The sequence below is a fragment of the Panthera uncia genome, chromosome D2 (genome assembly GCF_023721935.1).
Source record: "Panthera uncia isolate 11264 chromosome D2, Puncia_PCG_1.0, whole genome shotgun sequence".
Taxonomy (NCBI): domain Eukaryota; kingdom Metazoa; phylum Chordata; class Mammalia; order Carnivora; family Felidae; genus Panthera; species Panthera uncia.
The window spans coordinates 80,519,775-80,591,145 of record NC_064818.1 but is presented as its reverse complement, the minus strand read 5'-3'; the positions used below and the strand labels follow the sequence as shown (position 1 = coordinate 80,591,145).

The window sequence follows — 71,371 nt, the reverse complement described above, 5'->3', positions numbered from 1 at the left end:
CTGATTGGCCACAGGGCAGGACAAGCAAGGAACACTGACTTTAGGACCAATGCCCACAAGGAGGAAAACACAGGATGGCTATTCTGATCTCTAGAACGTGCCAGAACGAATAACTCCAAGGGGTACAGAACTTTCTATGTTTACATTACCCAATTATCCTTCCCGCTCTTTCTCCAAGTTATGCCCAAGTATTAACAGTTATTAACCAGTGAAATTGAGAGAATGGGATTTTTGCAAGATTTCTCCAGTCTCCCAGGAAAACAAGTAGTTGTCTCCTCCTTCAGGGGGGTCTCGGAGCATTTTAACTCTTTTTTTTTTTCTTGCATTACTTTTCGTTGATGAATAATATAGGTGAATTATACAAATCTTAAGTGTACAGTTTTATGAATAAAGACAAATACGTAAAAAAGTGTCCCAATCGTATTTCCATCACCCTGGAAAGTCCCCACATGTCCCTTCCCAGAAAATTCCCGAATCCCACCAAAGCAGCCCCTGCTCTGGTACTTTTAACCATGGTTGTTTTTTGTGTTTTCTTTTTTTTAATTTTAGAAAGAGTTAGAGAAAGCGAGCACCCAAGAGTGGGAAGAGGGCATAGGGAGAGAGAGAAAGAGAGAGAGAATCTCTCTGGTGGTAGGCTTGATCCTACCACCCTTGGATCATGACCTGAGCCAAAATCAAGAGTCAGACACTCAACGGACTGAGTCCCCCCAGGAGCCCCACTGCCCAGGGGCCCCACCATAGGTCGTTTTAACTGATCTCGATCTTCACATAAATGGAATCATACAATGAACTTTTTCACTTATGGTTTCTTTCACAGAGCGACATTTGGGGGGGGGGGCATTCATGCTTTACTACCTATATCAGTACATTAGGAAATGTATCTTCTTCCTCCAGCTGCTTCTAAGATCATCTCATTGTTTTTTGAGAAATGTGATTAAAATCCTATCCCCCCTCCTTCCACAAACTCAGAAGTGTATCATCAGTCACTCCCCACAATCCCAGGGCAGCTCTTTCTGCCCATGGGTCCTGTCCCCGTGCTGTAACAGAATCACCTTTTTGCACACACACACACAAAAAAAATAAATAAATAAATAAAATAAAATAAAACGACATGTCTTAGTGTAGTTTTCTTTGTGTCTATCATACTTAGGATGAGCTGGGCTTCTTGGTTTATAGGTTTATAGTTTGCATGAAATTTGGACATTTTCAGCCATTTTTAAAAAATATTTTCTACTTTCTCCCATTTCTGGGACTCCAACTATATGTACGTGATATCTCCCAATACTATCCCATGGGTCACCGAAGGTTTCCAAATCTTTAAGTCCTTCTTTGTCTCTGTGATTCAGTCTGAGTAGGTTCCTATAGCCGAATATTTAAGTTTGCCAATCTTTCCTTCTGCAGTGCTTAATCCTCTGTTCAGTCCCTTCAGTGTTTCCTTTCAGATATTGTATTTTTAGGTCACAGAATTTTTATTTGGTTCGTTTTATTTGGTTCGTTTTTATTTGGTTCGTTTTTATTTCTCTGCCAGGGTTCCCCGCGTTTTCTCATCTTTTCCTTTAAGTTCTCGGATGTACGTCTAATGGCACCTCTGAGCTCTTTGCTAATTTTAACACCCGTGCCATCTTTGCATCTATTGATGCTTTTTGTCCTGATTATTTTCCTGTTCCTTTGCACGTCTAATTTTTTACATATTTATTTAGTTTTGAGAGGGGGGAAGGGGCGGAGAGAGAGGGAGAGAGAGGATTCGAAGTGGGCTCTGCGCTGACCGCAGAGAGCCTGATGTGGGGCTCAAATTCACGAACCAGGACATCATGACCTGAGCCGAAGTCGGACGCTTAGCTGACGGGGCCGCCCAGGCGCCCTTGCACGTCTAATTTTTTAACTGTCTGTATTCTTGGGAGTCTAGATTCGTTTCCACGTTATCAGCTTAAGCTGATAGAAGCCCTTTCTCCAGAGCTCTGGTAGCCCCAGTCATAAGCATGGTTTTTCTGAGCCCAGAACTGGACGCCTAACGCATCTGACGAGGTCTTTCCACCCTAGCTGGTCGGAGCTCCTGGGATCCCCTCCACTCTCACAGCCCCCCGTAGAGGCTTTAGGAAGCAAGGTTTTCATCCTGATGATGCACAGCTCACACGAGAGGGAAGAGTTCAGGGCTCTCGTGCAGAAAGCCGTCGCTTCTTTTCTGCACAACTTTTCTGCTTCGGTACCCTCCTCACATGCTCCAGCCCTCCTGGCCACAGACTGGGAGCTGTGTCCTCTGCTCAGAAAGAACGCTGCTCTCTGAGTGACTTTGCTTCTCCAGGCTGCCGTTCAGAGGTCGTCCCTGCCAGCACGCAGGGTTAATGGGACCGTCTCCCACGCCCCGTCCTCGCCAGGTTCATGGTCGTCCATTGACCCAAAAACACCCTTTACCACACACTTTTTTTTTCCTGTTTCATGCCTGTGGATGGCAGGAGGCTAAATTTGGTGTCTATTACTCTGTCATGGTTGTAACTGGATTTGCCACCTTTATTTTAACTGCTTACTGCGTTGGTCTCGAGCTGTCTCCATGGATCCCTTCCCCAGAGGCCGAGTCCCCATGAGTGTTGCATCGTCAGCACTCAGCGAGCACCTTAAATGGCACCGAGTGAAAGATTTTTGAAGGAAACGTTAAATGCACGACGCACACATAGGTAGCAATTCGAGTTCTATGCTGTATGCTGTTCAGAATCGCGGTTAGAATGTGGAGTCAAGTTATGTGGTTCTGTTACTTAAATGGCAGCTGACATCATACCTAAAAAAATAAGGAATGCGCACACACAGCTCAAAATACAAAACGTTTTTAAAACTGAAACTGAAAAACCTAAGTCTCGCTGACTTCCTTATTCCCCTGACAGCCGGTTGGTCTCTCCTGAGACAAAGTCAGTAGCCAGTTTCTTCCCTATCCTTCCAGAGGAACCTTGGACATTTACAAAAAGATACACATAGGGATTTTCTGCCGCCTGAATTGTTGTGCTCTGTGGATACGCTTCATACAAATATTCATTGTAGCCACTTGAAGCCTGTGGGTAGATACACCCACATTTATTCAACTGCGCTTCTGTCCTAAGCCACTTAGGTTGTTCCCAACTCTTTTCTTTTCTTTTCTTTTCTTTTCTTTTCTTTTCTTTTCTTTTTTTTATGGTTTATTTTTTTATTTGTTTGGAGAAGAGGGAGAGGGGCAGAGAGAAGGGGAGAGAGAAAATCTCAAGCAGGCTCTGCACTGTTAGCCCAGAGCCGGACGCGGGGCTGGAACCTATGAACTATGACATCATGTCCTGATCCAAACCAGTCACGAGTCGGACGCTTAACCAGCTGAGCCCCCAGGTGCCCCCCACCTGTTTTCTAAGACAAATATGCCGCGAGGAGCATCCCTGTCCATATGTCATTTCACACAGAGGAGAGCACATGTAAATAGGGAATGCAGGTGGTTTCTTTTACAATACATTGTGTATGCGGGGTTCTTTTGGAAACAAGTTCACGTATGTACGTACCAGGACAGGTTTTTGTTCCATTCATAGTAACAAATCCATTAATTACTTTCCTTCTTTTTTTTCTTAATGTCTATTTATTTTGAGAGAGAGAGAGAGAGAGAGAGAGAGCATGAGAAGGGGAGGACAGGGAGAGAGGACCGAGAGAGTCCCAAGCAAACTCCACACTCAGTACAGAGCCCAACGCGGGGCTCAATCTCATGGGCCAGGAGATCCTGACCTGAGCTGAACTCAAGAGTCAGACCAGACACTCCAATCACTTTACTTCTTGTGTGATTAAGAAAAGTTGATTTAAGCCCTTGATAAACTGATGTCCAAAAATTATGGTTGGTACCACTTGGGAAGCCAAATAATAAAACGATCCGGCACAGAACTTCTGTGATCTGCTTCAAGTGATCTCGTAATGCATGGAATATCTTTTTACACCTCACTTAAAAATCAAGTGTCTCAGAAATGTTTACACTTTAGCAAAAGTGTGTTTTTCCTTCAACTTCTTTTAGCAGAAGGGACTGATTTAATTTCCTTGTTTGTCAGCATGAAATGTGTGCGTGTAATCCACAGAACATTATCACGTATGGAATAGTTTCTTATCTACCCGGCTTTTGCCTCGTATGTATTTTCACTTGGCTCTAGGGATGGAGGGAAAAGTTGGTGATAGGACATAACGCAGCACTGAGATACTCGGGAAACACTCTTGGCACATAGGATTTAGGTAGCTATTTCTGATAGTTATTAAAGCAGGATAAAAAATATCAAGTGTTTGACTCCTTGAGGCATTGTAATGTCAAGAAAGGCTTTTATGTATTAAAAACTCGCCTCTTTCGTGGAAAATTAGGATCACATCAAGGCAGTCTTTCTCCTGAAATGTCCCGAAGTACATATAAACTACACGCATTTCATAAGAAAAGCATGGATGTACATGAATTAATTCAAAGAGTAAAATGAACGCTATTATACACTGTAGAGGTCTGTGTGACATAAGGTGCCTTTGTGATTTTTTTTTCAAAAAACCACACACATAGTGACCTGCATGATAAATGGAAAAAGGAGTCAGCAACTTCAAATTGTAGTGAAAAAGAAAAACAAGTTAAGAGCTTGTCCCGCTGCATTATGGCAACACAGGGAGCACGGTCTTCTTCACATCGTTCAGACCGGCATTTCCCAGAGTAAGATCCCATTAGCAGCGATATATGTTGAGGAGGTGAGAGACGACTGTGGATGGCAGATAGTGCAAGAATGGCCATTTTAAACATTTCATATGCAAATTGCATGTTTATTTTCACATACTAGGAAAATATTATTGGTACATCATTTGACATTTTGTTACAACTAAGCTAAAGTAAATGGTGTCATAGCCCATTAATTTAGACACAATTACTTTAGACCAAAAATACTCAGGGATTCGAGATGGTTGTGTTAAGAGTCATAACAGTGCAGCCGAAATGACCCACTCAAAGCCACCTGCTGGCTGCTCTTGTGACCCTCGCCCCGGAGTTTGCTCTCGCCCTGGCTCCCACCTGTACGGGACTCATGCCCCAGACCGTGTTCTGTGTGCAGTGGCCTCTGTGCCCTGGGCCCTGACATCTCCCTCCCCCGGCCCCTCGCCCAGTGTTGGTCTGCCCTAGCCCGTCCTAGATATAGCCCCTTTCCTGGAGGGGTTCCGGGCTTCTTTGTTCCCCGGACAGGAACAGGACAGGTGACACTGTGTCCCTCTCACACCCTGGGAGACTCCCAGACATCATTGTGGAAGGTTCTGGACTTGCAGCAAGGTCGCAACTTCCGCCTCCCCAAACTCAAAATGAGTCCAAAGCAATTCCAGTACCTCCTCCCCCAAACACTAGGCCTGTGGGTCACAGCCTGACCACATTCGAGCTACTAAAAAATGCCAACAAATTTGTCGGCAGAGGCACGAGGGGGGTGTCGTCGCTGTGTTTTCAGGTTTGTTTGTTTTTTATTGTTCTCTTTTGTTTTGTTCTGCTTTGCTTTGTTTCGTCTTGCAGTAACTTGAAGCTGACATGATGAACGTTCTGGAAAAGGAGGAGAGTCTCTGGACTCAGGAGCAGAGCCTCAAGAAACACAACCGGCAGATGGAAACAGAGCAAGATGAGGAGACCGCGTTTGAGGCCCTGGGTCAGGTGATGCGTGAGGCTGCCATTGGTCCAGATTCACACGAGCTTAAGCTGGTCAGAGCTCTCCCTGTCCATTCTTTCCCTCCTGGGTGCATTTGGAGCAAAAAAAGATCGAAAGTCGTCCCAGACAAACACCGAAGCTTGGAGAAGATACAACCAAGTAGCCCAGAGGAGGTGAGCACGGTGTCAGGGAGAAACACTCGAAATCCGTTAGAACAAACCAACGGTTGGACAGGACGCCCACTTTCAGCATAAGCAGCGGGGGGAAAATGCCAAGGGAACTTTGCAAACATTCAGCAAAAGGAAAGAAAAACAGCGAACCCTCTTCAGGCTGGGAGAACACTCGGTCTCATGAACAGAAACAGTCTCCCCTACAAGAACTTATGGTAAGAAGAATTTGATAAAACAAAGGAGTAATAGAGAAATAGTAAAACACCAGAGACGAGATGAAAAGGAAATTTCAGAGCAAAGAAAACAAATTAGAACTCCAAACCACACAATTTCAGATTTACATATTTCCTATTTTTATACAAATTAGAAAAAGGCTTGGCTGAAAGACAAGTTCTCATTATGGAGGGAAGTAACAGTGTATTCAGAGAAAAAAGATCAGAGGCGAAAGCAATCAGAGAGAAATGGTGGGTCAGAGATAACCCAACTCAAGAATGACTGGTGTGCCTGAGGAAAGATTTCAGCAAAGGGAGCTCACAATTCACAGATATGATACAGAAAAACTTCCCTGCGATGAACTGAATGGGAAGACTGGAAAGACAATCCATGAAGAAAAAGAAAGAGAAAAAGAATTATACAGAACAATCTATGCAAAAATGTATCCAGGTTACCAGGTGACTAGATTTCACCAATGAAGACTTTTGTTGCTATGCTGTTGGGACAAGTAAGTCCCAAAAAACAAACCTCGGACTTTTCCACAATAGCCTTCAGGGTCAAAAGACGACAGACCCGTATGTACAAAAGTCTGAAAGGAAGACCATGTGGCCTCCATGTTGCCATTCAAGAACAAAGCCTCCTTGGACCATGATGGAGAGTAAGAGCGACCAGATTGGCCCTCCAGGCTTAAAGAATCAATAGAACAGAAAATGGTATACGAAGAAATGGTCTCTGCACACCAGACATCTGGCAGTATAGGACTGTGATTCCGGAGAGAAAAACAAATGAAGGGAGACTGACCACAGCCCCAGGTAAATTCCAAGGAAGAAGAGGAAGCCATAAAGAGCCCAAAGAGAGGGAGATCAGAAACTGGGAAGCCAAAAGCAACTGGAATTTGTGGTATACTCCTGGTGGACAGAGGAAACTGCAGACGGATCCCTCGAATCTGTGGTTAAGTACTGATCCACACTTGTGAAAGGAAGCTGCCTGGGGCCAGCAAGAGACCCGCAGAAAAGCAGTGTGACCAACAGTTCCCAGAGCTTATACAGGGCTGGGAAGAAAGACCTTGTAACAGAGAATCCAGAAAGAAACCCACACAAATGTGGTCATCTGATTTTCAACAGGAATGGCAAGGCAATTCGTCAGGAAATAGGCTTTTCATGAAATCGGTTGAACAGTTGCATATCCACATGAGTAAGGATGAGCTGCAGACCTTACCTCATACTCTATACGGAAAGTAATGCAAGATATGCGATAACCATAAACGTAAAAACTAAAATTATAAAACTTCTAGAAGGAAACATAGGAGAAAAAGAATCTTTACAATCTCAGGTTAGACGAAGATTTCTTACATATCTCACTTGAATCACAATTCATAAAATAAAAAGATTGGTACATATGACTTCACCAAAATTTAAAAAAAAAATTCTCTTTGAAAAATACTGTTAAGAAATTGAAAAGACAAGCCAGAGACTGGAAGAAAATAGTAGCAAAGCATGTATCTCATGAAGGATTTACATGCAGGAAACACAATAGAAAGAACTCACAGAATTCAACAGGAAGAAGACAAACCATGGTAAGAAAATGCGCAAAAGATTGAAATAGATATTTCACCAGAGAAGGTATACAGAAGGTGAGTGAGCACATAAAAAGATACTCCATAATAGTGATGTTAGCAAAATGCAACTCGAAACCATCGTGAGACACCACTAAGCACTCATTATAATGCCAGATTTTAAGGGACTGATAATAGCAAGTGTTGGAGAGGATATGGAGCCACTGGAACCCCACACTCAGAGCTCGTGGGAATGCACGTTAGCACAGCCCCTCCGGAAAACATCCCGTCAGCTCTTCTAAAGTTAAATATATTTACCATATGTCCCAGCAGTTTCTCTCCTATGAATCTATGCAAGAGAAAGGAAAGAAAATATCTGCACAAAGACTTGTACTCAAATGCTCCTAGTAGCTTTGTTCATAGTAGTCAATAACTTGAATCTACCCAAGAGTCCAATGGCTGAATGGATTAACAAATTTGGGGTCATTCAGGTGAATCTCAAAGCAAACCATATACAAAAGATTACATACTATATATATCATTTCTATGAAATTCTAGGAAAGGTAAAACTATAGTGATCACAGAGAGGTAGATCACAGAATTGTTATGTAACAATTACCTGTATTACCGATAACAACGTCCAGAATTTAAAAACGTAATAGCCAGCCTTTCCCAGCACTATAGGAAAGAGAGCTTTCCCATATGTTGTTGTCCAAATGTCCAAAACAGAACATTGTTAAATGAATGATGGTAGGGGCGTCTGACTCTTGATATCGGTTTACGTCATGGTCTCACGGTCGTGAGATCGAGTCCTGTGTCGGGGTCCGTGCTGAGTGTGGAGTCTGCTTGGGATTCTGTCTCCTTCTCTCTCTTCACCTCCCCTGCTTTCATGCCCTCTCTCTCTCTCTCTTTCAAAACAGATAAATAAACTTAAAAAATAAATGATGGTAAATCCATAAAATGGAATAGCGTCAAGTGACATGAAATACTACAAAGGTTTATATAAATGGCTTATAAATTGACACAGAAAATATCAATAAAATGCAAAGAGTAAACATCGCAAGACTACATTCTTTTATCAAAATTATAGAAAAGCAAAAGTAAATAACAAAAAATAGAAACTACACTATCATATCACTATTTTACAAACTTATTCCTCTTTAAGGAAGAAACAAAAATTGCAATTTCAAAATGTTACATGTCAGTTTGCAAAAGACTCTACCTAAAACCTATGGGACTTGGCCAAAGTCCTACATTGAAAGGAAAATTCAGTATTAAATACTTTCATTATTAATCCCGTAACAAAATAATTAAGGAAATGAAACATTTATTTTTAAAAAAAAATTAGGAAGAGGAAAGCAAAACAAGTGTAAGGACAGAAATCTGATAATGCAAAAAATGACACTTAATATAGAAAAAATAAACCCAGAAGAGTGGAATATATGTAGAAAGGAGCAGAGAAAATGGAAATTGCAAGTTTGGGGTGACATCCTGAGTTCTCATTGTCCCCCTCCCCTGGGAACTGTGATATAACCATACAAAGTGCATCCCTTTTCCATTTTTAAGAAAACTTGAACTGGTTTGAATATGCAGAAAGCCTCATAACTTGGGAGTTGAGATACCAAATCCAGGACAAATAAGACAAATATTTGGCTGACTAAATAGACATTTTTAACTTCAGGCAGCAAAATATTTACAAAGATGTTAAAAAAACAAAAATCCTACAAATATGTGAAATGCAAACACTGAAATGAATGTACGTATGTATTCGTGTACATCTGTGTGCCGTGTGGAGTTGACACGGGTTAATACCCTTACTGGACAATCAATCACATACAAAATAGCATCTCTACATACAATAAATGAACCAACACTGCCAATGGAAAATGTGTGAAAACGAAAACACCAATGAACGATTAACATACTAACATAAGTTAATCATCACTGCTTCTTCTTGTAAAATAACACCGATAACCTCTTTCTCCTCTCCCAGCTTGTAAAAGGTTAAAAGGATCAGTACTAGTGTGTGGTGATGAGGTTGGGGTAAAATGAAGTCCCCGCACAAAGTGCACAATGTTTAAACTGGCCCAAACTTTCTGCTGATCTGCACCTATTTGTTGCCTCAACAGCTCTGTGTGTCAGAATTCATCAGGAAGAAACACCTGGAAAGGCTAACAAAATTCAACACGTAAGGGATCTCATCACATCGTGGGTACAGCAGTGAAAATGCAACACAAGTGTCCCCCCAAAAAGACACGTGTAAGTAAATTATGGTTACCTGGTACAAGGATAAACCTGATTGACGAGGAGTCCCATGAAAAATTGCTGAGATTTGTACTAGCACATTTTATTTTTTTTTTTAATTTTTTTTCAACGTTTATTTATTTTTGGGACAGAGAGAGACAGAGCATGAACAGGGGAGGGACAGAGAGAGAGGGAGACACAGAATCGGAAACAGGCTCCAGGCTCTGAGCCATCAGCCCAGAGCCTGACCGGGGGCTCGAACTCACGGACCGTGAGATCGTGACCTGGCTGAAGTCGGACGCTTAACCGACTGCGCCACCCAGGCGCCCCTGTACTAGCACATTTTAGAGTTCAACAGAGAGTAGAACTTGGTTTTAATATGAATGCATGTATAGACATGAAGGTGTGAGGTAAAAGTCTCTGCCCAAGGCTGACCAGAATTACTTCTCCTAGGGTGAATTTTTAATCGTAATTGCTTTTGTCTTTATTTCCATTACTCCTATTCGATATAGTTTTTGTAATGAGCATATCTCATGTGCATATCCCGATACAAAATTATGTTCAGAAAACGGGCTAAAAGGAAATTCTGTCCCACCCCTTAACATTCTGAAGTTGTAATTTTAAAATTCTGAAATTCTGTCCCATCCCTTAAAAGTGTAGTCAAAATAAATAGACTTAATTGGGGGGAAAAAAAAAACAGTTTTCCCGATACTGTGCAATGCTGTGAAGCTCAAGTAAAGCGTGCCATTCGCTGTGTGAAGAGGGGGTGGTCAGATCACTGCAAATTTTTCTAATGAGCAGCTGGGCAGCAAAAAGCAACAGCTTCGGTAAAAGTTCACGTGCTCTGATTCACTTCCAGAAATCTAAGCCAGGAGATACCCAGAGATATAGACAAGATTTATGTAGAAGGATGTTCATGCACGGTATAAATATATATATATATATATATATATATATATATATATATATATATTGGCCATCGTGAATTAAAAACTGAAACAGCATACGTGTCCACGATAGTGGAGTATTTGTTTTTGTGTCTCCAATAATTCACTTAACCAATATGGGCTGAGTCTGCTCTTTGACAGACCCTGGGGTCTAGTGTTGAGCAAAACAAATACGTCCCGAGTCCTGAAGCCCCCACAGCCCAGTTCCTCTCAGGAGAAAGACAGACAACTGACTCGTTCCACCACAAACAAGTTTGGTGCTATTCAGAATAGCACTGGGCACGAATGTGCCTACACAATATTACTTTGTAATAAGAGAGCACAATAAAAAAGAGGAAGACAGACACGTTGTGGACATCTTTTTATTATCTCGAGAAGTGATCTGCTTGCAGCGTGGGGGAGTTTCTCTGAGAGACAGAAAGGAGCATTGGTAAACCATTAGTTGCTTAACAGGGAGGATGGATAGGTGGCAGAAAGCCCTAATGCCAGAATGTTCAGAACCATTTCCATCAGAGCACACAAGACAAATAAAGATGTACCTTCTCAAGTTATAATTTAATTAACGTGCAAATATAGTCTAGTTTGGAAGAGGAAATTTCAAACGTGCACCTCTCTAGCAAAGTCAAAAACTAAGGAGCTTGTAAACTTTTCTCTTTTCGTTCCATAGAGCCTTTAGCAAAGACTTAATCTTCTTAGGGTTCTTTTTGAACTGTTGTTAGGGTCAAGTCCTTAACCAGTAAAGCAAGTCTATGTTGTTGGCTGCTAGAATCAGCAACATTTTTGAAGGACAGATCCACATTTTTTTAGGGATTCTAGTCCTGTCCTGACATGGTAGGCTGAACTTGCTTCGAGGGCACATGGCAAAGAGTTATAAATTAATTGTGTGATCCAGGAAGTCCTTAGGAAGACCATGCCTAGCCCTTGTTTCCACTGGTTGGCTGTAACCATAGCAACCCCTTACTCCAGACCAAAGTTCAGGTGCTGTAAATCTTTATGGCCATGTTCATAGTCCAATGGTCCTTGGTATATTCCTTCCTATGAAGAGCAAGCTTTCATATTTTATAAGAAGCATTCGACTCCATTTCTAAATACTGGACTCCAAGTGGGTCCAAAATTATTATCAAAAGACCTTTGATATTTTTTTAACCTTAGGACCCCTACTTTCCGGAGAAGATGCCTACGAAGAAGAAAACACTGATGTTTTTATCCAGCTTCTTTACAAGCTTCGGGTCATTCATCGTAGTCTGCTCCATGCTTGGGACTCAAGAATGGGTCAGCAGTCAAATTGCCATCAGTGACTCGTCTTCAAACGGTAGTCTTGTTATCACCTATGGACTTTTTCAAGGCAAGAGTCACCAAGAATTCAGTCATGGACTTGAGGAATCACAAAAAGGCTTTGAAGGTAAACGATAAATTAATCTGAATGGGGTGCAGTGAGACTGTGTTAGCTGGGTAAGACCCAAGTCATCCTCCTTATGGGCCAAAGAACTGTTCAAAAATGATCTCCTTGTAAGCGTTGAGATGGCTTGCAGGTATGAAAATATATCTTTAATTTTGAAACTTCACCACACTATTGTTTTAGCTTCCTCGGTTCTGGTTGTGTCTATGAGCACCGTGGTCCACACAATTCTGGCAGAGGCGAGGTGTAAGTGATATTACCAAGTCTACTGACAAGTAACTAATTAATTAAATATATGTAGCAGGAATATGGTATCCAACATAGGAGGGTAGTAGGAAAAGTGTGTGTATGGATGGTGGATTTTTAGATGGGGTGACAGTCCCTGTCCAGAACTTCGTTGGTGGCAAGGAAAAACTAAAGTGGAAAATATGATCAGGTTCTCCTTCTTAGATCTCCAGTTCATTTCTTTAATCTACTCGAATTTGAATTTTTACCTCCAAAACATCTCATTTTTGTCGGACCTGGTACTAAATTTCTGTTAATTCTATTAATTGCATATTTTGTAGGAATGCCCCTTTTTTTTTTCTGATTTCTTATATAGTAATACTCTCCTCTCTTGATGGGTGGAACACAAAAATTCACTGAGAATGCTAAGTTGAATTCAGCTACCTATTGGACTTTTGAAGATTGAACATATACCACCACGTTTTCAAAAATTAAGAGCGGTCTTTGTAACTTATTCAGCACCTTGACCTTGCATTAAACAGTGTGGCATACAGGTAGACAGGCATTATCAGCCCGATACAGTCATTACCTCTTGACTTGTAAATGTGCACGGTTTTCTATCTCGTACAAATGTAATATTTAGTTTGAGTTGGAGCCTTAGACTCAAGCCTTTAGTCTGAGTTTGAGCAACGTGGTTGTATTTCCAAGTTATAGAATTTGTCTTTTAAGACATTAGCAAAAGCAACGTCTCCTCCAGCCTGGCAGTAATGCCACCTCCCTCCCCATCCCCCCCTCCAGCCCTGACCTCAGCTTCTCAGGGAAAGGAGGAATATTCCCTTTGCGGCACCCAGAAGCTAAGACTTTCCAAGATTCAGTCACACATTCAGGATGTGCATAGCATTTTCAAAACCAGAATGTGTCATAGTTCCTGAATCTCCAGACACATTTAAAATTTTTTAAAATATGTGATAGCAGCCTGCGAATTTTTTGATTTTCATGCTGTGTCTGTTTGGAATCAGCCGGCTCCAATTTGAGAGACGTGGCTTCAGGGAGAGCCCTGCTTCCCTGTGTCAGGGAACCTCAGAGGCCGCAAGGGTAGGTCCCGGCCTGGCTCTGTAGCCCCGTGTGAGGGAAGTGGGCACCATGGAGTGGAGAGGGCAGGGGTGGGCGTAGGCTGGGACAATCCTGAAGGCTCAGGGCCCACATTTGCCTTTGCTTTTCCTGGCTCTCTGCTTTTACTCTGTTACTGCAGAGCCGGGTTCCAATGTTGTGAAGTCACTGCCAGCCTCTAGGTGCCGTAGAAGATAAACCACGTCCTGATCAGTGAAGGTACACAGTTCAGCTGCTCCAGCTCAGGTCTGCTAAGGGCTCCCCAGAGCCTATGGGGGCTTCCTTGTTGATGGTTTTTACAACCCTTGAACTTGGAGTACTCAACATTTCTCCAAGATAGGGAAACGTCATGTAACTAGGACATATATCGTGGTGTTCAGCCGCTGCAGACCCAGGGATGTTTTCCCTGGAGAGCAGAATTGGAGACTGAGGAAGGGGTGCTTCTCTGCTGGTTTCTCATGACCACCTGGGGCTCATCTCAAATCAGCAACCAATCATCGGTGGTATAATAGTATCTGTATAGATGCCACTTCCTTCTCCGTCAGCGAAGGGCTAACCTCTCCATTTAATAAGATGTCAACCATGCCAGCTTCTTGGCCTGAAGATCTCCAAAGAATAGTTACTATTGCCAAGCTCTGCTATATTTCTGCATGGGATTGAACATATCGTGCCGACGGGGGCTGTAGATTTGGAAATGACAGCACAGCATAAAGGGACAATGGCTGATATCCACATGCCAGAAGAATCCAGCCACCAATATGTCAACTGGTGGGGGAAATATTCAGCCAAACCTGGAAAGCAAACTCTCCAATGTGTCGCTAGATTATTTGGGCAGCTCAGCCTGACCAGGACATCTCCTAGCTTCTTCTAGTGGTCTCCAGGTTTGTTCAATATCCAGATGAAGAGTTACAGGCCCTGTGTCTACCAGTAAGCACCTGGCTTTTGCTACTCCAAAAGTTCTGGATATTGAATGTCAGTCCAAAACACGTCCCTGAGCAGCTGCTTCATGAGGGAGGGGCGGGGATATGAGAGGCGTCGCACATGGCTGCTGGCCTTGGTCAACTCACCATAGCTTCTATCTAGAGAAAGGCCCCCATCAGTTAAATCAGGTGGTGCAGGTTGCTATGAGAGCAAGGGAGAATTTCACCCAGTCTGCAATCTTCCCCCCCCCACCCAAAACAACAACAACAACAAACAAACAAACAAACAAACAAACAACTGGCCCACCAGTCTCTTTTCTCCACCTACCCAGTTTGTTCTCAAGGGACCCAAAATTGCACTATTGGCCCAAGCTACCAATAAATAGAAAAAGTAAATCCGCTGCAAATATCAATGAATTGCAAGGAGATGAAAAAAAGAGGCTTATTTCTTCCTTAATACTCCTACTCACCTATATACACCTATGCTTTTCCAAGGACGAGCAACTTGTTACTTGTCCCCAGAGACATGACCACGCTGGGTGATGGAGCATAAGGGTGGAAAATGCCCTCCTTCTCTCCCCGAGAGAACCCAGATACATTTCCCAGAGGCTCGGCATGCCAATTGGGACTTTTTGGAAGATCTCAAAGGCCCAGCTTGTCAGGGGTATGCTGTGGTCCACGGGCTGAGGCGTCCACCAGGCCAGGCTCCCTGATGACCAGGTGTTTGAGGAGTGGGTGGTGGCAGTTCCCACCCACCCACAAAGCCACTGGCTCTCCCCTGAGTTCTGAGGACTTCTGGAAAACCAGAGCTAGAAAGACCAGATGGCTAGTGGGTCCCGAAGGGTTAAATCTCCATGCACAGAAAGCCCGGATGTCCAGATGACCCATTTCTGCACACTGCCCGCGGCCCCCAGCACATTTCTGCCTCCCAGCTGTGGGGGCCATGGCCTCTTTCCTGAGGTTGCCAGAATCTGGGCAATTAGTTCCAATTGTGAGGTGGTTTTCCTGATTCCAACGCTTGGCCCTGAAAAGGAAGAGAAAAGAACGGAATGTATTTGCTAATTTTGTAGGCAGGGAGCAGCTGTCAGATGCTATGGGGGTTTATTCTATTTCATTCTTGCTAACTTTCCCCAAATTTCCAGCTTCCATTGTCTGAGTTCTGAGCAAGGAGGGGGCTGGGAGATATAGCTGTCATACCTGTGTGGCAGGATATTCAGAGGCTGAACTAGAATTTTAAAATACGGCAGTTAAAATTAAGATAAATTGCTACATCAATACAAAGAAAAGTCTGAGTCAGTAGGCTCCAAATTGACTCCCTTTTGAAAAATCATGTCTGTTAGATCTTACCAAGAGTCTAAAACAAAGCCTAACCTGACTGTCACTTTGTAGTTTACTCTGAACAAGAGGAATGTTCACCATTTGCAAACGTACATCCATTTACGGCATTTACTAAGTGTATAAAGCAGAAATATTCTCCAGGGCACTTCAGAGATGGCATTTTCCCCACACTGAAATGTCTTATTTTCTAGTTAAGTATCCAAATTATTTCTTATTGGCTAAACACCGAGTTTGGTCCCCAGCACATTTCTGATTAGACCTTCGAGCTTCCTCCTTGGTGTCCAGGGAGGAGCAATGCTTCCTTGTGGTGACGGCTGGAAACTCTCCAGACCCCGCACCGCTGAAGACGTGTGTCCTTCTTCCCGTTTTTGTCCTACTCCTGCTCTGGTGTCGTCATCCACCAGTTCCAAAGCAGGTGTGTGCTACCCGAGAGCAATGAAAATCTCAGCCTGAGCTCAGAGCCCTCAGAACAGCCCGACCCCAGTGGCTGCCCTGGAGGGCGTGTGGTGCCCGGAGGGCAGGTGGCCATCGGACCCTGGCCGTCCCCACCCAGGCAATCGGCGGTGGCGGGAAGGACCACATTTTTAGTTTAACCTGTGTCATTAGATTTCTTACCTGGGATGCGTCACACAGAGAGCGGTGCTAAGGACTTGGCCCTGCCCGTGGGTCATTAGCAGAAGTCCAGGTACCGCTGGGCACAAGGGGACTGGCCGTGTGGGAGGTGAACTTTGCTCTCAGGCCCGCCTCTCACCGAGGAGCAAAATGTTCTCCAGCCAAGGGCGGTGACGTCATCGTGTCTATGTCCCTGGGCTGGGAACCCCCCTCTTCTGCCCTCTGTGCTCCCCCACAGGGCTCCCAGGGCTGCACGGGGCAGTATCCAAGTCTCTGCTCTTGTTTTCGCCAGTTTAGTTTCTGCAGCCTCTCTCTGTCCACTGTCCGGTGACAGGAAGTCGGTCTCCCTCCTAGAGGACGGCTGATTAACAGCCACAAATCTGAATTCACAATGTAGATGTTCGGACCCCGGGAGAGCTGTGCCTTCTGGCCAGCATGTTTTGAAGCTTGGAGTCAGAGTAAAGTGTGTACAGAGCTGGGGTCAGGCTGGCAGGAGCTTTGGAATCATGCCTGACAAAGAACATTCCGGAGACACGGGCTGTCAATCACACTGGGGTTTCGATCTCTCTTCAAATACCTGAAAGGCTGCCAGGCAGAGCTGAGCAAGGGGATTCTGTGTTGCTCCAGAGGAAGCATCAGGACTCTGGGCAGAGTCCTGGAGATACGCATCTGGGCACAGCACGATGAAGAGATTTCGAATAATGGAGGCGACACGGTGATGAGAAGGAGACACCTTGCAAAGAGAGGGCCCCTTGCTGCTAGGGCGCTCCTCCCTGGTGCACACAAGGCCCTGGGGCTCCTGTTCTTTGAAGCATTGGGACCAGAGACAGAGATAAGGGGCCCCCCCGAGCCCTGGGACAAGGGATCTTTCCTGACCCTTCTGGTTTCTGTTCTTTAAAGCTGCTCTGTGGTGAGGCTGTGAGTGGCTCTCTGCTCTATCCCAGGGGCCTGAGAAACAGGAAGGGAAAGAAGAAGGCTTTTACTTTCTCTTACCAGCCCCCTAGTCACGGTTCTTACATCTGGCAACTCCCAAGGATTTTGTTAGCGTGTTACTAGGAGCTCGGAAATCTTTTTCCCCGATTATTTTTTTTCTGTACGTCGCCGTGGCTTTCACAGAACATCTTGGTAAACCCTTTAGTCAATGTGGTGGCAGTCACCAGGGCCCCAAAACGCACCGGTAGCCTTTGGAGACGTTCTGTAAGTGCCTGGCTGGGGTTACAGGTAAGCGTGGGGACACACGCCTCCGGTCACCGGTCGTTTGGTGTCGTAAACAGAGGAGCGAGCAGAGGAAGCAGGGACACGGGGAGGGTGGCTGGTTGCGGTCAGAAACAGCAGGATGGCAAAAGCAGGAACTGATGGCTAGGGGCCCAGGGCATCTGTGTTTCGGACACGAGTGCGTATTTATGTCTGGAGCCCCTCTGCACGTAAGAGATACGCGCGTTTTATAAAATGCTGTCAGGACCCAGAGGAATTCAGCTCGGAGAGAATTCTGATGGTTCACCCGAGGTCCACCCTCCACATGCATTCGAGCCACGTGGGCCCTGGGTCCTCTCCGGCTCCGGGGAAGTGAAGTCGGGAAGTGTGGAGACACCTCACTTGTCCACACAGCAGTCATCTGCCGGTCTCCAGGGCCAGCTACCTGGTCACCATCAGCTCCTCTCCTCCTGGCCTTCTCTGTAACGGGCCGACCTCCGAAATCTCAGCCTCTACCAGATCCTCTCTGTCACAGGTTTTCAGAGTGGCCTCCTGTAAGTTCCCCCAAGTGGAAGCATCGTAGTGCTCCGAGCGGGGGGGAACACTGTCCGTGATGATGTGGAAATTTCCATGGCAGGTGTCTGAGGCCACAACGCACTGAGGAGGGCCGTCCAGCCCTGTAGCGGCTGTATCGAGGAGGGCACTCTCTTTCCTCTGGGAAATTGAAATCGGGACGGTCCTGTGGTTACACACATTCAAGGGGGGCCTGAGCATCGTGAGGCCCCGCCCCTTCCTGCTCCCGCACACCGAGATGCCCCCTGCAACTCCTAACCCCGGTGCCCAAGCGGATGGAGTCCAAGAGCCCCCGGGTGGCGGGGAGCGGCCCTCCCGTCCGCGAGGCTGGGGTTTGCATTTTGCGCTCCGTGCTGACCCAACGCTGCTTTAGTTCTAGAGAAGTTGAACAATTCTTCCCGAAGAACGCTGCACCTGGTGGCCGTCCTGCTGCTGGTGCTCAGCCTGTGCACGTCGCTGCTGAGTTCCGGGTTCACCTTGTACAACAGCATCAGCAACCCCTACCAGACGTTCCTGGGGCCCGTGGGCGTGTACACCTGGAGCGGCCTTGCTGGTGAGTGTCCCCGGGAGCACCCGGCGCTCAGCTGGGAAGCACGTCCTCGGCGTCTCTGCGTCTCTGGCTTTGACACACACAGGAGCCCACGTGGCCACCGCCGGGCTGTAGAAACTGAGGAGACCCAGTAGGTGCCAAGCTGCGTGCTGCGGCCTGGGCTCTCCTTCTGCCCATCTGCAGCGTCGTTAAGCATCCTGGGAAATAAAATGGTTTTGAATGCACCGGTGAGAGGCAAGGGGCCAGAGGAGGGCAGGGTGTGACGTGTTAAAATGCGTAACAGATGCCAGTCTCTGCTCTCGAGTGTAGAACGTAAGGAGTTAAACATGATGCTTCGAAGTCCACAAAACGTTCATCTGTGACAACAAAACTCCTGTAGCGTGTTTAACTCCAAGTGGGGTTCCGTGTAAGGTATAGAGGTGTACACACACACACACACACACGTTCATACACACACAAGTGACAAACACACATACATACACACGCATGCACATACCTACATGGATATGCACACACATGCATACATACATAGCTGTGTGCACACACACATACGCAGGTGCGCACACACACACATACATACATCGGTGAGCACACACGCACTATAGGTGTGCACACACACAAATGTATACACATATATGCACACAAGCACATACTTCTACATGCATACATGTGCACGTATGATCACACACATACACCCATGTGCATGCATACACACCCACACATATGCACACATCTAAACGCATACACACAGATGTGCACACACACAGAAGTGCATGCATGCATACACAGATGCACATACACAAACATGTACACACACACACACGTACACACAGTCACACACACACGCACACACTTATTTACTCTCCTTCTCACCTCCAAGTAACAACAGTCAATGTGGGCTAGAACCCAAACATGACACCTCTGTATGGCTGTGCCACAGAGAACCGCAAAGAAGGTCGTTTAGAGGATCTGGGGCCAACACCCTTCTTGCAGGTGATGAGTGAGCCCCGGTTGATTCTGTGCAGTGTGACTGGCTTATTTTACTTGTTTATTGGTCCAGGCTGGGGTGGGGGGGGTGCAGCGCAGATGGGAAGTGCATCCCAGCTTGAGTCACAGCGTGTGTGGCTCTTGCTGGGTTTTCGCCAGGCTCTGCAGCTGCCGTAAATGCCCAAAGGCCTGCTCAGTGGGGGGCCTCGTTGCCCTCTCCAGGTGGCCAGGCTTCTGCTTTCTCTCTCTCTCCACCATGAAAACCTGATCTCGAGAAAGGATCTGAAGAAGTCTGTCTTCCCCTTGGGAGGACTCTGGACGTGGTTTCATCTAAGTTCTAGGTAGTGCATTTTAACCCCGGGCCCGGAACTTTCCAGCACAGGAAAGGTGGTCTGGTATCAGGAAGCCCCAAGGAGGACTCGGGGCTGCTTCCTTCTGTCCTTCTGTGAGAGGCCATCCTTGCACAGGCCGGATTCAGGTGGCGGGAAGAGGTCCCCGGGTCTCTGAGCTGTGGCTCTCAGCAGTGGTGTGCTGGAGAAGAACAGGGCTCTTGGGGGGCGGGGGGGGGGGGGGGGGGAAGGACGCCCTGGCTGGAGCCCAGGCAGCTCCAAGTGGTAAGGACACTTCCGCCTTCTTCACACTAATAGTTGAGGAGCCAGCCCCAGACGGCATGAAACAGGGGAAATCCATGCAGCTCGACGCTCACAAATGGGATGCTCTTAAGAGTGCCATTCATAATCGGCAAGCCAGGCCAGAGGCGGGAACCAGGAACGCCTGTACGGCCACACTGCATACCCACCCCTCGGCTCTGAGGATTGGGGTTGGGCTGCTTTAGCCACATTCATGCATGACTTGCCCTTTCCTTTCTCCCTGTGGTTGTATTACCTGGTGGTAAAAACAAGCCAACCCCCCGAGTTAAAGGGCATCCGCCGTGGGCCAGGCCCCACAGCGCTGTGGAATGAGTGTTCCTGCATCAGCTTTCCCCAAGAGTCATGCTAAGGGACTCACTTACAAACTCAGATATCCTCACCCAAAGGCCAGGCTTCCTTTCCCCAAGCTCTTTCTACCACTATAACTCACCTCAGTCAAACCAAGGGCAGGGCTCATTGGCACTCTTTGCCAGGGTAAAAAAAAAAAAAAAAAAAGGATTCTTTTGATTTTTGCTCAGGTAATTAAGAAACTAAAAAAGGTGGTGTCTTCAGGTGCAGCTGGATTCTGGGTCTCGACCCACGCCCTCAGAACAGATGCCTTGCAGGTTGCTTCTCTCTTGATTTTCCCAGTGTTCTCTCTGATGTTAAGCAGCAGACAGGTCCCCTTAAAGTCAAGATGTTGGCCAACAACCCCTTTCTTCTGAAAGGACTTCTTTTCCCCCAAATCTGACTCTCCCTGGAATTGTCCTTCCCCGGCCCTGGAACAGCCTCCATGGAGTTGAACTCACTGGCTGACTCAGCCAACGGCTGGGGCGCCTGACCCCTTGGAGCAGGGGCTGGGGACGTCTTCAAGAGGGAAATAAGGAGCTAGTGTCAGAAGAAGATTGGATACGGGGTTGTAGGGACAAGACGGGACGATGTCGCCACTCTACAGCCTGCAGGCCTCAAAGCCCATTGCCTCGTAGACCCTGTTTCTGCAAAGCTGGAGCTTTAGGCTCTGTCTCCACAGTTGAGTATGCACTGGCTCTTTACATGGAGGAGGCCGATGCATGTTTGTGGAAGAAAACAAGAAAAACACCAGGCCGGCGGCCTTCCCCTCAACCCCTCCATCCCCACCTACTTGTAACAACAAAGCTTTGTCTGACGGGGAGAGAGTCGCGTGGCGTTCCTTTCCCGGCTTGGGGCAAGTTCGAACACACAGAAGAGTCTGCGGGGGAGGCAGGAAAACAGTCTGAGATGATATCCGTGTGTCAGGAGAAGGTCTGCATTCTGGCAGAGGTCACAGGGAGAGCTTTGTGGCGTTGGGCTTTGTGTCTGGCCTCCTCTGAACGCCTCCCGTGACTTCTTGATCCCAGAGCTCTGAGAAGCCAGGCTTTTGCCCCGGGTTTGCCTCTGGGGACTCCCGATCGTCTTCACATAGGCTTGGGCTGTGCGAAGGTAGTGAAAACTCCTTTTCCGTGAGTCTCCACCTGCAGTCACCTCCCAGGCTCCTATGTCCCCTGACCCCAGCCTGCCCTTAGCACCACGCCGGCGCAGCATGGCCCAGCCCTGACCATAGCGGGTATAACCATAGGAGAATGTTGGAGCCTGAGAGAACTCTCCAGATTGTCTTCCCCCACACACTTGATCCTCAGCCAAGGAACCCAGAGAGCAGAAAGTGATGTGACAGGTCCCACGGCCTGAGGGTGACGGGCCAGGACTGGCGACAGTGTCCTGAGCCTTTGGGAGATCCCCCTTCTACCTCGGGGCTCCCTTTATTCCTCTGTGAATCCCCTGTCCCCGAAGGCTGGAGAGGAGACAAGGAGAGGCATCTCCTTCATACAGGGGCTCACGTCAGCACCTGTCTGCAACAGCCCCTCCCAGTTCAAACCAAAGCCAGCATGTTCCATCGAATGAAAAAATGTGTTAACCCTGTGTTCACCCCACCCCTTTGTGACTAAGCTTTCATAAGAACTTTCACAAGAGCGCAACGAAGGCTAATTGGAGTGTGAGACGCACAGAGCATCAGAGGAGAGGGCTCTCAGATGTACAAATTATTGAGCAGTAAAACCGTCACACTGAGGATGAAGGTCTGCCATCGGGGAGAGTCAGAGCACTCTTCTCACACAAAAGCCCGCAAGCTAGAGCCTTTGGAGGCTTGGGGAAAGTCCCCGGGTGTGGGCTGCAGCCAGGACACGTTGACCGCTCCCCCCAAGTCTGTCGAGTGTTGGGTACATGTTCCCAGAGATGTGCAAACGCCACCTCCGTCGGCCTTGGAACATTGCATCAGTTCAGAGAGAACCCCGTGCCCTTTGGCCGTCACCCCGTCCCCACTCCCAGCCCAGCCCTAGTTCAACCAACCATGAATCTGAATCTTCTCTTTGCCTCTAGCTGACCCCCTCTGGAAGGCTAGGAAAGAGGTCCAGGGAAGTGCACAAATCACCCGGGGCCAGGAGGCCAGAGCCCGGGAATCCACTTCTCTCTGACCCCAGGACTCTGTTCTCCATGGGGGCCAAGGTGGCTGTCCAGAGTCAATACCAAGGCACATTCTCCAGGGGAGGATGTTATGAAGAATAAAAAAGGGACGATAAGACAACCAAAACATTCTAAAATGAGTTTATGGGGTGCCTGGGTGGCTCAGATCGGCTAAGCGCCTGACTCTTGCTTTCGGCTCAGGTCATTATCTCACGGTTTTGTGAATTCGAGCCCCACGTCGGGCTCCAAGCTGACAGAGCAGAACCCGCTTTGGATTCTCTGTCTCCTCCCCTCTCTGCCCTTCCCCGACTTGCACTCCTCTGTCTCTTTCAAAATAAATAAATAAACTTTAAACAGAATAAAAATAAAATAAAATGAGTTTAGTGAGAAGACCCTTCCCAGTGAATCGCCACACTCCATTGTGTGCAGAATGAAAGTCTAGCCTCCGAGCCAGTGTCGGGGGCTCCCTGCGGTGATCTCCTCCTCTGATATTCAGTGCTCAGGACCCTCGGAGCGGCTCCCCATCAGTGGGGTCCTCTCTCACAGTCCCAGCTGCTCTGAGCTCACTGTCCCCCGGGTGGGTTTGTGTAGGCCATGTCTTCTGCTTGCAATGCTGTGTCCTCCCAGCCTCTTTGTATCCTTGTCATCTATCCAGACCTCTCTAGAAAGCTTCCTGCTGACTCTCCTGTCTCCTCATTCCCCAGTTCATTCAGCACAGCTCTGTGTGCACTGGGAGGGGCCACGTGACGTGCCCTCAGCGGAGCAGACCCTTCGGGAAGGGCTTGAGCTGCGTGTTTGCCCTTGGCCGGACCCTGCCTGCACTGTCTTTAGCGTCCCGCGCCTAGGATCTAGCTCGTCTCTTACATTTCTTTTACACCCTAACACCTAGAAGACCGTCACCTAGCCATCCCATAAATGCCCACAGAGCACATGTTCCATTGAGAAAGAAAGTGACATGTTAGATCTAAGTGATGAATCACTCAATTCTGCTCCTGAAACCATTATTACGCTGTATGGTAACTAACATGGATTTAAATTTAAAAAAAAGAAAAGAAAGGAAGGAAGCGACATGAGAAAAATGCATCGCAACACTTCACGTTGTTCATGAACCTGAATCTTCTTTCCAGCGTTGTTCGTTTTCCTGACCATGATACTGTTCGTGGCCAACACACAATCCAATCATCTCTCGGAAGAGCTGGCCCAGATGCTGTACCCGCTGTATCCAACAACCACCTACAGAGGAACGACCCACAGCTACGGTTACTCGTTTTGGCTCACGCTCCTCGTCATTCTTCTAAGTGTTGTCACCGTGGTCATCATCGTTTTCTACCAGAAGGCCAGGCACCAGCGGAAACAGGAGCAGAGAAAGCCAATGGAATACGCTCCCAGAGATGGAATTTTATTCTGAACTCTATGTTACGTTGTCTCGTCATTATGTCTAGTCTGTTGTACGTCAGCCCCCGAGAGGTTACTGGCTAGCTTGTCTGGACAATCCGCATGGTTAAGGGCAGCCCTGGTTGGCTGTCACTTTGTGATAGTTTTGTATCTCGTGACGCTCCTTAAATGATGTACCCTTGACCAGGTTTCTTCCCTCTAGGGTGGGGAAGAGGAAAGGGAAATGTCTGCAGGCCATGCAGCGTTCAAAGCAGTAGAATGATTCCAAGACCATGGATCCTTCCAGCCCGGTCTCACTCCCTAAGATAATAAAGGTTTGTGGTACACACCTTTACTTTAAGTAGTTCAAAGCACTTTAGCACCTAGGATCTCCTCCTCAGGAGGGACCAGGTATTTTTTATTCCACTGTCTGAACAAAGACTTTCAGGTACAGAGGGATTCAGAACTCATCTTTCCAGGACCAGGTGTTGGAGGCAAAAGGTGGGTGAGACTTTGGGGTAAATTCCCTGGTCCCCGGGACCCCTAGTTGCTGACATAATTCAAAACCAGTGGCGGGTAGGAGTATTGATATATGACCTGCAAACCCATTTTTGAGGCGGCAGGGTGCAGTTTTTATATGGAAAAGACTAGGAAGTGAGAAGATTAAGAAAGACAAAAATTATAGCCCTGCAGCCTTCACACTAGGGAAGCTAAATGTATTTTTGGTTTAGAAGGATTGTGGTGAATTAGTCAAAACGAAAATGTCACATTGCAACAAGTTCTGGTAACCGACCCTTTGCCGTTGACACAGTCTGGTTGCCTGGATGGGAGTGTGTCAGCCCCAGCAGAATCCGGCCCAGCCAGAGGCCAATAAATGGCTTAGAGCGCCGTGGCCTGCCGGCATTCCCCGAGTCGAGGCCAGGGCAGACGCGGAACACAGATGCTGGTTTGCCCTCTAGAACAGGTGGATAGAATCGATTCACAGTCTCATGAGAACACAACAGGCAACTAGGAAATTTTTGGAGAGCTCCCAAATGGATTAGACCTACTTTGCCAGTACGATATTCTTCCAGAACATCCCTTTGAGGATCTTTTGAGCTTGAATATCCCACTAGTCAGTCAGAGTGAACACGGACAGGATTCTGAAATAATAACTCTGTCATGTCTTGACGTAACCAAAGCCAAACAGAGCAGAAGTCTCTCGGTGTAGTTTACAAAATGTCGTGTCTTTGGACGGAAAGATATATCCTTTATGAAGCTATTAGGGATTCTTGACCTTCTTGTCTACTATTTTTTCACAATCTGTCTTAGAAATAATATTTTTTCATTCAAGAAACATGAATTGAATACCTGTGATGTGATCAGTCCTGTGCCAACCGGGATACCTGCCCCCCACGGAGCTTACTGTTGAGAAGTCAAGACAGACATTGCAAAAGCAGGTGTTACATTCCACTTAAAACAAGTACTTAGTCACAAAACTGTGCTCATTCTCTGAAAAGTCAGTTCTCTATAACCACCCACCCCAAAGTCAAGGTTACTCCAATAAATTAACTTGTGCAACTTTGAGCGCATTAAAAATATGATTCTCAACAGTGAAAATGTTCTAAATTCTTTGAAGCTAAAAACATTTATGCTCTTTGAAGGTTTAATTTTATACCAGAGTGTGATAATGCAGTCAAGTCATGGAAGAGAAAACAGATAAGGGTAACAAATCCATGCAAATGGATTGCTAACTAGGCAGGCACCCCCACCATGTCTTGGTGCAAAGGACATTATAGGATATAAAGACTGCATTTGTTCATCTCAATGTTTGAGCAGAGCCTGGTTTCGTTAGGGGACAAAGTATCTCAATCCCTAAATCACAGATGACCTATGAGGAACCATTCAAAACAGGAATCTAGTACAGGGAACTAGCTTGCACAATTCTGGAGATAAAGAGCATGGCTCTCCCACTATGTCTGAGGTAGAAGGTAATGAAACTGTGTGTGTGTTCTTTAGAAATCTTCTTAAGGAAGAACAGAGTTTGCAGACCACTCTTGGACATAGACGTAATTCGCTGTTCTAAAAATCACTTAACATTGGGGCGCCTGGGTGGCTCAGTCGGTTGAGCGTCCGACTTCGGCTCAGGTCATGATCTCACGGTCTGTGAGTTCGAGCCCCACGTCAGGCTCTGTGCTGACAGCTCAGAGCCTGGAGCCTGCTTTGGATTCTGTGTCTCCCTCTCTCTCTGACCCTCCCCCGTTCTGCTCTGTCTCTCTCTGTCTCAAAAATAAATAAACATTAAAAAAAATAAAATTAAATTTAAAAAAATACAATAAAATCGCTTAACAAATGTGCATCACGTCTGTTGTAATGGACCCACATGAAACACTATGGAGGGCTGAGCTATTCTACGGAATTGGAATGTTTCAGCGGTCATGATACGAGCCCCTAATTAACCCGTGTGGTCCAGTTAGGATGAGCTAGATGGCAAGGTTCGTCCACATTTGCAAAAATAAAAAAGTCACGCAGAATATTGTGCTCCTCCATTTTATAAGAACACAGGGTCCACGATGATAATTTTAGGGAAATTAATACTTTGCACTAATGTCAAAGTGATGAGGCTCCCCTCCCCCTCCCCAGTGAGTTGTTTGCAAAGCACTCCGGGAGGCAGGGATAACCTCCAGGTAGGCTCTGCTATCATTATTCTAATTTTATTTGATCATCTCAACAAACCCTGTGGATCAGGCAGGGCAGGAAAAATGGTCTCCCTGGACGTGACACTTTTCAGGGTCTACAGTGTTCTTACAGCCAGCCCCACATGGCCACGCAATACCGGTGCTCCCATAAGTGACACGCGGCCGTGCGGGCAGACAGATCGGCAGCCTTCTCGGCCTCTGGGAGAACCTGGGAGCCTGCAGATTCTGTGAAGGACAGGCAGGCACTGAGCGTACTTCCTGAGTAAGCTGGGCTGCCTGCATATCGCCCAACGTCTTTCGCTGACACCTGCCCCAGAATGTAGACGGGCGGCCAGTCTGAACGAGGCATCGCATGTGTGGGAGGGAGGGGTTCACAAGCAGGAACCTTCCTCATTCTGAAACTGCAGCACAGAGACTGGTCCTTGGTCCCTGAGCCACACTCAGGGTGCCCTCCTGACCCCAGAACCCAGAACCCCCAGGGGCCATGGGCAGGCGAGTCCTTCAGTCGGCGTGAAAGGCGGGTCCCTCCATGGCAGCCCTCTTCCCCGTCCTCACCCCCACACCCCCAGCACCCAGGGCGAGGAGACACAGTCAGAGGCCCCGTGTCTCAACTGCTCTGGCATCTTGTAGCTGACCCAGTGACACCCCCTCCTGATCTTCTGTTTCCTCGTGACTAAAAAATAAAATACAAATAGCAGAAATGACCATCAGTGTAGGATTGAGCAGGGAGGTTCTGGCATCAGGCTGCCTGGGGCTGGAGAAGTTACTTAATCTCAGGGAGCCTCATTCCAATCATCTGTGAAATGGGATAACGATCGATACCCAGGATCTGCTCTCAGGGTTGTGGGAGGAGCCCTGACAAGGTGTGCAAAGGGCTCCTGGCGGCCATCCTCCTCCTTCGCAGAAACCTGCCGTGTGTAAAAACTGTAATAAAGACTGAAGGTGAGATCATGAGCTACTGTGGGCCACATCAATCCTTTTGCTTTGTAAATGAGCAAGGAACAGACACCTGAGACCCAGGAGGTTAATGAACTTGACCAAGCATCCAAAGCCGGCAAGTGGCAAAGGAGAAGTCAAAGCAGCACTCAGACACTTACTTTTTTTTTTAACCTGTTTCTGACTCAGTTCCACAAACGCTGTTTGCATCAGGCGGCTGGCACAGGCCTGGGGCTTGGGGGCACAGAGACAAAAGTTCGAAAGGAGAGTGGTGTCCACAGAGAGTGTGGCCTTCTGGGTGTGCCTGTCACCTTTCACGGCACGTGTGAGGCTCACGGTGGGTCTCATTCACTCAGAACAAGCAGGAGCGGCTTGCTCAAGCAAAGGCACCCGGTTTGTTTCACAGAAAACCTTCAGCCTGGCTGGGTGCTGACCTAAGCTGGAGAGGGTGGGGTCTCGGCGACAGGACCCGCCCACACACGCCCAGAGAAGGTGGCACATCCTGTGACCAAGGGACTTTGTGCTCCTTAAAATAGAAAGAAGGCCGGGTTACTCATGGTGACCCGGGTCACTGGCTTACCAAGGCTGCTCTCGAGCAGGAACTGAGGTATGAGTGACGTCCGACGCGTTACCTGCCTGCCTGAGCGGGCCGGCTCCAAAGGATGCTGAGATTTGTTCCTGTCCCTCATGCTCTTCCCGCCTTGTGTCCTCACTCTGCCCAGAGACCACTGGAGTTTCAGATGACCACCCAGTTCCTTCCACCATGCGTTTGCATTTGGGTCAGGCTTCAGGCCATGAAAGTTTTATTTGCAAAATGTTAAGTTGTTTAGTAAAAAAAAGAGAGATTGAGACAGAAGTCTATTGTGTTTTAAGACTATTTGTTTGGAACAAACTACTTTGCAAATGAACACTCCTCCCAATTCCTACCTCACTCCTGACCAAGAGGGTTAGGCTTTTTTTAATGTTTATTTATTTTGAGAGACAGAGAGAGAGAGAGAGAGAGAGAAGGAGCAGGGAGGGGCAGAGAGAGAAGGAGACACAGAATCCGAAGCAGGCTCCAAGCCCTGAGCTGTCAGCATAGAGCCGGATGTGGGGCTCGAACCCACGGACCATGAGATCACGACCCGAGCTGAAGTTGGATGTCTAATCGACTGAGGCACCCAGGTGCCCCCAAGGGTTAGACTTCTCATGTTTAACCGGGACCCTTTGTGAAACGCTCTGCTCATCTGATTACGTTGAAACACCCTACTTCCACAAAATGTTCAGCTCATAAATCGATTTTCCAGAAGGAGGAGTTTCTGCTTTTCTGGTTCCGGGCACCGCAGTGGTGGCTGGGCTGTGGTCCTCGTGGCTTTGCCAAGAGCAGTGGCCACGGCTACCATTACCTCAGCGTGCCATCCCCTAAATGCTCTGCAGGAGGCTTCCCTGGATCCTCGCGGCCAAAGTCTGGGTTGGTGTATGATTAATCCCACTTTTTAGGCAAGTGACTGAGGCTTAGATCGGTTAGATAGCCTGTCTGCCATACCACACAAGGGAGAGGCTGAGCAGACCTTCCATCGCAGACCATCAGCCCAGGTCTTCGGAGAGGCACAGAGTGGGACCGATAATCTTACGGTAACACCACGCGTGTTTTTTAAAGGGTTGGAAGAGGTCTCAAGGGCAAATCCAAGCATTAGACCTTGGCCTCCATGGGCGCCCCCCAGGCATGTGGCATTTGGGATTAACTGAGTTTGCTAGATTCTCAAAGTGTCTAATTGGGTAATGGTTCACCTTTTGATTAAGAAACGTAACTATTTTCACACGTGTGTTATCTTTATGTACTTAAGATAAGACTAACCTCTTGATGGCCCTATCACAATGGTGAGTGGGGATTAAGTACTCCATCAAAGGTAGGGCAGAAAGCACAGGCTTCAGTCTCAGTGAATACAAAGTGCACAAATGTCTATTGAGTGCTTAGTCTACTTAGCACACAAAGCAGGAGCACAGAATGCAACAATGTGCCCCAGACATGCAGCTTCCCGTGCAGCTAGGCAGGTAGGCAAGTGGAAGACAAGGCGGTTTTTGAAGCAGTCCTCCGGGTTCTGTGGGAGCATCCCGAAGGAGAACCTGAAGGCTTCCTTGAGAAAGACACGGCTTTAGCTCCTCTCTAAACCCTGTGACCTTAAGCAAGGACAGCAATAGACCTTAGAGGGGATCTAACGCGACCCACCGGTCACACGTTGGAGTAAAGGAACCTCAAATATAGTGAGCTAAGGCACGGCTTCCTTGTCTCTGCTTCCTCACTTGAAACATAAAAATAAAAGGGTAGGAGAAGATTTGGGAACCTCTAAATTCTTTTCTTTTCCTTCTTAATTTCGCGGAGTTGATTTCTTGAAGAAGCATTTACGTAAACACCAAATGCGATCAGGTCAAATTTTCAAGTATGGAGGACCCATGGAATAAGTGTGTTCCAGAGAATGTTCCTATAAAGTTTTATTTCCATGCTTTTATTCCACAAGGGATATAACGAGCTTACTCTGTGGGGATCCTACTTTGCTGCACAGTGTTGTTGAAACATTTTCCTCAGCTTTTGCTTAACAAAAGCAAATGGATGAATGATGACAATGGATAGGATGTAAAAAGTTCATTTCATGCTCCAGAATGGGGGGGGGGGGTTAAGTTAAAACAGCCTATTTTCCAGACTCTTCCTTCAGTTTTCACTTATACTTAGGTGACAAAGAGCCAGTGGTACATGCGCCGTTGAGGCAATTCCAGGGTTATCCCCGTGGGAGCTGCACGGCTTTTTACTGAGGATCCCAACCCAGGACGTCTCATATCCTGCGCTAAATGCAGCTCCTTGGCAAGACTTTCATAGCTATTCTCCGACCCTAGTCAACTAACGCCACATCGACTGATAAATTGCTGACTTCAGTATCACCCAATGTAAATTGTCTAGCTTAACACCTTCATGAAGATGTGTCCATTATGGACTCGTTCAATCAAATCAAAACTTGTAAAGAATTTTGATAGCGGGATAGATGATTCATCACCCTTTGAGAACATTGTAGAGGTTGATGGCATTGAAGTGGCACCACGGCCACAAATCAGGAGGCCTCAGGTCTATTAGTCTCAGGACCATGTGGCACCACATGGTGTCTCTAATGATTAAAGACCCTGGAAATTTTTTGTTCATTTGGGCTGATTCTGCCAATACGTACCACATTAGGAACTAAAATTATGAGTATTCACAATAAAATGTATTTACTTATTTAAAGATAACTAAACATATTACAGGCTAATAAAACATTTTAATGAAAAATATGAAAAATTTTAAACCAAAAAGTGTGAATCTCATCAATATTTGGCTTAAAGAAAGACAGCTGGATTCTCGTGTCTGCTCTGTCTTCCATCTGTCATGATAAGTTGTTTAAAAAATTTTTTTATTGTTTATTTATTTTTGAGAGAGAAAAAGATAGAGCATGAGTGGGAGGAAGGGGCAGAGAGAGAGGGAGACACAGAATCAGAAGCAGGCTCCAGGCTCTGAGCTGTCAGCACAGAGCCCGGCATGGAACTCAAACCTACAAACCGCGAGACCATGACCTGAGCTGAAGTCGGACACTTAACCAACTGAGCCACCCAGGTATCCCATGATAAGTTGTTTTAAATCCAACCACCCATAGAGATATAGTCAGAAAAGGGAGGAGCATTTTTTTATAATTTTTTTAATGTTTGTTTATTTTTGAGAGAGAGAACGTGAGCAGGGAAGGGGCAGAGAGAGAAGGAGACACAGAATCCGAAGCAGGCTCCAGGCTCTGAGCTGTCAGCACAGCTCGAACCCACAAACCACGAGATCGTGACCTGAGCAGAAGTCTGACACTTAACCAACTGAGCCACCCAGGCACCCCAAGGGAGGAGCGCTTTAATGGTCTTTTTAGAAAACCATAGATATTCTCCTATGACACTACACCAAAACTTGACAAAGTGTCATTGCTTAAAGGTCAGTTGTGATGTGAAATCGGAAACTATGTGAGTGAATTGTTCTCTGTTACATTAACACATTGTATCAGTCTCTTATGCTGTGACGGGACCTTTCACCCATGTGTGGCTTTGGAACATCAAATATTGGTCGCTTAAAAAATACTGGTTCCCTGAATTGGGCGGATCTTCCCAAAGTTGATGATAAATTCATTACAAACATTGAAAATTCACCTTCGTGAATACCGCCCCCAGTCTCGTCAGAAAAGGCGGCACGTATCGGGGAGCCGGGGAGCTCTGGATGGCAGATATTGCAAGTTTTCCAGAATTCCAATCTTCACTCGAAAGCTCACATTTTATCATTGGCAACAAATACTGTCAGTTGTTTTCCTTGAAGTGACAGACTCACTTTATTCCTTTTTGAGAAAATGTTGCCAAATACTCCATGCTGAATAACCATAGTTGGTTTGTCATTCTTCCAAGTGAAAATGGAGTTCACGAAAAAGACAGCAGAGCTCACGATTCAACCAATCCCACGGTGCCGTTCCCGGAGACAACCACGCACTTCAGCACGCAGCGCACAGGCTGTAAGCACGCCTTTGTTTCGATCAAAGGTGGTCCTAACGAAAACTGGCCTTTTCTTCCCTACTGCCAACCTGTGGTGGTGAAGACCACAGGACACCCAGTGCTGTTTGAGGCACACACCTTGGTTCGTGCTAAGTTGTAAGCAATTCTACCCACCGTTGCTTTCCCACCATCAGCCCAAGCATCGACTGGCTCAGTAGAAATGGCAAATAACATCTTAGTGTTGTAATGAAAGTGGTCCTGACCTCGCAGACCTCCCGCGGGGGTCTCAGGAACCCCCAGGAATCTGGGATCACCCTTTATATTTCCCATCAAAACCCTGCCACTTGAGAATAAGTGAGCTGGACAAAACATATTAAGGGAGGGTCACACACCTGATTTGGGTTTTTCCATTGATGAGGTTTCAGTGTAGGATTGATTTCCAGGAGCTGAAAGGGCTCTGGATCTTTAAGAAAATCTTCTGTTTAGTTTGTTACTGTCCAATTGCCAGCGGGTAAGCATCTTTGGGCCTTTGGGCAAAGACCCTTTCCCTAAAGGGTGATCCGTGGAGAGCAGTCAAGAATTCAAGTTAGTTTGATGACTCAGAGTTTATATGTCCATGAAACAAGGATTTGGATAGTTGGTCACTGACTTAGAGAAAATCAACTCATCATTTCATGAGTTCTCAACAAGGGAGTTGGAAGTCAACATTTCCAGTGGGTCAGGTGTTCGTCGAGTCTGTGGGTGGGTCTGCCTCCAGGATGTTGTCAATCTCTGTGTGTTTACCACCCAAGGCCCTGCTCTGTAAATTAGAATTAATTTTGTCTTTGAGGGCTTCATTGTGTTTTTACAAAAATTCGTGGTTTTGCAAAATATTTTCAATCATATTTCCTTTGTCTTAAGGAACTTGTCGTGAATTCATGGGAAGCATATCTAGTGATGTAGAAGCAAGCTGTGTTTCACACGTGAAACCTGATTTTAGGCTTGAAAATCACAAGTCATTTTCTGTTGGAACAGACGCTCCCTCTGGGAGGTTCACCCAAAGACCCTCTAGCACAAGATTTTCATTTGGTCTTAAGGGAAATCTGCTCTGGAATGTTCTCTGAAGCCTCTGGCTTCAGTAAGTTTAGTTTTAGGCTGAGGTAATCCACAGTTTTCTGTATTTCTATCTTTAAATGCAGGAAAATGAAGATGACAAAGAAAGGATTGTTTTCATTGTCCCCTTGAACTGCAGAGAAGGTTTTGAAGGAAGCTAGGCTGGGTTTCGAACCTTCAGGCACTTTGATCTTGGACTTTCAGCCTCCAGAACTGTGAGGACTAAGTGCCTGCTGTTTCAGCCCCCGAGTCTGTGACACGTTGGTGCAGCAGCCTTAGCGGGCTACGGCAGGACCCGCTCACCTAAGGAGCCATGGGGAACTTGAGGAGAAGACAGGCTCAGAGGTAACTGTTTTCCATAAGCACCAGTGGAAAAGTAAGTAGCTGCAGGGGCAGGAAAGTAGTGAACCGGCCAGTGACCCTTGAGTAGGGTGGAAGGAAGAGGAAGGGAGCTAAGCTCAGGTGCGTATCCTCCAGGGACGGACAGATTCTAGCAAAGAAGGAAGAAGAAAATGAGATGCGTAGATGGAAGGCTAGCAGCACATCCCCTGGGTCTGGAGGCTGGCACGGACTCGCCTGGGTCGTTTAGAACACATCTGGGTACTGTTCTCCCTCCCCGACGACTCAGCACGGGTTCAGGAAGGGCGGTCGGTGCCCAGGTCAGGAGAAGAGTGATAAGGATAAGACGTGTACAAAGACCACCTGTCTGAGCTGTGAGCATGTGAACAGGGCAGAGCACAGGGCTCGTGCCTGCCTGGGATCCAACCCGCGAAGAAAGGAAATCTGGCAAGAGCCTTCGAAGGAGACTACATGTCTGGGTCACCATTGGCTAGACATGAGAAAAGACAGCCACAGCCTTTGAGGGACCACGATACCAACGGTGGTGGCAGAGGGAGGCATTTTCTACAGGGAAGAGCTTGTCCACCCCAGATGTGAATGAATGAGAGCCTGGGGACACTGAGGACACCTGCTCCTAGAGGCAGTCCTGCTTCCCTGACCAAGACCTACCATCAGGTGGAGGGTTGCCAATTACACTTAGGGGTGTTCCCAATCGGCCCGACTTCACCCCCACATGATGCTCACCTGCCCTTCAAGGTCAGGTGGAGTCCAGGCTCGAGGGGCAGATTTAGCAGGCCTGTCCGTGGCCGTGACAGCTGGTGTTTGACTGCCCCACAACTCCCACACTCCCCTCCTGTGCAGGGACTCGGAAGAAGTGATGGCCAACGCTCTCCCCGCAGGACCCGCCTGATGTGCATTCGCTCCGGCGACCTGAGATGGCACAGAGGCTCTCCGGGACTGGAGGAGCCCCGAGGGACCACCTCCACTCTGCACCCCCTCCCCAGGCGTCCACAGACGGAGCCCCAGCGCCCACGGACGTCCTGCTCGGAGTGAGTTGGAGCAGGCCCCCGCAGTGGGCAGGCTCTTGGGGGTCTGTGTGCAGCGGCTGCCTTGCACTCCATCCCCTTCGGGGAGGCTCAGCGGGGAGGTGATGGGCCTTGTCAAGGTTCTCCAGTCGAAGCTGGACCGCGGGGCCAAGAGTGTTGTTTGGAACAAACAAATAAAGAGAAACAAGACATTTTCAAAAAAGCGTTGTGCCGGCTTTGGCACCGACATACAGCAAACAGTGAGGTGGGTGTCGATCGCCCGGAATTTGGGGTTCTGCAGCTCTGACTGTGACCCCTGGCTCTTCCCCCGAGAGCCCTGGGAGGTCCCAGAGGGATGCCCTTGGTGTTCCGCCATGGTGGCTCCCTTTCATCGTCTGTGAAGAGGTTGCAACGGCAGGCCTCCTCAGAACATTGTGCGTCGGACAAGGTGACGTGAGATGGTCCACGGGGAGGCCTGGCCCGTGGCCTGCACATGACGTGGCGGGACTGTTGTTACCACCGTACGTGATCACGAGAAACCACAGCAGCTCCTCGTGTGAATCAGTGAGCCTCCAGTTGACTCATTTCCAGATGGGTCTGTGTCGGAAGGAAGCAGGGAAAGATGGAGGGCAGGACACAGGGCCAGGTGGGGCCGGAGCTCTGAGGGGGCTGGGGCCGGACGTCGTCGGGAGCCCAAGCGGGGGCCGCCTGAGGAGGGCGGGAGGACCGTAGTGCTGGCTCCTGATTGCTGAAGCCCCGGCTGCCAAAGGATCGTCCTTCCCTACATGCCTGTGGCTTGGGGCAGGCCGCGGGGCCCGTGGGGGCAGGGCAGAGATGCAGCTGGCAGGTGCCGTTGGGCATTACAAAAGCCTCACTAAGCGTCCTTATGTTTGATGACGTCCTGGTGAACTTCCGGGGGAAGTCTTGCTACAGGAACTGAAGGAATGACCTTCTGTCTCAGGACGACAGCCGCTCGGGGAGCTCTCGGGGCTGGAGTCCCTGGGGAGAGCTGCCCTGGCCTTCCTCGGTGAAGATCTGCTGGGGGCAAGTGTGGGGGGCAGCCTGCTCGGACCCCAGCTCCTCCACGGGTAATACACCACCCCCATTTTCTAAGGGCAAGCTGTGCATAGAGCCTTTGGTAAGCAAGCTAGTAAGCGACCCTTTATTTATTCATTCATTCATTCATTCATTCATTCATTTTTTTGTTTGTTTATTTAGAGTGAGAGCAGGAGCAGGGAAGGGGCAGAGAGAGAGAGAGAGAGAGGGAGAATCCCAAGCAGGATCCACACTGTCAGCCCAACAGGGAGCTCAGACTCAAGAGTCGGACACTCAACCGCCTGAGCCCCCTTGGTGTCCCCCTAAGCAACACAGTTTTAGTATGAACACACAGAAAACAAAGGGAATAGTGTGCGGCGTGTGCCTGCTCTAACCACTCAGAACTTAAAATGTTACAAGTCTTTGCTCCCTGGCGTTACTCGTCAGGGAAATACAAACCAAAACCGCATTGTGAGACCCCCTCATCCCCTCTAGCTCGGCTGGAATCCAAGGGATCAGACACTAGGGAGTGTTGCTGGGGACGTGAGCCATCAGAGCCCTCACGCGGTGCTGGCGGGAGCGTGAAATGGTGCAGCCGCTTTGAAAAAACAGTCTGGCAGTTGTTCGAACAATGAAACAGTTACACGCAACCCAGCAGTTCTAGTGCTGATATATAGATACATATATATACGCGTATATGTATATATATGTATACACACACACACACACGTATATATACTTATCTATCTCCAAGAGGACTGAAAACCTGTACGTGAATGTCCATGGCAGCATTACTCATAACGGCCAAAAAGTGGAAAGCATATAAATATCCAACAACTGACGAACATATAAACAAAACATACATCTCATCTGTATAATGGAATGTTAGCAGTCCATAAAAAAGAATCCACAGGGGCACCTGGGTGGCTCAGCGTGGGGGAGTTAAGCGTCCAACTCTTGATTTCTGCTCAGGTCATGATCTCATGGTTCGTGAGTTCGAGCCCCGTGTTGGGCAGAGCTATCAGCACAGAGCCCACTCGCGATTCTCTCTTCATCTCTCTCTCTCCCCCTCCCCTGCGTGTTCTCTCTCTCTCTCTCTCTGTCTCTCAAAATAAATAAATAGACTTAAAAAACAAAGAATTAAGTACTGACACCTGCTGTAATGTGGATGCATCTTAAAAACGTGATTCTCAGTGAGAGAAGTCAGACCCCAAAACCCACATACCGTGTAACACCATTCATATGGGATGTCCTGAATCGGGAAATCAGGAAAAACACAAAGTGTTTTCTCAGAGCGGGGAAGGGGTGCAGGAGAATCGGGAGTGGTAGCCAAAGGCACTTTCTGAGGTGATGAAAATGTTCTAGAATTAACTGTAGTGAGGGTTACCCATCTCTGGGAAAACACTAAAAACCACTGAATTGGACTCATTCGTGAGTGAATTGTATAGTATGTGCAATATGTCTCCATAAAGCTACTTTAAAAGTCTGTTACGTTGTTTTCTAATATTTTTCACATAAAACAAAACATTACTAAACATGTGGAGGTCCCCTTTCCATCCCTGCCCCCCCCTTCCTGTGTCACTGAGGCCACCGTGAGCACGGATTTCCCTTCCAGTCTGCTTTTGATTCTGTTCCATGTGGCCCCGTCCCCTTTTCTTCCATTTCTCATTGAACCACCCTGAAAGTTCGGAGACCACGCCATTGCTACCTCCGCCTGACAGATGAGCAAACTGAGGTCATAAAGGTCAAAATTGAGCTACCCAAGGTCAAAGAACCAGGCTGACCCAGGCCAGATGCTATGGTTCCCTCTCTGGGTTACAAACCCACTTTCTCATTCCCTATTTTTCCCAGCAAGCTTCTTTGGGAAAGCCTCACAAGTGATCCCACTGATCTGTTTCCATGAAAAGAATGTTACAAGTAACATCAATAGCGAGTACGATCCATGCAGAGATCTCAGAACGCCTCTGGTATTTCCCAGGAAGCATGTGTATATTCCCAAGGTGATTTTAGAAGTCCTTGTCTAACAGGTGAAAAATGGCGAGTCTGAACAGCTCGAGCAGACGGTCTAGATTTCTGAAGCACAACTCGACTAATTCTCACGTCCCAGGCCTGCAAATGTCACCAACCTCCCAACAAGCCTTGAGAATGTTACTACTTTTGTTGGCAAAGGATGAAAAGCAGAGAGGAGCTGAGGTGCTCTGAATTTCAGACACTGCATCACGGGAGAAAACGGACCTTCGCTGAACCATGAAATAGTTGCCAAAAAAAAAAAGGGACAAGTCAACAGATAACCTCTTCCGGAAGGCTAGCCACAGGGAGCCTCAGATCCCCCCAACCCCAGACGCCCTCCTCCTACTGCTTGCTTTGAGAAACCAGCTGGTGAGCCTCAGGGATGAGCCGCTGGGCCCACTGGCTTTTCTGGGGCCCCATCGTCTGCGAAGTGTTGGGACACGCAAAGATGAACAACATCTGGCCCTTGCCTTCAGCGTGAAATTATTTATTAACTGATGCTGAGTTGTTTCTTACTGAAAGTTGGCCCATAATAGTGAAAAATAGCAGGTTTTTTTTTTTTTTTTTTAGATGCTCTTTATATCTGGGAACAGACACACAAATTAACTGGTACATCTCAGGCCACGGGGTTTAGTGGATGATGTAGTGGCCATAGAACCCAGCCACACTTCAATGAGAGCGATCTAGGTGAGACCCTCCCTGTTACAGGTTGAATTGTGACCCCCAGAAAGATAGGCTGAAGTCCTAACCCGGGTACCCGTGAATGTGGCCTTATTTGGAAATAGGGTCGTTGCAGGTGTAATCGGTTAAGATGGGGTCAGACTGGAGCAGGGTGGGCCTTTAACCCAACATGACTGGTGTCCTTATAAGAAGAGAGAAATCTGGACACAGACACACACAGAGGAGACTTGTCATGAAAACACAGACATACAGGGAGAAGGGAGCCATGTGGAAACAAGACAGGGACTGGAGTGATGTGGCCACAGCCAAGGGACCCCTGGGGCCACCAGCAGCTGGAAGGGTCATAGAAGGACCCTCCCTTCTCTTTGTTGAGCACGGGGTCCTGGACCTCGGTCTGGCCTCCCTTTGATGTTCTACGTTGCCCCCTGCTCCGAACCCTGGGATACTCCCAGTCTGCATGAACCTAGCCTGGCTTCACCCCGGGATCCTCAGAGAGCCACAGAGACGTGCTCTTAAGATTCTGCTACCACAGACCCTTGTGTGTGCACTCTCTCTCTCTCTCTCTCTCCCTGAGAGGCTCTGTCAGTGATAGGACACAGAGCTGAGTCCCCTCAGCCTCCAGACTTATCACAGCATCTAAATCTAGGGTCCAGACAAGTACCCCCAGGCCTGTGGACACCGGTTAGTTATTTCTAGGAGGCTCCGAGGCTCGTGGAAGGAGCCCACCCCATGACCCCAAGGAGCCTCCCTACGTCAGCCAGTCCCAGCCCCTGCAGGACCCATCTCCGTGCTTCCTGGTCCCCTGCAGCCCCCTCTCTTCCCAGGAAACAGGCCCCAGGGTTTGTCCAGGCCCCTGAGACCAGGAGGGTGTGAAGAGCCAGGACGCTGGGACCTTCGGGCCTCCTGGCCCCCATGATGAGGTCCCTGTCCTTGATGAGCCTCCATCTGGCAGGAGACTCCTCCACCCTGAGCCTGGGTCCCTGCTCACCCTAGTAGTGCTCATGTAGTATGTCCTGGGAGCTCCAGCAGGGCCGACGTCCCTGTGACCCCGGTCTGGGAGCTTAGTGATGTCCCACGGCCACTCCCGAGGACACACTTCACAGCAGGGGAGGCGCAGAGCCAGCAACTATGATGTCAAGGATAGTCGCAGCATGAAGTGTTGTCCCGGGCACGAGCTCCTGGGTTCCTGGGAGCCTCCTGAGCCCCAGGTGGCAAGCCCCAGACCCCAGGGGGCCCCCAGAGCCAGCTGGGCTGACCCTGGAGCTAACACTGAGGCAGGCTTGACCCAGGCTCACATCAGCCTCGGGGGCGCAGGCTGCCTCCGTCCACCATGATGCGGGGAGTGGGGCTGAGAGTTTGTCAGCCTTCACAGCCATTCGGCAGAGCAAGCGTATAACCGTTGAATCTAATAATGTTCGTTACACGTCTCTTCGTCTCCATCTCCCCACTTCCATATTTACTGTATTTTACAGAACTATCAGCCCATGATGAACTGAAAAAAAGAAACAAAACTGGCCCCGAACCGCAGATGGTCTGGGAGGCACTGGTCTCACATCCAGGGCCAGGAGCAAGCAGATCCCAGAGGTTCAGGGGTCCCTGGTGCTGAGACTGGAGGGCCTGGCCCCATCGGGCTCTGTCCGCTGGCCCTGGTGCTGAATGTCCGCCGTAGGCCCACCCTGGACACAAACAAGGAGCAGATACCCTGGGGATCAATAGACACAAAAAAGAGAGACCCAGAGCTGCCCAGTGTGGCTTGTTAGGCAAGCCAGGATGGCTTGCTGTCTTGTTGTGGTGCCTTTCTGGGATAACTGGCAGAGCCCTCGGGAGGCTCCACGCCAAGCGGGAAGGCTGTGGGGTGGGGCAGGCATAGGGTCAACAAAGGCCAGAATGAACGAGCGGATAGATGAATGAGTGAATGCGTGTTGAGGCGGGATGGAGGGGAACTGGAGGTGTCAGAGTTGAACACGCACCTTCTCTTCGCACCCTCCTATCCCCTGTCCTTCCCCCTCTACCCCATCCCCCCTACCTACAGCTGAGAAGTGACAGCCTGGGGACTAGGGAAGGAGCCAGGCAGAGTAGGTGGGTTTGCTGTTACTTGGTCAGGATCTCATTTCCTAGCCTTGGCCACTTTCTGCCACCCCCTGCACTCCCCAGCCCCAGTCTCCTTACCTGTAAACCGAAGGGGCTGCCCCAGACCAAGGGTCAGTAAGCTGCGTTCTGTGGGCCAAATCCAGCTAGGCACCTGCTATTGTCAACAAAGCTTTATTGGAACACAGCCATGCCTGTGCTTTTATGCACTGTCTGTAGCTGCCGTAGGGCACCTGGCAGGGTTGAATAGTTTTGTCAGACAGCTTTTGGCCTGAAAATCCGTAAGTGTTTACTCTGACCCCTGTTCTACAGGAGTCTTTCTCAATAGGAGCAACACTGTCTCCTAGCGGGCAATTTGGAGATTGCGTGTCTGCTGAGTCCATGAAATACCCATTATAATATCTTCTATAAATACAATTGCTGAATCATTATGTTGTACACCTGGAACTAATATAACACTGTATTCCGCTGGGGCATGGGTTAAATAGGTTAATAGTTAATCTCCAGATTAAGGCGTGCACTTGTCCTGATGAGCACCCGGTGACGTATGGAAGTGTTGAATCACTATATTGTACACCTGAAATGAATATAACACTGTAGGTTAACTAACTGGAATTAAAATTAAGACGTTTTCAAAAAAGGGGGAAAAATTACTTTCCTTTCAGTTCTTGTAGTCCCTCTTTATATTAGAGTTAAAAAGGCATCATGCTTACCTTTTTGAAATTTGGAGCATGAGCAGGTGATATTCTCTATGGACGTCATTACGGAGATATTAAAGAGTATTTCTTATAAAACAGGGGCGTCTCTTCTGAGACAGCAGGGACGCCGTCCTTAGGGGACACGCAGCCCAGACTCCCCATCAGCATCAGCGCGGCCGTTTCAATGCGACACCACTAGAGGGCAGCATACGCCTGCGTGTGCGGCTGGAGCCCGGGCAGAGCACCTGCTGACCCACGCTGGGCCCAGGAGGACTCCAAGAACCTTTGTGGCCTGGTTCTGAGCTCTAGGCAGGAGTCTCCGGGCGGGGGGTTCAAACCATGGAGGGATGATTCCAGTCTGTGAGACAGGCGGGAGCAGAAGGACACCTGCCTATATTTGGATGTCTCCTGCCCCTCCCCCCCCACCGCCTCTGTGTTTCTGGGGACACACTAATCCTCAGAGAGGCTCCTGCAAACAGTTCTGCCTTCCCCATTCCTTCCTGCAGGCAAGGCACGCATTTGCCTACTCAAGGTGCCAAGAATTCAGGCAACAAAGAAATCTGCCCACTCAGCTGAACTGATCCTTTCTCCAACTTAGTTGACATTCGGGTGCTCTGTGCGAGCCTGTGTGCGTGTGACCATTACCTCGACCGTGAAGCAAGCGTTGGTAAATGCTGACTTAGCATTCTGGGGGCTGCTCCTTTTCAAAAAGTTGGATCCTTGTTCATTTTCAAGCCATCTTTACCAATAACGGGAGTGGGTTTCCCAAGCAGGGGGAGAAGACTTGGGGCAAAGGGGTGTGCGCTAAGAGGGAGAGTGGGGCTCGGGGATTCTCAATGTACTGGGACCTCCTCTGTCATAACGATGGGTGAGTTTGCTTCTCCTGATTCCTGGGGGTCCCTTAGTTGTCTGGGGAAATGGGGGGTAACCGACCAAAGCAGCCGGAATGTTAAAAAACTATCACCCAAGAGAGTAACTTAAGAAACACAGAGACCCCAAACCACACGGTGCCTGGCCCCTCCTCTCCACGTGAGGCTGTGCATCTCCCTGCTGCACCACGGGCTTCTGGGCTGGGGGCTGGGGGCCCTGTCCGTCCCCGGCAGCCCGAGGACACGGCCCCCGGCAGTAGAACGAGGGCAGTTGGTGAATGTTGCCCCAAGAAAACGCAAGCCTCCGTTGCCCTCATGCTGGCAATGTCACCTTGATGCACCTTGATGGGGCTAGATGCACCTGACACCTCCATGATGCGGAAGGTCACCCGCCACAGTGGACCCCCGGCCAACGAGAGTCCCCATCCTCACCGATGACTGTCACCCCACTGTTGACATCTGCTGAAACCCTTTCTAACTTCCATGTCTATTACATCCTTGGAGGGGCTAAGTGTGGGAAACCCCCCCCACCCCCCAACCTCACTCGCCGACCCCTAACAACATAAGCTATTTAATTCACCCGCGTGGCGTTGGTCAAGGGCTGAGATCGAGCCACCTCCTTCATGCAGCCCTCCAGAGCACCCTGTGCTGCACTCCCTCAGCATTTTGTTTGCATCTCTTGGGCACTGTCATCCCACCCACCTGGCCAGCATGGAGGGTCCCGGCACTGGATCCTTCTTGCACAGGGTAAGTGGGTTAAATGAAGCGTGCGTCAATGACATCATTTGCTTCCCCTGAAACCATGTTACCTCTGAGCAGGGACACATCCTCACAGCTGCTCAAAAGCAGCCCGGGTGTTGACAACCAACAGGAGGGTGGTCTTCAGACCCTGGCAGGAGTGTGCATCGATGCACTGGGCTCTCCTTTCCAGGCCCTCATCCCTTCCCGCCTGGACAACCTCCCCTTGGGTAGGTTCCCTTTCCGGAGCTGCACGGACCCCGCCTCATGCAGGGGTCTCAGCTGGTCTTTATCCGGCTCCTCTCTCTCGGGCAGCTCTTCCCTCCCTGCCTGGCCTCTCTCCTGCCACTTTCCTGTCTGGGGATCCATCCGCCCCCGGCCTGGTCCTGCCTGCCTCTCCCAGGAGGCCCTGGCATCTTCCTCTGTGACCCCTCTTGCTGGCCACAGCTTCGTCCTGCCTTCCTGCACCTCCTTGGACATCCCCACCGAAGCAGAGGCCGGTCACCTCTTGTTCCTCTGGAGAAACTCCCAGCTCCAAGTCGAGATCAGAGGAGTCTTGGAAAGGTGAGCCAACCTCCGCGCCCCCGACAGACCCCGATCTGTCCAACCCGCCTCCTCTTTCCCGAAACCGTTATGTCTCCCCACCTAGTGGCTCCCACGCCAGCTTTCAGCATCCTCCAGCCTCCGTTTTCAAGGCAAGTGTCTCATGCCCTCCCCTCCCCCCCACCCCCTCAAGGGGCATGAGCCACCCTCCTGCCTTCATCCTGCCCTGCCCACAGCCCTGCCTCCACCAGAGATCCCACAGCTTCCTCATCACTGCCTCCTGTGGCCTCTACCCCTGCTTCTTCCTGGCCGTCTGGGCTCCAGCCACCCAAGAGTCCCCAACTCTGAACACTGGTTTGGACCAGTCACCATCCTGTCTGCCTCTCCCTCTACCTCCCTGAGCCTCATCGCTAGTTACAGCCCCTGGGGCGCTCCTGGGGACAGTCTGGAGGCTGTGGCTGTCCCTCTGAGACTTTCTGTAGGCTGGCTCCTCATCTGCACGGCCTGCCCAACACGCTACTTCCAAAGCTCTGCCTTCAGGGACTTACCGCCCTCACCTCCCACCATCCAACCCAGCTGAGGTGTGCCCCCCTACCTGGCCAGGTCCCACTATGCCCCTCGGACAACAAGTGACAGAGCAGTCAGGCTTTACAGACCACACTTCTGAGTGTGCACGCTCCGAACCCGTGGCTTGAAGCTCACACCCAGTTTTGAATGTTCTCTTTGTCCATCTCAGATAGTGACGTTCATAACAACTCCTCTCTCCTCTGCCTTGAAGAGTGGCGGCCACGGCTGGTACCCGGCCCTCTGGCCTCTGAGGTCACTGCCTCCCGAGAAGCATATTCACCCTCAACAAAGCCCCTGCCTGCGGCCGCTCGGCCTCAAGGATCTCACCCCCTCTGCTACAGATCTCCCCCGCCAGCCAGGGCATCGCCAGAAGAAGCAAACTCTCTGGCGGTAGAAATTGAGATGTAAACGTTGATTATTTTATTGGGCTTAATAGGAGAAGAACCACAGCCAGCCGACAGGATTTGTTGTCAAGGTTATTTTCAGAACGAGCTTTCACTCGGTATCGATTGTGGCAGGTTCGGTGCAGGGTGGGGGGAGGGATCAGTGTCTTGGCCCTTCTGGAGATTTCTCGGAGTCAAGGCGTCCTGTCTCCTTGTTTTATAATTAATCCATTGCTCTTAAAGAAAGCAAACAGGAAGAATCTCCTGAAGCTGGGGGTTTCCCTGAATGCAATGTTCTCAGAGGCGTTGCCAGTCTTTCTAGAACAGATCAGAGCAGCCCTAGGCAGGTGAGTGTGAGCTGAGGTTAATTTGAGGCCGCTTAATCCCTCCTAGAGTGGAGACCTGTTTGCATTTTGAGCAAACTTCCTTCCTGGGCCTTGAGGGGCGGGGTGGAGGGCGGTCACGCTGCCTCCTTCCACCCGGTCCCCCTTTGATGGGATTAGTGCAGCTCGCCCAGGACCCATTTCACTTAAGAGGCTCTGACCAGCGGCCTTTGGCGGGGTCAGCTCAGAAACATCCCGGGGCCTGAGGGAGAAACATTTCTTCTCCTTGAAAAATGATTTCTCACGGGCCATTGAAATTCTTTCTCAATAGGGATCTTCCATAAAGGTGCCGCTCTTGGAGATTATCAGTCTCTAAATGAGATTATCCTCCTCTCAAAGAAACTGTAGGACGGAAGGTGGATTCTTTTTTTTTTGTTTGTTTGTTTCTTTTTGGTGCTCTTCCTGTTGGATGTTCAACGTGTGTATTTGGTTTATTGGAATTAATAGGTGGGAATTAACAGGTGGGTTAAGACAATGGTCCCGTGGAGCCAGCACTGAGGTCCTGGAGCAGATCCTCGTTCGACCCTTGAGCATGGGAAAGGCATTGGCTTTGTGTGTTTCTCCGCACTGTTTGGAGTCCAATGTCTTATTCGAATCCACGTGCTGTGAATATCAGAGGTCACCGAGCTGGCCCCGGGGGGATGTGGGGACCGACTCCTGCGGAGGCTGCGGGCTCACCCTTCCACGGGCTGGGTGCTTGTCCCGGTCAGGTCTCGGGGCAGATGCGCCTCCTCCCAGACCTCCCCTCCCCTCCCCACCTGCAAAACCTCCCCCACTTGCTCATGGTCCCTTACCCCTCCTCGCTGAACCCCTAGCACATTCTTTCTTGGTTTGTCTGCTTTCCCGTCTCCACCTTCCTTCTCTAGAACTAAGTTCCGTGAGGGCAGACCCAGGGCTGAATGCACCTGCTACAACCCGGGGCGTGGCTGGTGCCCACAGAGGCTGCTAGGGGAGTGAGTGGGGGACGAGAGGGGATCTGCGGTCTGGTTCAGGTTGGGCTGCATCTTCTGAACCTCCGGGGAGCGGAGTGGCATCCCGGGTCTGCCCTGCAGGCCTGGGAGGTGGCCGGTTAGCTGCTCCAGAGCCGACCGTGGGCCCTGGCGGATTGTGGGGGTGATGGACTCCTGCTCCCCAGGTCCAGGGGAGAGGCGTGGAGCTGCAGCCCTCCAGCCCAAGCGCCACGCAGCCCGGCGGATGCTGTGCCGTGGGGCAGCGCCTCCCGGTTTCCCGTGCAGGTGGATTCCAAATAAAGTTTATTAGAGAGAAGGAAGCGGGCAAAGCGTCACTTGTTGAGTGAGACAGGGTTCAACAATTGCTGAACAAAAGCCGTCTGTGCACCTGACACTGAAGTTTGAGAAGAGTGGGTGGAACTTCCCAAAGATGCGGGGACACGGCGTCTCCCCCGGCTCCACCGTGAGCAGGTGCTCCACGGAGAACGTGGCTTTTAGGTGACGGAACACAAGACCTCAGAACTGTGGTTTTCGAAGCCGGAGCTCCCGGCAGCTCATCCTTCTCACATGCCTGTACTACATTTACATTCATACATGTATGAAGTTTATATTATGTACAAGTATATAGGTAACATATAATACAGATGGGCTGTAATAAACCATTTTTGCATATGCAAATATAAAATAACATAGTGCACGCACGTATATACACGCGTTATCCCAGGGTCTCAGTTATGCTCTTAAGTGCATAACTTGTTTAAAATGTTTAATTTGAAAACATGATTATCCTGTAGGCTGCAGTGATGTTAACTCTGGTGGATTTTTCCTCTGAGACATGGTCATGGGGTCCCTGACTCCCAATCTGAGAAGCAGCAGGTCTGTGGCCTGAGTGTGTGAGCCCCCACTTAGATGAACTGCGTGTGGGGCAGGATTTGTCTGCTACCCTTTAGGGAACAAACGGGAAAAGGGAAGCATCAGTGGGGGAAAAGGAGGGTGGGATGGAATGGAGGGACGTATCAGAGAAGGCTTCGAGGAGGTGGTGACCTGAAGGCCAGCGGGAACTAGCCAGGCAGTTAAGGGAGGGAAAGGCATTCGGGTAGAGAGGAGCTGTAAGGGGCTCCATGGGGTGGGGGGTGGTGTCTGGGACACAGGTGACAGGAAGAAGACCTCGAGAAGGCAGTCCTCCCAGGACACTGTAGGGGGCAGGGGGTGGGGGGCACCCTGCCGCCCCCAAGGAACTTTCCAGTGCTGGGCGCCTCCTCTCCCCCCACCTGACCGCCCTGAAAAGATAAATCCGAAAATCTCCCCGGATCAGTTTCAATACCTGGTGAACTGAGTGCCCAATGGACGACTGACAGGCCATGATAGAGATCTCTCCTTGTTTACCCGGCAACAGAAACCCTCAGGGCCCTGAATACCCCACTAATCTCTTCCTCTGCTGTCCCTTCATTTAAGCAGAAGACAACAGGGATTAAAAGGCCCCAAGAGACATGAGAAGCCTGGGGCTTTGTCCTTTCCTGGGGGAAACTTGGGTGCCTGGAAGCTCCCATCTCTCTCTCTGTTTCTCTCTCTCTGTTTCTCTCTCTCTCTCTCTCTCTCTCTCTCTCACACACACACACACACACACACGGACTTGATTCCAGGCTCTGACCTGCACATCTGCAGCCCCCGCCGGGTCTAGTGCTGAGCCTTGGTCGTGGACAAACGGACACGCACACAGGCTGTCCTGTTTTCCAGAGAATGATAAAGACGTGGCCTGGTCCCCGAGCAATTACAGGACTGTTTGTACCCAAGGGACAGTCAACTGGTCATCAGGCCGGTGAACCTGGGGGTGACAGCACTGGAGAAGCTGGGGAGGGAGAAAGCTGGTGGCCTCTCAGGTTGGCAGAATGCCTTGTAGAACTCAGTCGGGGTGGGGGCTCCCTCTGCGGGGTGTCTGGGCTCCCGGTGGGCGGCCTCCCCAGGGAGCCCTCTCTCACCTCCACCAGGCGGGATGCCCTGGGACACAAGTACCTCTCTTTCACCATCAGGGAATAGAGAACACAGGGGACGTTTGCAGTGTCTCAGGGGGGTCTCTGCTGGGCTTCCCATGACATGGCCACACCCTCTTTCATGACCATCCCCTGAAGGGGTCACACCGTTGAGCTGACTGGGGACCACCCCACAGAGGACAGTTTGTCTGGGCTTGAGATGTCTTTCCACAACTGAGCCTGCTGGACACAAGGCCAAGCGTGGTCAGCCCAGGCTTCCCGGGGATGAGGCACGTCACCCACCACTTGTTTCAAAACTGTAACAGCTCCTGGTCAAGGCCCCTGGGGACTTTGTTAGAGACACCCTGTTGGGGACAGCAGTGGCTGGACACGGGGCACCCCCGCCATCTTGTATGTATCTGTGCACATGTATCTGTGGGCGTGGGGACTCTGCTGATGACTGCTTTTACCCCGAGGATGCCCAGTGTGGGGGAGCGTGTCTGCCTGAACTTCTGGGGCGGTGTATTTCTAAAAGGTCAACCAGCGGGGATGACCCATCTGCCTGTGGACTTCCAGCTCTCACTGGCATCTTGGACCTGGGAAGACACTTCACATTTTCAAAGGATATGCCATCAACCTCTCCAGAGATTCACCTGAGGATCCTCACCCCTGAGTCCACCGCAGAGACCCAAGGAGCCACACCTCCAAAACCCAGGGGCAGGTCGTAGCCCCCGCCCTCCAGCTTACGGCCCCGTCAGCCCATCAGCACCCCCAACTGTGGTTCCTGAGACGGTTTCCCAGCTGAGCCCTGGGCTCTGGGTCTGTGCCGTGGAGATACCTCCCTGCCCAAAGTGGCTTTTGTGGGCAGGCATGACGCGGGGAGGCGTGGGTGCTCTCTGGACACCGACTTCCTCCCCACTCCCTAATTCCCCGGCCCCATTGACGAGGACCGCCATGATCTGTCTGCCCCCTGCTTCCCACCCATCTCATCACAGGCAGCATGTGGGGTGGTAAAATGCTTTCATGCACTTAGTTTATTACTTCTGTATCACGCACACTACCGACAGCCAGAAACCATCCCTTGTCCTCAGCTCAGCCATCTAGATTGCCAGACCCATCCAGTGGGCAAGCCGAGAACAGGCTTATTTTCACCTTACAGGGAAGGCACCAAGCCCAGGGAAAGTAACTGACTTTCCCGTGACCACAGGATGTGGGGAGAAGAGCCAGAGGCAGGCTCTGATCTGGGTGCTGAGGATTCCAGGGCTTTTCCCAACACAGGGTTTAGGATGGAGCAAAGGAGGGATGTGGAAAGTTCCCAAGGACGCATCATGTGGCTCTCAGCCCTCAGCACAGATGAGTGGGCCCTCCGCTCATCCCCTTGTGTCCTCCGGACTGGCCAGAGAAGCCGTGACATACTTCAGAGGGAACGAACCTTCCGTGTGCTCACCCTTCGTTGAGGGCCATCCCCTGGGTACGCAGTACTAGGGAGGACACCAACGCACTAAGACACGACTTCTCTTCCGGAGACCTTATGGCATCACACAGTTGCCTTCACCCTCTGCACGCTCACCGCCTTTCCAGGTTCACGGAGGTCACGAGAGCCAGAGAATAAAGTCTTAATGGAAAAGCACTCTGAGGAGGCAGAGCTTGCAAAAGTACACAGAGACACGTACGTAGGCACTCTGCACTCTGTTTTACGAGTCACTTCAGGGTTCCCCAGAAGACGTAACTGTAAAGTCTGCACCTACATCATGGCGTTTCCAAATGCCACACTTATTTCGATCTTGGGACCCTCGTCTTCCTTCTTCCAAAACACATAGTCGAGAAACAGAAGGAGAAAAGTGACGTTTCAGACAGAGGAGTGCTCCTCAACACCTAAGACTTGGTCGATCAGGACTGAGGTCAGTGCACATCTGAAGTCAGGTTCCCGCAGCCAGACCTCAGTTAGGAAGGTTCTGTGTGCTCCCCACTGGCATCCAAGTGCTGCAGAAACACGAGGCCGTGGGAGGGAGGTGTGTCACATTAGGTGCTCTCAGTACGAACACCGCTGAACGCGCGCACCCTCTTCAACAGGACCTGTGTGGCTTCCCCACACCACGATACTCAGCCACGGGTGACCACCTCCCGGAAGGACGACACTCGAGGATGATGGTTCACCATCTCCTGAAAGCAGGCTGTTTTGTTTTTTTCATTCCCATGAAGCTATCACCTTGATAGCTTGATGATGGGATGATATTTACAATCGGGCCCTGAACCCCAAAGCCCTGATGCTAGCTGCAGGTAAAATCCCCAGAGAGAAGCAGGTGTTTACGGAGTTCTCGGAGACTGTGGGTCATCTACCTGGAAAAGAGTGGTCTATGAATTGAAACGGGGCCTGTGACCGTAGGGAAAGCACCGTTCTAAAATCTCGGCGCTATTTGCCCAAAGATATTGCCGGCTCCCACAGAGCGTTTCTAGGGTCAGGAGGACCCGGGTAGGGTTTTGCGGCGCAGAGAAGGAGGCCATCCATGCTGGGAAGGTCCAGGACGGTCCCTGAGCCTGGCGCCTGGCCTCGCTCTGCCGGCTACCCAACCCGGAAACCTCAGGCACATCAGTTCTGGTGTATTTTTCCTTGTATGTCATTAAGGGTCAGTTTCAGCAGGGCCATGCTCTTGTGTGGTTGATGCCACTAAATCAAACTAATGACGGTTGACAACAATTACACAGCACCTACTAGGTGCCAGCACCGTCCTATGCGTTTTATACACGATATCACCTAGGTGCTATATGCGAAGGACATGCTCTACGTATCCCCACTTCCCAAATGGGTACATTGAGGCCTACGGAGGAGAAGTAGCTTGCCAAGGGCCACACAGCCTCCACACAGGTAGCAGTGGAGCAGAGCAACAGCAGGCAGTCTGCAGGGCTCTGTCTGTAGGAGCCAGAGCGGTGACAGGCAAGGGAGGAGTAGCATTGGAGTGAATCCAAGGGAACACCCAAGGGACACCCAAAGCCGTTGTTTTTTTTTAAAGTAGGCCTCACACCCGGTGCAGAGCCCGAGGTGGGGCTTGAACGCACAACCCTGAGCTTAAGACCTGAGCTGAGACCAACAGTCGAAAGCTTAACCGATCGGGCCACCCAGGCTCCCCATCCAGAGCCATCTTTGAATTCTACGCCCTTCTGCACCCCTGCTCACTGCTCCTGCGGGGGCCCATGTTCGGCATACCCACTACTCAGGCTCTGGCAGTCCATACCACCTCCCCAGGGACCTCCCGCTTGCCTTGAAAGCTATTGATCTAAACTGGCTTCGTCACCCCAGGATCTGGTCCAAACTATGCCTTTGGCAAAACACAACCAAAGAAGGTCAGCTCTTCTCTCCTCTGCTCTGGGCGCGGTGGGCCTGAAGTCAGCCCCAGGGGTTGGGGCCGGGGCCAGGCGTTGGGGGCGGGGGCAGCTGACCTTCAAAGCCAGGTGTGTGGCCCCTGGTTGCTGACAGCATACACACCTCACACGACACCTTCCAAGGAATATTCTCGCTTGCAGCAAACGCCCTGTTTCTCCCGAATGTCATTCCAGAGCAGTCAGAAGCTGCCCTTGTGAGAGCAGCGCTCACTCCCAGACCCGCTCCTGAGCTCCGGAGCCCAGTCCGGATCGCCACCCAGGTGAACAGCTCTTGTGTGCGGGGCTGATATTTTCTCGAAGGCGTGAGCACCAATCCTGGGGATGTAATCCGAAAGTGCTTCCTTTTCGGTACTCTCAGATGCTCCCGGGGGACCCCTTCCCCACCTGGTCCTCAGGACACAGCAGGTACTGCTCAGGCGAGGTGGCAAATACCGACCGAAGGCAGGTGGCAGGGATCCAGCCTTCTTTCTCGGCTTCATGTTCTGGAACAACTCACCTTCCTTCCCCTCGGTCACTCTGCTGAGCTGAGTAAGCCTCCCGCGACGGACCTGGGTGCTTGGCTTCCTAATTATTTAGATGTGCTAGCAGCCCAAGAAAACCCTCGATGACCCGTCTGGCCGACAGTGGCATCCTCAGTGCCTCAAGGCTTATGGAAATGCGTTCCAGCTGAGTCCTCGGGAAATGAAGTTTTATTTATATAATAAGGTTTAGAAAATAAACCCAACTAAAAGCTGTGGAAACTGATAACACCTCCCGTGGCACTGATGGGCAGGTGCGGTTACCAGACAAATGGTTTCTGGATGAAGAGCCAGGGAATCCCTCCGAGGTCCTTATCGACCTGTGCCTTTTGATTTACCTGGCCGCCTGGTGAAAGGCCACAGCATGGCACCTTAAATCAACCTGACCGCAGGACCTGCCAGCCCTACCTCATCAATCTTCATTTGTCTTCCGCGAATGCCGGAGAATCACTCAGCGCGCAGGGTCCCCAGGTTATCCCGGCTGCCCTTGCTAAGGGACTTTTTGAAGCCCTCCCAAACAAAATAAAATAAAACTTAAAAAAAAAAATTGTTTTAATGTTTATTTTATTTTTCAGAGAGAGAGAGAGAGGCAGAGAGAGAGAGAGAGAGAGACAGAGAGACAGTGTGAGCGGGGGAGGGACAGAGAGAGGGAGACACAGAATCAGAAGCAGGCTCCAAGCTGTCAGCACAGAGCCTGACATGGGGCTCGAACCCACGAACCAGTGAGATCGTGACCTGAGCTGAAGGCGGTCGCTTAACCGACTGAGCCACCCAGGAGCCCCCAAAACAAAGCTTTTGATGGTAACTTCTCACATAATTTCCCAGCTTGCACTCTCCTGCTGACAAGAAACACATTCATCTGAATGTTGGGATCGTTGACACTGAAATAAAAATAATCCCTCTCGGGCCGATAATTCCATGTCCTTTCTTGTTTCAATCTTTAGGACGTGCTCTGCTATCCTTGTTACACATGGAGAGACTAGGGAGGTTTCTAAAACATTTAAACTTAGGGGTGCCCGAGTGGCTCAATCAGTTAAGTTTCCAGCTCTTGGTTTCAGCTCAGGTCATGATCTCATGGTGTGTGAGTTCGAGCCCCACATCCGGCTCTGTGCTGACAGTGCAGACCCTGCTTGGGATTCTCTCTCTCCCTCTCTCTCTTCCCCTCTCCCATTGGTGCTTGCTCTCTCTCTCTCTCTCTCTCATCACAGCTAACACATCCTAAGAGAAAGAAACACGAAGCCAACCTTTCCAACTCCAAGCTCTCCTGAGTGAAGATCATTCTGCTGAGACATCGCGTTAAGAAAACTATTTCGCAGAGCAGTGACCTCTTTATTTCAGAACAAGATCAGGTTTTTAGCATTAGGACACCGATATGAATACTTTGGAGCTAAGAACCTGTGGAATGAGAGACGTTTTAAAACAAGAGCAGAAGCCAACGTCCTGCCCAGAGCGCAGTGTTGCAAGAAGAGTGGCCGCGGGGGGTGGGCAGAGACCTGCACCTGCTCCACGGAAGGGGATGGGCTGACGCAGACCCCGCCGGCTGCGGAACAGGGTGGGCTGGTTTCGTCGCTATTAGGTGTCACCTTTTGACAAGCCGGTGGGCTCCCTGAGTCCTCTATTTGCCTCAAAGGAGATCCAGACAGCTCCCTCACAGGACGCCGCAGCTGTGGGGATGCGGGCCGGCGTTCCTTTCGAGCTGAAGTCATTCCATCCTCCGTCTGGGCGCCAGCCCTCCCGCTCGCCCCGCTCCGACGGCACCTCCTGTCACCCCAGAGGGCACACAACTTCCTCGGACGCCCCGTGCTCCAAGAAAAATACCTAGCCAAGGAGCCGTTTCCTTCCCGAAAAGGGACGGCTGGTGGCGGGCGTCCGAGGACCCTTCTGTGGCAATTTCAGTAGGACAATTTCATCAGCATTTCTCAACTGCTCTCTTGAGAATTTGAAAAGCCTGTTAGCAAAGGAAAAGTAAAAAAAAAAAAAAAAGAGAGAGAGAAAGACTGGAGGCTCCTTTATGGTGTATCTCCTTCAACAAAAACCAATCATCACGAACCTCCGTCAGGCCAACTGAGCATCTGTCCCCAGGAATACTCTACACCTCCAGCCTGCAGAAATGAGGAGGAATTGAATTTCTCTTCCACACTTCTCCAAATTAAACGCCCTTCTATGATTTTTAAAATACGTCTGTCACCTCAGCACAGGAAATTGCATGCTTCTTCATCATTGCTTTCCTCTGGGATCTCAGACGTATATGAGGAGGGGGGTCCCCCTCTAAGAAGGCAGAATATTCCCCTTAGCACAGAACTGCTTGGTGTCCGTCACGGGCACTCAGAGCTAGGAGACTCCTGTGAGGGTCCCCACAAGAGCAGAGTGTGACTCCAGTGAAAACTTAGCCTAAATTACCGAAAAGACACATTTTGCCATCTGTCAAGTGACATTTCAGTTGTCTTTTCATTGTCATCCGTCTTTTAATGTTTGGGTGTATCGGGGCACCTGGGTGTCTCCATTGGTTAAGTGTCCAACTTCGGCTCAGGTCATGATCTCGCGGTTCGTGAGTTTGAGCCCCACATCGAGCTCTGTGCTGACAGCTCAGAGCCTGGAGCCTGCTTCCGATTCTGTGTCTCCCTCTCTCTCTGCCCCTCCCCTGCTTGTGCTCTGTCTGTCTGTCTGTCTCTCTCTCTCTTTCAAAAATAAATAAAAATATCTTTAAAAAATCAAGTCTGGGGGTGTTAACTGGTGAACGTGTTGCACACCAAGGAGAAAATGGACTCCAGGTTCCTGTTTCTGGTCTGCGTGTGAGGGCTAATACGGTTATGTCCTCACACATGGGCCTCTCATGCATGTTCCTGGTTTCCTTCGTTACTGGCAGCTTTTAAGCATTCCAAATGTGCCTCTGCTATAACCGTCAGCATAGCCAAAGGGGTGTGTGTGTGTGTGTGTGTGTGTCCCTACAGAATCTTTACTTACTAAGTGGATGAAACACAGAGAGCTGCTTCACCAAAAACAGACAGCTTTCGGGGTGCCTGGGTGGCTCAGTCGGTTAAGTGTCCAACTCTTTTATTTATTTTTGAGACAGACACACACACACACACACACACACACACACACACAGAGTGCAGGCAGGTGGGGAGCAGGGAGAGAGGGGGACACGGAATCCGAAGCAGGATCCAGGCTCCGAGCTGTCAGCACAGAGCCCGACGTGGGGCTTGAACTCGAGTTACCACGAGATCGTGACCTGAGCCGAAGTCGGACGCCCAACCGACTGAGCCACCCAGGCACCCCAAGAGTCTGACTTTTGATCTCAACTCAGGTCATGATGTCACCGTTTCATGAGTTCGAGCCTCCACTTGGGCTCTATGCTGACAGCAAGAAGGCTGCTTGGGATTCTGTCTCCCTCTCTTTCTGTCCTCCTCCCCCCACCCCACCTCTTGTTCTCTTTCTCTCTCTCTTTCTCTCAAAAATAAATAAATATTAAAAAAAACAAAAACAAAAACAGACCGCTTTCGTGGGTATCAGTGTTAACTGACCCCAACAGCAGACGGATGGTTGACAGCATTGGGTTGCCCCAGCCTGCAAAGCCCACAGGGACATGGCCGGTCTTTTACCAGAAGTCTGGAGGCAGCTTCATAATTTTAGAGCAGGGTTTCTAAGCCTCAGCACGGTGGACATTTGGGGTCTGAGAATTCTTTGTTGCAAGGGGGAGGGGACTGTCCCAAGTTATAGGCTGTGTGCCACCATCCCTGACCGTGCTTACTGGTTGCCAGTAACACTCTCCCTCCGCCTAAGTTGTGACCACCCGAGATGTGTCCAGACCCGGCCACATGTCCCGGAGGGGTGAAGTCACCCCGAGTGAGGCCCACTGGTATAGAGGACTGTGTGTGTGCTGCTGGTGACGGGGAGACACGCGGCCACACGTACATCCCAGAGAGCCCTCCAGGGCGTCGATTCCAAGCCATCTGATCCTCGGAGGGATAGTGGTTCTCAGCACAGGAGTTTCTTTTTTCCTGTTTACCTAACCAGACAGGTGGACAGCTGGTGTTTTTAGAAAGATTAACGACTCCTCTCGAAGAAGCTGTCCTCACTTTACCTTCGGGGTTCTGCCTGCTGCCCCGCTCAGTCCCTCTCCCGGACCCCCGTCTGGTCCAGGAGTCACTGAGACAATGGTGACAGGAGTGCCGATTGCTGAAGATCCAGGAGTTCAGGGGGCTCTGTGGGTCATTCCCAGGAAGCTGCGTCTGTGTCCCCGGCCTTGGCCCTCACCCACCCAGCCAGTTTCCTGCAGCCCCTGACCCCACTTTCCTGATCAATGAGGGAGACTTTGCCTCGGGGACATGGCTCCTTCCTTTACATCCGTTGGAGGCAGAGAGAAGTCTCCATTCCTCAGGGATGTGGCCGGCTGACCCTATCTGCACCCCCAAAAAGGAAGGCTCTGGGCCGTCATTCTTCAGCCTCCTGGTCCCGGGAGCCAGGTGTATGCACTCAGGATCATGCAGTGAGTGTAGACAGGCTTCCGGTGGTAGTCTCTGCTTGGCCCCCACAAAGCCAGAAATTGGCGCCATCAACAGGTGAAGGAAGGGACAGTGAGTGTTTCCATCAGCCTCTCTTAACTCCTGCATCTTCTTTGAGGACCTGGTCCAGAGACTCAGAGGGGAGTGAACCTTCGGTCCTGGCCCTGAAGAGGGACTACACAGTGTGCACATGGGCGTGGGGTGAGGGGAGGTGGTGAGAAGGCCCAGACGCATCTCCAAAGGCTCTTCTCATTGATCCATCTGGCACCTAGCTGCACGTCACAGACCCCTTGTCTACCAAGCATTTTGCCCGACACCGGGATGCAAAAGAGATGGCTCCTTCTCTCCAGGGGCGCGGGGACAAGGGGCTCAGGGTGTGGGTGGGCCATCAGCACTGCTGTGGCCGGGTGCCGGGCCCCTGTAGAGGTGGGAAGGCAGATAGCCCTGGCCTCTTCTCTCTAAGGAGCCCTCCCAGAGGGCGGACAGGCTTCCCACCCAGGGCCTGGAAGGTGACTCAGGGCCACAGTCCCTGGTGGGATCAGCCACCTGTCTCTGCAGGGATGAGTTTGGCCGGGCTCTGAGCCTGGTGGGTAGCGACACAGGCCTCTCTGTGCTCCCGGGGGGCGGGGGAGGGTCCCGCAGAGAACCTGTGCTATTGCCCAAGAATACAAGTGGCTGTTTAAAGAAAAAATGACTAGTCTGGCTACCAGAGGGAGTGGGTGTGGGGGCAGGTGCCGTAAATCTTCTTAAATAGTTGCGTGAAGGTTTTGTCCTTAACCCTGATCCCTGGGGGCTGATGTCTGGGTCTTGTCTGAGGCGTGGTGCCTTGGTCAGGGGACAGAGGACAGTGGAAACGTGACATCCTGAGCAGCTCAGCTGGAAAGTCTCTGGAGGCCTTTGCTAGCCAGGGCTTTGGCACTAGAGTTATTCGATTGAGCAAATGAAAGCAGAGGAGGCCAAATCAAATTTTCACTTTAGATAAACAATAACTGAGACATATCTACACTAAAGATTATTTGTTATTTATCAGAACTCAAATTTAACCAGGCGCCCGGCATTTCCCGTAACACCGGCACCAAGTGCCCAGGGTCAGCCGACTCAGAGGGAAGCCCCTATTCTTGGCCCCGGGGACAGCCGAGAGTCGGGCTGTGACCGGGAGGCGGGTGTCCATATCGACCTCATGCTAAGCTGCTGCTAAGCCGCCTGGCATGGGCCACCTGCCCTCTCAGCTTCTGCCGTTGGACAAGGAAAACTTGCCCAGGCCGTCTCCAAAATTATTGGCCTATAATTTAATTTCTCTTTGCTTTTTAAACGTACCATCCATTCTATTAAAGCCCATACCACTTGACATGAAGCAAAGCCTTCAGTGAAGCTGCGAAGCGTTTGGATCCTACATCATTTTCTTTTTCCCCCAAACCGTGGTCTTGAGGACAACAGCAAGTTAAACAAAATGAAACACACTTTCTGCCCCCAAACTGCCTTAAGAACTTGCCGAGAGGAAACAGAAAATATTCCAGAGCAATCTTTTCAAAGAAAATCTGTGCACTGAGGGGCCTGCGTAGACCAGTCAGTGAAGCGTCCGACTTTGGCTCGGGTCGTGACCTCACGGCTTCCACATCGGGTTCTGCGCCGACAGTGTGGACCCTGCTTGGGATTCGCTCTGTCCCCCTCTCTCTGTGTCCTTCGTCCACTTTCTCTCTCTCTCCAAGTAAATAAATAACTTAAAAAAGAAAAGAAAAACTGCCTATCAACATTAAGTAATGCTTGCAAACCCCAAGTGCATATTCAACCCAAAGTAAACATGCAGTGAACGTTAACTAGGATTATTATCATTAATGGTATTATGGCCTCTAATAATTTATTTTTTAAAAACTGGATTGGCCAGCTGTCTGACAAAAATGGACTTAGTCAACAAGTTTTGATGTGAATATTCATAATAGTTGAGATTTTAGTCCATAAAATGTGGATGGGCACCTGGGTGGCTCTGTCGGTTAAACGTCCGACTTCGGCTCAGGTCATGATCTCGCGGTTCGTGAGTTCAAGCCCCACGTCGGGCTCTGTGCTGACAGCTCAGGGCCCGGAGCCTGTTTCAGATTCTGTGTCTCCCTCTCTCTCTCTGCCCCTCCCCTGCTCGTGCTCTGTCTCTCCCTTTCTCTCAAAGATTAATAAAACATTACAATAAATACATAAGCAAATAAATAAATTACATCATTTTAAAGAGTTAAAATGCATTTTAAATTTAAATTTGGATGCCATTAAGTAATCTCTAGCAAGCACTTAATTTATGCTAAGTTATATGGATTATAACTCTAAGGACCCCATCAAAAAATATTTTAAGAGAGAAAGATAGTGTGAGTAATGCCTCTTGCCAAGGCTCTTCCCAGGTGTGCTCTCCAGAGTGAGTGTGGGCAGTGAGACAACCCAAGGACCTGCCGGCCCCTCATCGGGGCAGAGCCGTAGGATTTTAGTCTGTGAAGACGTGGAAGCATTGTCGTTTGATGTGGCATTGTGAAACATAAGGTTGTTACTTCAACCAGCGCTCAGACATTGACGCAGCCCTCTGTCACCTCTCCTGCAAGAGCTTGGAAATGCCGAATTACTTTAGAGAGAGGGCATACTCATATCCAATGTGGCACCTCCTTAAGGAATGTTGAGAGGAATGTTCCAGGCTAATTTTGACCAGATGCTCTTTAAAATTTGGTACTATAGCCATGATTGACCTCAAATTGAGCAATTTACACCCCAATAAAGTATTCAAGACCTCACACTGTGTCTGTGGGTCATGAATTTGGTCATTGCTTACTAGATGCCTCTAACCTGGGGTCTCTCCTGAGGTTGCAGTCAAGATTTGCAGGAATTGACAGCGATTGACAGAGATTTCAGGGACTGACAGGGGGCTGTTGTCACCTAGCTGGGGCTGGAGGAGCTGCTTCCAAGATGGCGCCCTCCCATGGCTGTTGGCGCAAAGACTCAGCTCCTCACCCCCTGAAATTCTCCATAGAGCTGCTCGAGTCCCTCGAACGCAAGTCAGTCGCCTTCCCCAGTGCAAGTGATCCAACAGAGAGTAAAGAGAAAATCTTTGATGTCTTTTATAACCTGGTCACGTCCACCAGGTCTATTCATTAAGAGCCAGCCATGGAGTCCAGCCCACACTCGAGGCGAGAGGAATGAGGCTCCACCTCTTGAAGAGAGGAATGTAAACAAACTTGCGGACATAGCTGAAAACCACCACAAGGATAATAAATTCTTAAGCTCAAGAAATAAAACTCAAACCTGTGAGGTTCGGGTCTTCAGCCGGAAGGAGGGCGTGTGTGGGATCAGGGTTCCTGGAGCTTTGGCTCCCAGGTGGCCGTCCCTGCTTATCAAAGAGAAGGTGCCTCTCAGGGGTGTGTCTAGAACCCCTGGACTGGTAGGAGTCTCCCAAATTTTGGCTCGGGCACCTGGGATGTAAGCTGACCTCCCCCTGGAGGGCACTGACCTGGTGGCCACAGGGCTGAAGGCAGTGGTATTGATGGCAAAGGACCAGCCACTTCGGCTCCTGGGATCCCCTCCCTTCTAGGCTCTAGAGAGCCCCCAGCAGGATAGAGGGTCCCCCGGGCCCTCTATGCGTGTGGGAAAGGACATTTTGAGGGCAGCTAGGGCTTGAGACAGAGAGAAAGGGAGCAGGAAATCGCAGGAAGCTGGGCCTGAAGATCACCCGGAGGACAGTGGGGATGAAGCTGGGGTCTGGGATCCTCACGGAGACGCGTGGGGAGAGCCCAGCCTCTGAAGCCACAGGAAAGCGTTTCGAAGGGCCTTGAAGAAGACGGTATGAGGCTCCGATCCTGCGTTCTTTTCTGAGCCTCCCAGTTCCTCCTCCAGGGGGCCTGAGGTTGCCTGCAAAGCCCCTTAGAGTCGTCTCCCAGAAGACGCTCCTGGAGTCCTTCCAGGCACCACAGCGGGAATTATTAGTCCCACTTTACAGACGGGGAAACAGAGGCACCAGAAGCCACGTGACTGTTCAAAGTCACTTCCTCAGGGAAGCATAATCTGACCACCCAGGACTGGGAGGGGGCCCCTGTGAAGGGCTCTAGTACCCCCAGGCAGAGGAAAATAACTCTATGGGGCTGTGTTATGTCAGTGCTGTGAGATGGGTCCTCCTGGCTCTGTGCACCACTGTCTCCCAGCGCCTGGCTCGGGGGGGGGAGTGGGGGACTGATGGAGGGAACTGAGGGAACGGACGAATGAATGCAGGAATGGACCACGCACCGAGCCAGGGTTAGATGCTGCGTTTCCATACAGAAGAAAAGAAACAGGAGCTGGGAAGCCAGGCCAGCTTGGGTTTGGGTCCTAACTCTACCACGTTTTAACTGTTTGGCCCGGACTGAGTTGCTCCTCTGAGTTCCGGTTTCCTCATCTATAAAGGAGGCTCTTTAAAAATATAAACAAATAAATAAAAAGCTTATTTATTTATTTTGAGAGAGACAGACCGAGAGCAGGGAAGGGGCAGAGAGGGAGGGAGAGAGAGAATCCCCAGCAGGCTTCGCTCTGTCAGAGCAGAGCCCGATGCGGGGGCTTGAACCCATGAACCGAGAGATCGTGACCTGAAACGAAATCATGAGCTGGTCGCTGAACTGACTGAGCCACCCAGGCGCCCCGAAAACCAATCTGTGGGGTGTTGTAAGGATGGACAAGAAAGTAGACCGTCCTGCTTTCTGTTGTTGGTCAGAGGAACCCCCGCCCCGTGCCCCTCCTCTGGATTTCTGGGTGCTGCTCTTTCCAGACCTTCACCAGGCACCTGGACACACAGGCAGAGGCAGAAAGGTGCCAGGCAGGCAGGTGTGTGTAAGCAAATCAGAGCTGCCACTGAGGCCGGACGCACCCGGGAAAGGGCTTGTCTCGAGCGTGCGTGTCCCTAGGCTGAGCCCGCCTGATCTGCTCCTTCAGCAAATATGGGCACCAGTCTGGGGCTCTTTCAGACCGCGGGGCCCTGGTCTCTCGGACCCGTACCCGGGATGGTGTTGACGGATGCCACGAAGGTCTCATCAGAGCCCGATTTTCCAACAGTCTGCAAGTTTTAGCTACGGGCCTGTCACCGTCCCAGGTGGCTCTCAGGGCTTGCTGGAGAACACGGAATCAAGACCCCTGACCTTGAAAAAGCAGGGAGTCCAATGCCAGGCCTTACGGCGCACGGCGGGCCATGAGGTCCAGGCCTCTTTTAGGGCCCTGCAGCATGTCGACAAATCTTTCTTCCCAGCCGACTTCCTCAGACACACAGAAGACCCTGAATGAAGGTGCAGCCTTGGGATCACCCCTCTCAATGATGATGGAGGAACCTCTGAGGGGCTCCTGGGAGGCTCAGTCCATTAAGCGTCTGAGTTCAGCTCAAGTCATGATCTCACGGTTCATGGGTTCGAGCCCCACGTCGGGCTCTGTGCTGAGAGCTCGGAGCCTGGAGCCCGCTTCGGATTCTGTGTCTCCCTCTCCCTCTGCCCTCCCCTGCTTGCGCTCTGTTTCTCTGTCTCTCAAAAATGAATAAACATTAAAAAACAAATTAAAAAGAGACTTTGAAAGCCGTGCTAATCAACGAACCCAGGGGGCTTTTGTCTTTCCCACGGAAGCATACAAATGGTGCCCACTGATTGCATGGGTCGTGGGAATCTACAAGCAAGAGGTTTGGGCCACAGTCAAACCTGTTTTCCTCAAGCAGTCGGAAAAACCCAGAGTAGCATGTCAAGTGTGACTATTTTTAAATGAAATACGGATCGGGGGAGGAAAAGACCAATTTAAGCCAAATTGGCAAAATGCGTATAATTTACAAAATCATGCAAAAATAAAAGCCTTCAACCTCCCTTCCATCAAGGCACATTCTGTGAGGAAAACCTCAGACCCCCTCGCACCCCTGCATTTGTGCTGTTAGGAACGGGGGGTAATTTGGGGCTGATCTGTAGCATTCTGAGTAATTTAACCCAGGACATCCCTGAAAACTCTCAGGGGCCAGCCTGGGTGCCACAAAGGGTCGTTAACTTCTATCGGCGATGGTTCCCCTTCTTCCCCTCGTGGGCTATGCCCCTGGCAACGCTCTTCTACTCAGACCTTCCCCGGCTGGTCCCAGAGCACTTTCTCCGGAGCTGATCAGCTTGACTGTGGGCCCCAGCCAAGGAGGGTAGAGGGGCAGGGCTGTCCCCTCCACTAGTGTCCCCATGAGCATCTGTTCCCACCACCAAGTGCCCTGGAGCCCAGAGGACACATCTCCACATCCCTTCTCACAGTGGAAGGCAGCCATGGCCTCCACCATCTGGATTTACAAGCTTCGCCAAAGCCAAGGTGGAGACGGATGTTATTTGGGAGAACGGGGCAGCCTTGAGTGGCAGAAGCTCTCGGAAAAAAGACAGATGGATTCCTGTCTAACCTTTCCCCTCGAGGACAGCAGTGTGGAAGTTCCAGCCTCACAGAGCATCGGTCACCGGTGGTGCCCCGACCCCATTCTCTCACTTCTCCTCCTGGTCCACTCTCAGCCCTCGTGGGCTACACACGGCAGGCGCGGACACACCTGTTACCTGAGACATGGCCTCAACTTTGCCCAAACCATGCCGTGTTGGGGGCCCCATTCTACTGTCATAAGCGGTATTGTCTGCGTCTGCCCATGACGGAACATTTTGATAAAACGCATATCTGGATATTGCTCATGAGACGGTGAAATTGCTTAATTTAATCGCTTCATGGCTTTATGATTTATATGGTAGACAACATATTTTGAGTTGCTTTTTGTTTTCTGTAACAGCCATTTATCTTACGAGACCCCATTCTAATTTTTAAGTATGTTCTCTGAAATTTATGGTTCCTTGGTGAACTTAAGCATTGCTTAAATTCTACCGCCAATTCCAATCACTACTGCCTCAGTGGGGCAAGCTTCCTTCAAGTTGAACGTAAGACATAACCAAGAGTCACGGTAACTCCAGAAAGGTCGCCTAATTTGGCATTGCTGTCAATAGAATACAAAGTATGTGAAAGTCTTGACGGAAGGGACAATCGGTGGTTGTCCTGCAATGAAGGTGTGGAAAATACATTTGTGGATTCCGACTATAGAAACTTATGGATAAAACACGCATTTTGCCACTGGTCCAAATATTGCTAGCCTATCAACAGAATACCCAGACAGATAACTAAATTCAGTGCTCACTGGTATGTTGTTGGTCTCAGATATATACAACTATACCTTTCCATGTAGTTTTCTACGTTGTCGTCATGAAGATAAATGCATCATAGCACGAGGATAGAACACATTTTATTTAATAACTTGTTAAGTTGATACATCACTTTAAAGACACGTGGGCCTTAATCTGTGTGCTTGCCCTGGACCTCGGGGGCTCTCTCCTCCACCATCCACTTCCTCTCTGGTCCTGCTAATTCCATTCTCTCCCCAGCCCCACAGGCCCAGGGAGCTTCTGGCTTCTCCACTGTTGCTAGTTGCTGGGGCCTCAACCTTCTTGGTGGTCCCTTAACCACCGCCCCCACCCCACACACACCTCCATACCCGTCCCTCCCTTAAGTGGCTTCCAAATCAATCGTTTGGAGTGCTCTGCCTGCTTGTTTTCCAGAACCTTGTGGGATACTCCTGGTGTGTTAAGAGTGTTGAAAAGCACACTCCCTTCTCACGCGTTTTTGGTCTTCCTGACATGCTGCATTTTCCTCATAACACCGACTCCCTCTTGACATTATAGGATCTGCACAGTTATGCTTGCTTCTGGTCTCTAGACTGCGAGGTCGCTCGGGGTGGGGACTTTGATGTGTTCTCCGCTGGAGCCCGAGTGCTGAAAACAGTGTGGGTCACACAGCAGGTGCTTAATAAATATATGGTAAGGAAACGACTGAATGACCTTCAAGGGAAGAAGAGAACATATAACCAAGGTCTACAAAAACATCTCGACTCTAACATACTCTAAGCACCAGCCCAGGGCACACTTTCGTATGACAGTCAGTGACATGGGAGTGGGAGTGGGGCGTATTTCAAAATGATCTAGATGGGGCGTCTGGGTGGCTCCGTCGGTTAAGCGCGTGACTCTTGATTTTGGCTCAGGTCATGATCTTGTGGTGCGTTGGGCTCTGTGCCGATGGCGTGGAGCCCGCTTGGGATTCTCTGTCCTGTCCCGTCTCTTTCTACTCCTCCCCCCTCCCCCTCAAAATAAATAAGTAAACGAACTTAAAAAAGATAACAGCCCAGACACCCTCCAATCACACTGTGCAAGTCGGAAGGCTGACACGAGATCCCCTGAGTGTCACCCAACGCCTGGCCCACGGTGGGCATTCGATCTACCTGAGTTCTCTGTGCACCCCTTACTTAGGTAGGAAGCAAGTGGGACTTCTCAAGGCCCCTGCCCACCTGGATTGCTCTTTGTTCCATCAACTACTTCAAAGATGAGGGGCAGGATGCTAAAACTGGCGAGGTTATACATTGGCTCAGAGGAGAATTACAACCTTAAACCGAGAGAAACAGCTTGCAGATCGGGAGTCTCCCACCTGTCAATTAAACCAAGAGTTGCCTGATGTGCGGCTCACCCACATCCTGAGTTTGTTTCTTTTTTTCTTTTTTTTTCTGTCCTTCCCATGATGAGCTGCCAGAGACTGTGATATGCAATCACACAGCAAGAGTTTGGAACCCGCAGCCCGAAGAACACAGTGCTCATTAGCTGGAGGGACTCTTCGGAAAAAAATGGATTAGGTCGTGTGAGGGTCGGGCTGCCCGGGTGAGGAGCACCCTGGTCTCTGTCACTCAAAGCGGAGCGAGGCTGGCAGCCCCAACCGGGGAAATTGCTACCTGGCCGCGTGGGGTGGCAGGCACTCACTCGGTGGCCGCCGGAGAAGGAACGAGCGTTGTCAAAGGGTGTCGGGAGGTAATTAGTAGCCCCTCGGCTGTCTGTAAACAAACACTTTTTGGTGCGTGCCGCGAAGAAATGAAGCTATTTTGGTGATCAATTTTGCACTCCCAGGAAGCAGAATTTAATCACTCCTCTGATCTCCAGCCCTTCGCCATGCCCGCCCCGATGGCGACATGCCCCCACCTGTGGGCTGGGAGTGCTCAGAGGCCAGGGTCTCTGTTCTGCCTTTCCCTCGCTCTTGTCCAGCGAGGTGAGTCACCTCTCTCCACTTGCTTTTAATTTTGTTTCTAAAGTTTGAAAAACGGCTGCAGGTAAATGTAACTGAGTTCATAAACCTTTCCTGGGCACCTAGGAGGGCCCCCTGTTCCTGGGCCTATGTAGGGGCGGTGAAGACAGGAGGATTGAGGCTCAGCGTCCACCCTCAAGGAGCTTGTGGGGGGACGAGGGAGGTGGCCACATTGAACACGGGCTGTTAAGGCAGAGTGTGGAAGACAGATTCATTTCCCAGGCTCCTCTTCTGTCCCTGACTCAATCTAAATGTCCATTTATCCATGTTTTTCTTTTTTTTAAATGTTTATTTATTTTGAGAGAGAGAGAGAGAGAGAGAGAGAGAGCAGGGGCGGGGCAGAGAGAGGGAGAGAGAGAATCCCAAGCAGGCTCCACGCTGTCAGCACAGAGCCCGACACAGGGCTTGAACTCACAAACTGTAAGATCACGACCTGAGCTGAAACCAAGAGTCGGGTGCTCAACTGACGGGGTCCCCCCAGGCGCCCCGTTTATTCGTGTTTTTAACACTCGTTGAACAGCTTAGGGCTTAGACTCTGCAAGAGATGCAAAGGTTAATGAGAACAAAACCAAGATGGTTTGTATTCGTTTAGCACTCAGCATATGGTAAATGTATAATCAAAGTAATGACTAGGGTCTCATCAGTGCTCAGGAAACCCCTTGACATAGAGGCTGTGATTGCCACCATTTGAGAGAAGGGGAAACTGAGGCTGGGAGAGCAAAGGCAACGTGCCCCAAGTTATTCTACCCCTGGTGCCCCTGTGTCCTAGGCCCCTGGGCCCTGCTGCCTTCGAGATACGACGTGGTGCATCTTCTCACGGCTCGCACTCCCTCGTCCTGGGAATGGAGAGGAGGAGCACGTATGGACGCGGACGTAACCTATCCGCAGGAGGCGACAGTGGGAGGGTGGCCTGCGTGTGACAGTCCCTGGCCCGTGGGGTCCAGGTTATGGGATGGGGGCACCTCTTCTGGCTGCCTACTTTTGCTCTGTTCACGTCGGGGGGCGGGAGGCTGTCAGCCGGGACACCTGAGCCTCGGGCGGAGCTGAGAAATTCTGTTTCAGCCACACGGGCCCAACCTCCCCAATTTATACTCCCCTGAACATCTGGGGAGCATTGAACCCTCCAGGTGGTGCCCCCTAACCCCCCTCACGTTAGCAAGTAAATATCTCCCAGTGGAGCCTGTCTGCCACCACGGCGGGGGGATTCGCCAGTAAAAGCTTCCACAGTTGCACGCCAGTCCCCGTTCAAAGTGTGGTCTTTCAAGGGTCCGCAGCGACACCTCTCCGCTTCTTCTGTGCCCACGTTCGCTGCCGGTCAAAGTAGGGCTATACAGCAAGCCTAAATCGATATGCATGGAAACACAAACAAAGAGGACAGTTGTATAGACGCCAAAGACCCGGAAGGTATGTGAGGTCTATGTAGGGTCCATAGGGCTGATTTTCTTTTTAAAAGATGCCTTCCTGGGGCTACTGTCTCTGCACCAGAAAGTGGGACTGAATCCAAGGCTCCGCGGGCTCCTGACTGATGGACTCCCGGGAAATCCCGACGTCTCCTTGATGGAGGAAGCGAGGGTTGTGTCTAAGAGCCTAGGGTCTCTGTAATGCTCGTGGCATTTATATTAACCTGCCACTTTATCGTGTGGGGAACGAGTGGGAAGGGCTGTGTAAGAAGATCGAATTTCTCAGAGTAAAGCAAACGCCCCACACACCCCTGCCCCGGGAGGTGTGCTGACAAGAAACTTCAAAAAGTTAGCGTAATTCTCAGCACATAAAGGCCACCTTTCCTGATCACATGCCAAGCCTCCAACATGCAGACATAAAATGATTTTCCCCGAAATCTTATTTGGAAAAACATGTTTTTAAACGGTTAATAGGAATGGCTAAGGATTAGCTTACAGAAGCTCTGCTTCCTGGGGGTGATTGAAGGCGTGTTTGACCCTTGGGAGTCACGCTGGAGGGCACCGTGAGAGCAGACCCGGGCCAGGGGGCCAGGGGACAACCAGACAGGCTTTATCAGCCTGGCATGTCACACGGAAAGGGCTCCGGGTTGGTGTCGGGTCCCGTCTTCCTCCCTCCCTCCCTTCCTTCCTCCCTTCTTCCCTCCAATCCTTCCTCCCTCCCTCTCTCTCTTCCTTCCTCCCTCCCTTCCTCCTTCCTCCCTCCCTTCTTCCTTCCTTCCTTCCTTCCTTCCTTCCTCCCTCCCTCCCTCCCTTCCTTCCTCCCTTCCTCCCTCCAATCCTTCCTCCCTCCCTCTCTCTCTTCCTTCCTCCCTCCCTTCCTCCTTCCTCCATCCCTTCTTCCTTCCTTCCTTCCTCCCTCCCTCCCTCCCTTCCTCCCTTCTTCCCTCCAATCCTTCCTCCCTCCCTCCTTCCTTCCTTCCTCCCTCCCTCCCTCCCTCCCTCCCTTCCTTCCTCTCTTCCTCCCTTCTTCCCTCCAATCCTTCCTCCCTCCCTCTCTCTCTTACTTCCTCCCTCCCTTCCTCCTTCCTCCTTCCTTCCTTCCTTCCTTCTTTCCTTCCTTCCTTCCCTCCTTCCTTCCTAATGATGGTCAGTCTCAAGAATCTTCCAGCAGAGGTCACACTTGCCTTTGTGTTGATGGGAGGTATTTTTCATTTTAGAGTACAGAACTGATTGTTCTGGGCTGTAAATTTCCACAATGTTTGGAGAGATTCCACGGTGGCATGAGGCCATGGAGAGGTGTGGGAGCCCCCGTCAGAGACACAGACCCGCCCACCAGCTGCGCGTCAGGCATGGTGACAAAGGTGACAACATCCGTGCTACTGTGGTCTGTGTGCCCAGCGCTGGCCTCGCCTGAGGTCACCCACATTCGTCCCCTCTGACGTGTTGGCTAAACCAGTGATGAGGACCCCTGAACGTTAGCCTCTCCTTAAGGGTCTGAGTATCACGAGGGCTTCCTCATCCAATCTTACCTGTCCACAGATCGCAGGGTTTTCCTGAACTGCTGCATGGCCGTGGCAGGATTCTGCAGAAGGATCTGGACTCACAAGCAGCTGCCCAGGTGCTTCCAGTTTGCTGGGGTGGGAAAGCACCACGCGTGGCGTTCGAGGGGCTTCACGGAGAAAGCGTGAGACCCGAGCAGGGCTTTGGGGGATGTGTAGAAACTGGACAGGCAGAGGGGAAGTGGGAGGATACTATCATTCAGGAAGAGTCTGAGCGGCTTGCCTGGGAAGTCATGTGGATTTTTTTTCCGGCTGATAGTCCCTTGGCTTCCAGCACTAAATACAGCCTGGAGAGCTGAGATTCGCCGAGTGCTTCCTAAATCCACTTCTCTGAGCTAAGTGCTTTCCCTGCGCTGTCTTGTGTTGGTTCTATAGTTGAGAAAATCAAGGTTAAATAGTCCGCCCAAGACTGTGCAGCTTCTAAGAACCAGAGCCTACAGTCAGACCCAGATGTCTAATTGACCAGACCCGACTTTCAACTGTTACTCTCGGTGACCTCCTTCGAGATACAACTCGGCTCACAACACAGGCGCTAACTTCACTGAGGCTGGTGAGCAGGGCTGCGGAGCTGGTGTTTCATGGGCGTGAAAATAAGACAATGTTAGTACATGGCCACCTCCCCCTTATCACCTGGGTCCTTTCAATTTCTTTACACACACACACACACACACACACACACCTACCAAAGTTAACAATTTAAAATGAACCAGAGATCAGCTTTCTGGAGTTTGGGCTTTGGGCACTTGGCTAGTAAAGATTTGATATCACGTATCAACTGAAGGTCCCAGGGCCTCGAAGACCGACAACCGCTATGACTGACGACCGCCGTGCCTCATGTGTTTCTTCTGAAAGTCTTCATTTCACATAAGCTCGAGTAGCTCCTGGTATGGTTTTCAATCCAACTGCACTGAGGGGATGTGGGACGACAGAGTGGGAATGGTCCTTAGCTGTCAGGAGGAGGGTTTACTGGTGACACAGAAAGTGTCGGGAGCTGCCTCACTCGTGAAGCAGGAGGTCCCGTTTCCGAGGTGACTTCTGGTGTCTCCCCTGTCACCGCGGCCCATGCAAGCTGGCACCAGAGTGGGGTGCGTAGCATGTAGATAACGTTAAAGGGATCGTGCTGTGTGCCTACCGAGTCATCACTTGGATCTTGGGAGAACCAAGAAATGGACTTTCATCTGCTTTCTTATCCTTCTCTCATCTGCACAGACCTGACATCAAAGTGCAGGCAGGTAGAGCTATAGCCCCAGGAAGAGTGGGAGCCACGGGACACAGAGATCTGGGTGTGCTCCTAAGTGTGTGAATTAGCTCTACCCATCGATTCTTCCAGAAACTGACCAAAGCAGAAAAGGACTCATTTTTCAATTATTTGTAATAGTCCAATCACACCCTCGCTTACCCTATACCTCGTTTCCTCCTCTGTAGGGACTATTTCAGGTTTTTCCAGACTATTTAGGAAGTAATTGCCATCTCACACCATTCTCCCCAGAATTTAATCCCTGAAGATTTGGCTCAGTAACCGATACTGTTGAGGTAAAAAATGTGTTTTCCTCATCATTTGCTCCTGAGCTAATATAGGTTTTTCAAAGCAGAAGGGCATCCATTCACTCACCGAATATTTATTGATCACCTATTACGTGCGGGGAACAAGGTCAGGTGTAGACAACCAGTCATTGCTGCTACCAGTTCTTTAACATGAGAAAAACACGTCATCTCGCAGGTGGTGGTACGTGCTACAGAGGAAACTAAGCAGAGAAGGGGGTCAGGAGCCTCTCTGAGAAGGTGACATGTGAGTTTCAATGATAGATGTCCCCATGGTCATGTCAAGGCTTCTGTTGGCATTTGGGGCACTTGAATTTTGAAGCGAACTAGATGCAGGTCTGTGGCGTAAAGCCAATAAAAGGCTAGCCCTAGCGGGGACCTCGAAAACCCTGTTGTGCAGCCCCATGCGTTCTACTTGTGGAACAAGTTACCCGACCGGCTGTGTCTCCACTCAGCCTTGGGACCTGCGCACTGTGCCTCCAACATAGATGCTTCTGTGTAATTACCTCCCCCTGAGAATCCAGAGTCTACCTGCTCCCCTCCAGAGTTACGTAGGCTGCTATGGACCAAACTCTAATCATTGTCACGGAACAAAAGGCAAGCAGACTCCCCCTGCAATTGTGCATTTTCTCAGACTCAGAAATGGCTGGAATTCTGCTCGGGAACTTGGGGCCATCCTATGGAAGTGAAGAGGTTTGTAGGCAAACCGATTCACATTTCATAGAAGGTATAGTGCACCCTCCCCCATGTACTCGTCCCCTAAACTCCCGCCAGCATTGACCTTCGAGTGGGAGGGGAAGCACAGATCGAAGATTCCGCAAACTCCGCTCCATCTACATACCAGCCTGAGCGTCGGTGGCCGATGCGTGTCACAATGCCAAGAGGGCTGGCTCTTGTCTCTTTAGTTTTATAATGTATGTCAAGTATTAATGCCTTCTTTCCATCTGCTTTGCAAAGAGCAGATGCAGAATTTGATGTGGAAAAGTAATTGAGATTCTTCTCCTGGAAACATTATGTTCTACAGAATGGCAAGTTCCCAGTGTTGTACCAGGCAAGCCATGGAGCCTGGGGGGCGGGGCTCTGTCATGATTTTTTTTTAAATTTTTTTTAATCTTTATTTTTGAGAGAGAGAGAGAGAGAGCAGGGGAGGAACAGAGAGAGAGGGAGACACAGAATCCGAAGCGAGCTCCAGGCTCCGAGCTGTCAGCACAGAGCCCGACCCGGGACTCAAACTCATGAACTGTGAGATCATGACCCGAGCCGAAGTCAGACTCTCAATGCACTGAGCCACCCAGGCGCCCCGTCATGGTACCTTTGAGCAAAGTAAGAATATGTACTTTGATCCAACCATCAGACAACTCACAGGGTCAAAAGAAGGTATACTTCCCTCCTACGGTGAGTTCGTACGATGGTAGTATTAACGGGAATAATAAAGGCAACATACTATACTGGCCCAATCATCTTAATTCAACACACATCTTAAACACCACCGCAGATGTTACAAGGAAGAACAAAACAAAAGGAGGTCCTCACCTTCTATGGGGCTTGTAGTCAGTGTGTGCGTGAGAGGGTCAGACCTGTGAAGAAATAGCTGTAGATCAGGTTGCTAAGTGTTACAACTGCGACAAGACACAAACTCTTCTAGGGGAACAGAGGAAAGGG

The 71,371-nt window shown here is 50.0% G+C and overlaps 1 protein-coding gene across 1 annotated transcript; it reads left to right on the top strand.

The window, feature by feature from the left end:
• Nucleotides 1-11,941: 11,941 nt before the first annotated feature.
• Nucleotides 11,942-24,468, top strand: CLRN3 (clarin 3). Its single transcript, XM_049645893.1, has 3 exons — nt 11,942-12,170; nt 18,513-18,692; nt 23,908-24,468. The coding sequence occupies exons 1-3, from the start codon at nt 11,942-11,944 to the stop codon at nt 24,186-24,188; spliced, it is 690 nt and encodes a 229-aa protein (XP_049501850.1). The 3' UTR covers nt 24,189-24,468.
• Nucleotides 24,469-71,371: the final 46,903 nt, after the last annotated feature.

Coding starts and splice junctions, on each gene's coding strand:
- CLRN3 (XM_049645893.1), top strand. CDS start 11,942: ATGCCTACGAAGAAGAAAACACTGATGTTTTTATCCAGCTTCTTTACA. Junction 12,171..18,512: donor ATCACAAAAAGGCTTTGAAG/GTAAACGATAAA, acceptor ACGCTGCTTTAG/TTCTAGAGAAGTTGAACAAT. Junction 18,693..23,907: donor CACCTGGAGCGGCCTTGCTG/GTGAGTGTCCCC, acceptor TCTTCTTTCCAG/CGTTGTTCGTTTTCCTGACC.